The 70,858-nt window shown below is 40.7% G+C and overlaps 5 protein-coding genes across 8 annotated transcripts in view; 4 read left to right on the forward strand and 1 right to left on the reverse strand.

Annotated features, from left to right (window-relative positions):
• The first annotated feature begins 595 nt into the window (after window positions 1-595).
• fam189a1 (family with sequence similarity 189 member A1) lies at window positions 596-19,124 on the forward strand. Its single transcript, XM_054619594.1, has 10 exons — window positions 596-706; window positions 3,177-3,341; window positions 9,773-9,880; window positions 12,578-12,738; window positions 14,381-14,516; window positions 16,368-16,446; window positions 16,540-17,316; window positions 17,775-17,846; window positions 18,355-18,677; window positions 18,930-19,124. The coding sequence occupies exons 1-10, from the start codon at window positions 608-610 to the stop codon at window positions 19,122-19,124; spliced, it is 2,115 nt and encodes a 704-aa protein (XP_054475569.1). The 5' UTR covers window positions 596-607.
• A 1,632-nt stretch (window positions 19,125-20,756) lies between these two features.
• Window positions 20,757-31,281, forward strand: golm2 (golgi membrane protein 2). 3 transcript variants are annotated; one of them, XM_054613202.1, is made up of 10 exons: window positions 20,757-21,922; window positions 24,902-24,956; window positions 25,126-25,228; window positions 25,623-25,713; window positions 25,948-26,071; window positions 26,300-26,383; window positions 26,803-27,087; window positions 27,403-27,540; window positions 28,919-29,086; window positions 30,245-31,281. In XM_054613202.1, the coding sequence occupies exons 1-10, from the start codon at window positions 21,596-21,598 to the stop codon at window positions 30,319-30,321; spliced, it is 1,452 nt and encodes a 483-aa protein (XP_054469177.1). In that variant the 5' UTR covers window positions 20,757-21,595; the 3' UTR covers window positions 30,322-31,281. The 3 variants fall into 3 exon arrangements, with proteins under 3 accessions (XP_054469177.1, XP_054469176.1, XP_054469175.1); XM_054613201.1 differs by lacking the exon at window positions 28,919-29,086 and having other exon boundaries at window positions 20,781-21,922; window positions 26,303-26,383; window positions 30,245-31,280; XM_054613200.1 differs by lacking the exon at window positions 28,919-29,086 and having other exon boundaries at window positions 20,782-21,922; window positions 30,245-31,280.
• A 266-nt stretch (window positions 31,282-31,547) lies between these two features.
• Window positions 31,548-43,621, forward strand: ctdspl2b (CTD (carboxy-terminal domain, RNA polymerase II, polypeptide A) small phosphatase like 2b). 2 transcript variants are annotated; one of them, XM_054610978.1, is made up of 13 exons: window positions 31,548-31,713; window positions 34,958-35,148; window positions 36,054-36,192; window positions 36,288-36,437; window positions 36,922-37,176; window positions 37,317-37,413; window positions 37,788-37,899; window positions 38,026-38,112; window positions 38,375-38,437; window positions 38,530-38,609; window positions 38,845-38,971; window positions 39,799-39,894; window positions 40,518-43,621. In XM_054610978.1, exons 2-13 carry the CDS (start codon window positions 34,981-34,983, stop codon window positions 40,581-40,583), a joined length of 1,440 nt encoding a protein of 479 aa, XP_054466953.1. In that variant the 5' UTR covers window positions 31,548-31,713; window positions 34,958-34,980; the 3' UTR covers window positions 40,584-43,621. The 2 variants fall into 2 exon arrangements, with proteins under 2 accessions (XP_054466953.1, XP_054466943.1); XM_054610968.1 differs by having other exon boundaries at window positions 31,629-31,717.
• A 20,403-nt stretch (window positions 43,622-64,024) lies between these two features.
• On the forward strand, window positions 64,025-69,271 carry eif3jb (eukaryotic translation initiation factor 3, subunit Jb). Its single transcript, XM_054613895.1, has 8 exons — window positions 64,025-64,154; window positions 64,294-64,382; window positions 66,409-66,466; window positions 66,594-66,700; window positions 66,797-66,893; window positions 67,422-67,589; window positions 67,699-67,772; window positions 68,062-69,271. Exons 1-8 carry the CDS (start codon window positions 64,142-64,144, stop codon window positions 68,188-68,190), a joined length of 735 nt encoding a protein of 244 aa, XP_054469870.1. The 5' UTR covers window positions 64,025-64,141; the 3' UTR covers window positions 68,191-69,271.
• Window positions 69,272-69,582: 311 nt separating this feature from the next.
• The window catches only part of cilp (cartilage intermediate layer protein, nucleotide pyrophosphohydrolase), a 6,201-nt gene continuing 4,925 nt past the window's right edge, over window positions 69,583-70,858 (reverse strand). Inside the window, exon 8 of the mRNA XM_054620077.1 lies at window positions 69,583-70,858. This exon is cut by the window's right edge and continues 1,084 nt beyond it. Coding sequence (XP_054476052.1) covers window positions 69,583-70,858 — 1,276 coding nt within the window.

Here is a 70,858-nt window from a genome sequence, read left to right on the forward strand (position 1 = left end):
TGGTGCTTGACCTGAAATTTAAAGTATCAGAAAGGGTAGCTATATTTATTCTAACAGGATTGATATCCACAGGGCTGTTGGCCTGGAAATAAAAAGAAGGTTTTACCCTGAGGAAAGAGGGCAAAAACCTTTGGTGTGAAAGTACATTGGACCTAAACTGCCAGCTGTATCAGCGTGAAGCTTGGAGAAATATAAGCTCAGCTAGTGTGTGTGCATGTGTGTCTGTGTTTTATACCGACTGCAGACATTAGCTGCAGAACTGAGCTGTGGGTTGAGAATTTTCAACTGACAATACATTGTTTGTTATGTCATTTGCCGAAAAGCTTTTCTGTGATTGTTTTCTCTCAAAGTCAGACTCTCGAGGTCTTAGGACAAACAGGGTTATTGATTTCTCTTGACATCACTGCTAATTTCCACTTCGGTGATCTGATGAAATCACTGAGTGACGACTGAATGGCAAAATACAGTGTGCCTCTGGTATAACAGCTGCTTTCAAACAAAAGATTGGGAAGATATAAGTGTCGAATCAGTGTTAGTCAGCAGCAACATTTTTGACCTAATGTTGTCTTTTGTTCTCTATTTCTTTCTGTCACAGATCACATTCTTCATGCTGCTGTCAGCTGTGTGTGTGATGCTCAACCTGGCAGGCTCCATACTCTCCTGCCAGAACGCCCAGCTGGTCAACTCTCTGGAGGAGTGTCAGCTGGTGAGACCCACCGGACTTTAACCCGTGTACTGTCCAGCTTTATACAGAAACATGTCCATGTTAACAAGTCGTTCAATTTGGCTGTCAATATCTAAAGCTTCAAAACATTTCCTATTTCTCTATGACTTGGATATATGTACATTTTCTTTTAATCAAATGTCAGAACCCGATTGATGAAATCATAAAAAATCACAACCCTTCTTCTAAGTTAGATCGCACAAAGACATCACCCAATGATAGATTGAATCAGGTCAACATACTCTTTCACGTGTTACCAGTATCCTCAAGTATACTTTCCATAGCGCAGACCCTAACTCATGTAATGAAATAAAGAAAAGGGAATAGAAGATTTGTGGATCATTAAGGATCAGACTGCTCCTTCAACATGATTCTTATATTTCTGAAACACTGGCTTTCTCCTACAAATCTGTTCATATATGAATATTCGCTGTATGTTAAAAACCTGTGGACACACAGCCCAAAACATCTACAACAACAATCTAATTATGTTAAAATGTTCAGTAAAACCACAAACAATACCACTGCCATGCCAAATAATGACGTTTCTCAACAGCCCTAATGTATATCTTCATCACAAACACATGTAGTGAATATGCCAAAAGCCTGTAGATAAATGCAAAAGATTGGTGCAAGACTTGTATGTCGTTGTTGTTGAGTAATAGGCATGTGCTCGCTGTTGTCTGCATGTGAGTCCACATTTAAATTCATGAACATGGCAGGCTGACAAACGGCCCTTCTGTTCTGAGAAAACTGCAGATCTGAGTCAACACCGAAATTGAACTGAACTATATGTCTGTTAGTGACTAATGGCTGGTGATTATCACATCCATCTTTGCCAGAATCTAAATAGCTCAAATACAGATAAACAACTTTGAAGGAGTATTGCAGCGACTCAAAGAGTCTCAAGAGAGACGTGGTCAGAATCAAAGCAGTAAACATCGAGATGTCCTGACTTTAACTCGTACAGATACATTTAAGGGGCCAGAATACTCCAAAAGAAGAGTTTGTTTGATGGGCTAACAGCTTATCAGCCCACCCTTCAAGTGTGTCTGTTTGGAAACACTTATAACACTTTTTCTTTTTTTTTTCTAGCTTAACACAACCCCTAGGTTGAAGTACTTTTAAGTGGTTAAATGGATTAGAAAACAACTTTATGCTTCAGTTTCATGGGGTTATAAAAACAATAATAACGTGTCAGAGGCATTTACATAAGGTTGAACCCATTGCACCTTCAACACGTTGTACCAATGACCAACGCTACAATCTTTGAGTAATGGTGGGTGATGCCGGCATGTTTTTTGAGGTTCAATGGCATCCTGTCACATCTCCAGTGATTAAGTCCGTATTTGTTAGTTACTTTATTCTCCAAAAACGAATCCTTTATTTCCCAATAACCATCAGTAGCGTCTTTTTGTCTTCTGTTTCCTTGTAAATGCCCCTGCATTTCAAACTCCATAACCCCAATTTAAATACCAGGCTTTCTGTTACGCTTTTTTAATCTCCGGCTCAAAGTGTAGATAACCACTGATGACATCTGAGGGGTTGTTTTCTCAGATGTGCTTGAGCTCCTCCAGAACCACAAAAGACCTCATACAGCTGTTTTAAAAAGCTTAGCAGAACTCACCTGTGTATAATTGATGAAATTCCCCTTTAATACAAAAAAAGGTTTTCACAAGAGCTTATATACAGTACATGCTCTCTACACCCTGGCTTTACCAAAAGCTGTGTTAAAACACAAAAAACAGGAGAGCACACTTCAAAACAAGTGTATTGAGCTTTTCCTCCTTGCAGCTGGTGATCAGAAGTAGTTGGACACAGACCACTCAGTCTTCACATTTTCGTAATGAGATGCTAAGCTGATTATTGAAGCTGAATTTATAGCGCCAGTATCTCCTATGTTTTTTCATGACTGAAGAAGCCCCTTGTGATTCATCCGGCACCCAACCCACTAACCCCAACCACTTACACATTAGAAGCAGCTTTTCTGCTCGGGAAAGTGGGACCAGCCGAGAAGACCAACTTCACTGATTCATGTGACTCCCCAGAGACCCTCCCCTAGTCATGTCTGAAATGCTAACGTTCCTCATCTCCCCTCCCCAATGTAATTAACCCATACTTGTTGGGTTCATGTCCTGCTTTCTCTCAATCTGGGACACATAGCGGAGGTACGCTCTACCTCCGTCCCTCCCTGGGTAGCTCCACATATCTCACAGCCTCTCTTCTTTTGTTGTGCTCTTCTGATCAGCCTTGTTCAGCTGCCTTTCTCAATCACAATACAGCATCATATTCAGTATCTTGTGTGTGTTTAGTTTATCGTTTTGAACTACACCACCACGAAAAACACCAAGCTCAGGTCTGATCAGTGCATATGGTGTTGGTGTGCTTTTGTGTGTGTATGCGTGTGTGTTTCTCTGTGTGTGTTTTTGTGTATGTGGCGTGCATGCATGAGTGTGGATGTGTGTTCTCCCCTCCTCCCCCCCAGCTCAAGTTTGACAGCGATGGAGTGTGTGTGTGCTGCGAGCTGCAGCACCAGAGTACGAGCTGCAACAACCTGGGAGAGACTCTGAAACTGAATCCACTGAGGGACTGCAACACCATCCGCCTTCGTCTCAAGGTGAGCCAGCATGTGATGTCATTGTGCAAATAACGAGAGACAATGATGTTTTCACTAACTCATTCTATACTAGTTAGACTGTGTTCTGACTGCAGGTAACTGCAAGTATGTAACTGTTGCAACTGATGGTTGCTATGGTAACGACACATTGTACCATATGTACTGACTGCACTGACTGTTGGTGTGTTATTTACAATTCAAAGAAAACAGTGAAGATGTATTATCTTTTTTTCACATCTAAGCAATATTTCTTCGCTGTAAAATGTTCCGGTTGCACTCGTCAAGAACGGTAGATGTTGATTCATGCAGCCTTGTTTTCATGCTGCCACCATGGCTGGCTTTAACCACACTGAGTGACGGCGTGTTTAAAATCCATTTATGTGGCCAAACTGAGAGACAAGTCCATAACATCAGTTTTATTGCAAAAAATCTATTTCATCTATTTATTCATTTACTTATTTTGTATTTGCATTCCAGAGATGAAACTCTAGATGTGTGGACACAAATGGATTTGAGCCACTTCAAGCCACTTGATTTTTATCTGCAGACATTACCGTGACTCTTTTTTTTTTACCCTAAGCTCCAGGGATGGCAGTCTCAGTCACTCCGTCCACCACTTTGGTACAGACTGAAATATCTGAACTGGTTTTTTTGTACGGACATTCATGGTCCCTAGATGCTGAAGTCTGCTTTCTTTGGTGATCCTTGACTTTCCCTCTAGCACTACCATGAGGCTGACTGAATTGGGTGTTTTGCCATTCATTTTTGTTCAGAGATTTAGCATGAATTCCATGTAATCATAAGGCCATTTTCTTTGTTTATATACCTGCTAAACATGCCACTCCCTTTTGTTTCAGCTGTACTTTGTGTTAAGTTGCTGTTTAATTACTGACAATAATTATTTAATGTCGTATATCAAAAAAGAAAATCTTAGATCTCAGCCTCTGTCCAACAATGCTCAATAAATATGTTTTAAAAGAATCACGCAAGTAGAGAATTGGGTTAAAATATAGAGATACAAGTAAAGTAAATGTAAACTAGAACAATATATTTTTGTGGTAGACAGGTGTACAGTAATATATATGATCATCAGCATGTTAGAATAGTTGTTGTGAGCATGTTAGCATGCTGACGTTAGCATTTAGCTCAAAGCAAAGATATGCCTAAATCCAGTCTCACAGAGCAGCTAGCATGGCTACAGACTCTACCACTCTGGTTACTTCTCTAATCAGAACGATACCATTCAATTGAGTAACAGTCTGTAGTCGTTTGAAAATAATTGTCTTTAAATTGCTAGAATCGTCAAGTCTGAATTGATGTCTCCAAGTTTCCTCTATCGCTTTGTAACATGTCCCATGTGAGAACGGCCGAGTGACGTAAAATACTAAACACTGCAAGCGTTCAGTCTCAGATTAATTGGGCAGGAAGTGAAGAATGGCAACAGCATTTGTCTTTCCCCTGGATGCAGACGCTTAGTATGCAGTGTGTATCCAGCCTGGTCTGGCTGTAGTTTGCAAGTGCATGATCTCTGTAGATTTATCTTGACTCAGTGTCGTCAGGAATGATATACAGTATGTGCTACTGTGCCTTTATTGGATAACGACAATCATATCCATTCATTTTATGACCCTGATTGATTATAAAACATTGATAACCAAATAAAAGACTTCATAGGATGAAGCATGCTTCTGAAAAGAGGAAAGATCAAGCACATTTGTCATTCTGATCATTGCTCATTAAAAGAGATATGGGAATTGGTGCCATTATTAAGTGCCGAAGTAGTCAGATGAGTTGAATTATGTCTAAGAGGAAGCTGTCATGCCCGAGTCTCCCGAGTCCTCGGCCATTTCGGATTGCTCGCTGATCCTAATGAACTCATGGTGCAGTTGCCACGTAGTTTCTCTGTCACTAAATTACATTACGGGAGTACTGAATTATCACAGCAGGTAGACTGAGGAGCCTATTAAACCTCCTTAAGTTTATTAGTCAGTCATTTCTCAGTAGCATCTCTCTTTCTGTTTTAAAGTTTTGTTTTAGCGCTCAGCAGCTCTGTTCATTTTGCTGCTAAAATGTGTCATTCATTCTTTGCAGACACATTTAATTTCCACTCGTTTCTTTTCTTTTCATTACACTGCCTGGGGCTGTAAGTCCTCAGTGGGAGGGGGTATTGAAATAATTTGTGATTTCCTGTAAGGGGGCCGATATAACGGATGTAACCTTGCCGCGTAACTCACTAACCTGTTTGGCTTGAGGCAAGGTACCTTCTAGAGGTTAAATATCTGTTGAGCAGGCATGTTGAACACTTTCTTAGGAGGTGTTCCTACTTTTATTTCCCTGGCAGGATTTATTATGTCATTATTTACATTGCAGTCACAAGGGAAATCACAGAAATGCACCGGCTCACATCTACACAGCAGATATATTACCATAACAAAAATAGCTCAAATTAAGCTGTCATAGCTTTTTGTTGTCTTAGCAAATGCTTGCAGTTTGACATGGGAAAACTACATTTACTGTAATAAACCAACACCCCTCCCTGCAGGGATATACACTACACAAAAAGCTTACATGGAGCCTTGCTATTAGTCGACTGTTGCCTGTAGTGTGTGTGGTGTGTTTGCTCTATTGGACCCAAATCAGCAATAGATTTTGTTGAATTTGTGAGAGAAAAATATCTCATTGGTTATTCAGCCTCAAGAATCTATGATTTTCCCCATTGATTGCATTTTCTTCACATTATTTCTCCTCTTCCACATTGTCTTCCACATATCATACCCCAGGCTCACAGTATCTGTCCGCAGAAAAGCAAGGCCATGTTCTCAGGCATATTCTTACTTTGTATTCTGAGCAAATGATGAGACAGCAGTTGTCTTTGCTGCGTATTCAAAGCTTTTAACATAAGACACAATCAATCTTTATTTGTTGGTCCTAGTTCTGTCATGGCCCTTTAAGACTGATAGAGCTTTGTACCTGAACAAAAAGGATGGGTCTCAATTGTTGATGGAGAATTAGCCTTCAATAATGTCTTTCAGGAAGAAATCCAGGAAACATGAGATTTCTATTGATTAGGACGCCACCGGATGAGTTTACCAGGGAGGACAGACAGGGTACGATGTGTCGTGCTGGACAGCAGAGCAGAATCTCTCCAGGCTGCGACAAAAGAAGAAAAATCATAATTTTTGCATCTTCTATGATTGGACCATTTAAGCTCTGTAGGTCTGAGACGGACTTGTTTTCAAGACCCTAGGTATGAGAAAAGCTTTTCCTTTACTACGGAGTCAGTGCATTTAGTAGTTTATGACAAGTGGCATCCCGGAGCTACAACATATGCTGCTTCCTGTCTTTGGAGGTTAGAAAATATCTGAAGGGTTATTGCCAACAGTCTGGACCGACCTCTCTGAAGCTGCTGCATGGCATCCTGAGGGGTAGTGCTTGGTTTTCTGCCATATCCTGTAAAGAGCTGCTTGGGAATGCCAACGACAGCGGAGGTATCTCCATGTTGGGTGGAGAAAAGCAGGGTGCTGCTGCACTATACTCCTCCAAGCCTGTCCTACTTTACAGGGAGCAGCTAGTGGAGGCATGTGTGTAGTTTGTGTCTGGTCAAGACGTTCATGGTTGGTGAGACAACAGTTGAGAATCAGTGATGTGAAATCCCAATTAAGTCCCCTGTTAGGCTCAGACTGCTATACAATCTGTCACTATAAGGTTTTGGTCAGACTAGGCAGCAGGTGTCAATTCCCGGGTGTCACTCATGCGTGGAGGTAATAATAGTTGTCTAGAATACAGTTCTTGTGGGATCAAATGACCATACCAGCATATTTTATCCTTTCAGGAAAATCATGCGTATGACAAACCTGGCCATGATCTGCTCTCTACTAAGTACGTTTCTAGTTCATGTTTCAGGTCCTACAACCAGATGGGTTTTTTGCTTCGTAAATGTTGACCATTTTCAAAGCACGACATGCACATTCACAGTGGAATGAACAACAACTTGCAGAGGCCTTGCAAAGACTTGTTTGGGTAGTTAATTATGGTGAACTGCTTTTATGGAAATAGGCATGAGAACCTCCCCTCACACAACCTCCTTTTGTTTACTTTTCTATTTCATGTTCCCACAAGTTATTTTCCATATGCAATGAAATTAAATCAAACAGCTGCCTGGTCACCAAAATAAAGGAAGTGGCATAATTTTTGCTCCAAGATGTTTTCTGATATTTGTGTTGAGGGAATTACAAAAGAAAACAATAGAATACAAAATTCAATATTTGATGTGTAAAAAAAAACTCATGTCATGTCAGTTTTCACACCTTGTGTCAATCTAATACATATATTCAAAAATATCAAAGACCATGACATACTAAGGTTAGCAGTAATGTAAAGTAATAGTTTGGAGTAATTGAGGTTTGTTCTACGTAGAAACATAAAAACGAATTAATTATGTAAACTATTGTAATTCTAAAATCAGTTACAATCTCTAATGACCGGTTGTGATTTGGGTTTGAGTTTTAAATGTGAAACAGACTTGTGCTCAGTTCTCCAGACTTTCCTCCAACGCAAAACATGCTCCAAAACCGTAAGCTTCCAAGGCAAACATGTATTAGTTGTATTTTATAGTTGGCACTGCAAAACTTAAACCTCGTCGGTTCCAACTGGCATCATTTCCGCTTTAACTTCACTCAGACTTGATCTTTGGCAACTAGTTACCGGATATCAAAACATGTTCGAAAAACAGTTGCAGGGCTGGCAGATGATCCATTTAATTTCACAAAACTTCAAAAGGGAGTGGAAGTCAAGAGCTCTGGTTGGCAAAATGACACCTAGCCTGAACCTCCTTTAAAAAGTCGGGGTACCTGCATCAAGACAACAAACCAGGTAGATCTAGAGTGGGGGGAGTCGGTTGCCTCGGTCCAGACCTTTGAATCCGCCGACTCTATCGAGTTTGAGTGGACTGGAAACGGAGTCTAACGAGTTGACAATTCTGTCTGATATCAGGCGAGCGAGACGGGTGTCCTCTCTGCAGACTATCAGAAGCCTAATACAAGTCAGGGTTTTGTAACGTCACTGTTAATTATGTGCCTCCTGAATCTGGTGAATAATCTGTGCGACAGGCCTGAAAACACTTTGTGTGGTAACAGGGGAGCTTCATGGGCCACAAAGAACAAGAGGTGGAGTGAGGTTTTCGTTCCAGTGCTGAAAGTCCCTCCCGTCCTCGTCTAAGGAATCATGTTATTATATTCATATATATTTTGGGACAGCTGTGTTAAATATTGACAGTTTTTATTTGAATATATATATCTTGGTGTTTTTGTGTGGTTGAACAGTAAGTTTGTGGTTGAAGATGTATGAGCCGGGGAATTTGATTCACTTCCTCTTGTTTTGAGACATTTGAATTAAAGCCAAAGTCAAAATCTCTGCCACACATTCACCCCTTTTTCTGCCGTCTCTCCTCGTCCTCCCTCTCATATTTTGACAGTCTTAAACATTTAAATAATAACAGAAATCCTGATAATACCGTTATAGCGATTGTGTATATGAGTGTTATTTAAATAAGCATGGAGTTACATGTGAGTGGAGGGCAGATCAAGTACAAGCTGCTCTCGTCCTCTACACTCTCAACATGCTCTCTGTGCTAGGCAGTTGCTATTCCCATAGCCAATTATCATGCAGGTGGTTTTACTGTTCCTGTGCTCTTCTTCAGGAAATTAATTCATATGGTAGTTATTATAGGTTAAATTGTTAGGATGTACAAAACACAATATGGTTTTAAAATTGAGCCGCTTAAAGGTGATAATTTTCCACATTGGAAAAAATGGCACAAACGGCAGCACGATGGGTCTGCAGTCATAAGTCTTTTCTCTGATTCAGTGTGCCGGGCTAGTATTTCACTGGCATGCACATTTATTTTTGCTGACAGATTCAATACTGGTTTGTCCCCTTGTTGTTCACCGCATTGCCAGAATGTGAATGTGTCTATGCTGGTGCTTAACCTTGGATGTTTATGAGGTCGTATTCCCTGTTGTTGAATTTTTATGCTAGGCCTCCATGTAGGTAGACATCATAATGCTTTTTATCAGTCTTTAACCTTTTTATATTATATCATAGCTCTATTAACATTATAGATGAGACTCTTCTTGGTTCTGTGTGGTTGTATTATTAAAGCAGTTGTTATTAGAAGTGCTGTGCTTCTTTAAAGTTGGTTATCTTACTGGTGACGTCAACTCTGTTATTGTCGCCTTTTGTCCTATCTGTGTCTTCTCCTTTTGTTTTACATTCACCATATCACACATCTTTAATATTCATAACTTTAACTGTCTTCTCTTCCTCTCCTCACCTTCTCTCTTGCACCCTTGTCACTTATCTTATTATTCACACTCTTCCTCCTCTCCTTTTGTCCCTCTAACAGTGTCCTCCTCTCCCCTTCTCTCCTGTAGGAGCTGCTGTTCAGCGTATGTGCCCTTAACGTCATCTCCACCATTGTGTGTGCCCTAGCCACTGCCATGTGCTGTATGCAGATGGTTTCCACTGATGTGCTGCAGATGGTGAGTGTGATGGAAGACAGCATCAATAGCTGACCTTATTTTCTTTTCTGTGACCACCCTGCTGTTAAAAAGAAAAAAAAGTTTTAGTCTGGAGATCGCTATCATCAGGTCAGATAAACACATGCAGCTCAGGAACGATGTGCCAACCTTCATCCGCTTTAAGATAGTGGAGAGGAATGTTTGAGTTTTTGGTGGAATCATCCTGCTTGGTAAATACAAGTGAATGAAAACACACACTGTGAAGGTCAATGGCCACAGGACCTCTCTCAGCATCTAAAATCTGTTGTATTGGAAGAAAACAGCTTAACATCTCACTGTTTTTCCCCCCCAGAGGTACACTGTCCTCAGTGTGATTCTCTTTTGTCATTTTATGTGGAACAACTAACTATTACCAACAGTTAAATGCTTTCTGTCATTAAGGAAATTAGCATGGCCAAGCTCCCTTTGTATTACACACCTACAATAGTTATTTCATGCCTCTAAACACATCAGCCGACTGCCAACTCAATACCACATATGAAATAGCTTTGCAGTGATATTTGATGCAAGAGCCGTTTACACATTTTATGAACTATGCTGTAAATTTTGTGATTGCTGAAATGAGTCTGGATATTAAAACTGGTACTTCGGGCTGGAAGTGCAGCTTGGTTTGATAACAGGGAGATGTGGCAGGAAATAAGCAGTACTCTCAGCTATATAGTAGATAGTGAAATAAATTAAGTTTAACGCAGAGTACAAAGTACAGACATTATATTAGTTTCATCGCTATGCAGGTCACAAGTCAACAAAGATCGTTGTATATAAATCAGACCTGGCGAAAGGACTGCTGAAGATTTGTACATTTTGGTTATTTTAATTTTAGGAATGTTGTGTTATTCTTTGAAGCTGCTTTAACATAAAAAATGGCTCGGATATGACTTCATGTATGTGAAAGGGATATTTGTTTGCATCTTTCAACTCATTGTTTTAGTTTTCAGGTCCATATTTTTGCTGTTTTGGTTCACTCTCACTGCTTTCACAGACTCCCCATATAGCTGCTGTCATTTAAAATATCCGATACAACCTTTTGTACGTGTACCTGCCCGTCCCCAAACTGCAAAGGTTGATAGAGACCAAAACAGAGCCAGAAGGAGAGTTAGTATCAGACTTACATTCAGCAGGTGGCCAGAAACACAACTCCAAATGAATTACATTGTCTGCAGGACCTGTAAATAAACAACTGTTTGCTAGTGTATCAGCTTTACATAGTGATTACATGTCAGTTTTGTGTTTGCAAAAGAAATCTTGTTTCTACTGACCCTAGTTGGTAAAAAAAATCCCTTAATGCAGGTTTAAACAGTGATGGCTACATAAATAAATACCTTTTTAGATCCCTGGGACAGGACCGTAGGGATAAGGCTTTTTCTCTTTTATGTCTCTAGCTATTTAGGAGGAGACAGACAGTTGATAAAAATAAATTCATCCAAAGCTGTTTGTATTATACAGCAGTTAAAAATGGGGATGAAACGTCATTCTCGTGTTGACATAAGTACTTAATTCCCAGTGGTCCCTGCTTCAGTGGCCCAGTTTAAGCTAATCAAAGCTGTGGACAAATAGTTCACAGAGCTTCTTTCTGTCAGTAAGAAGACCTGTGGAGACCTGTAGCTATACATGCATTTAGTGTGATTTAATAGATGGTAATTCATTTTTATTTTTATAGTTATAATAAACTTTAAGGACATTTTTTTTATTTATATAATACCTTTTATGCAGTGGGTGTAGTAGTTCAAAGTTGTTAACAACAAAGTGAAGAAACAAGGAAATAAAAAGACTACACGATTGAACCGAGCAATCAAATGAAAAACAAAAAGAGGCAGCATGCTTTCATGCTTATCTGTAACCACATATGTCTTCCAGACATTACATTCAAATATGAAAGTAGAAAATTACAGTACACCAAAGCAGACATGCAAGCAAGCAGGAAAGCTGTAAATTGAAGTGACCATGGTGGAATGTAACTATTGATTTACAGACAGAATAGGAAAGGCAAGTTTGTTTGTAAAGGACCTTTCAACATCAAGGCAATTCAGAAGGAGTTACATAAGTCAGAGAGACACGAGGCGTATAAAAAGACATTGAAAAAAGAAACATAAATAGGATTTTAAAAAGAGTAAAACAAGATAGAATAGTAGATGAAAATAAGCTAAAACTAGACAAATCAAACTGTAGAACAAGATAAAGATACAGGGTTGTGTCTTATCTCTAACAGTCTCGTAGAGTTTCAAAGAGTGGCCTCGCTTTCCAATTTAACACAAGAGCTGGTAACCTTTTATTCAGCTCAGTAAATTTATCCAAGTCAATAGCAGCAGTGGCAGATTGGAGATTAGAAAAGCCGAATGACTCTGACTGGAAAGTTGTCCCACTTAGAAACGTCTGAGTGAGGAAAGTAAATGAGCAGCGCTTTAAAAGCTGCTGTTGAGGTGTCCCCGAGCAAGGCACTTGACTCGCATTTGTTGCAGTGAAGCTTGTTCAGTGACCAACAAGAGTAGATGTGAATAACTGCTTGAATTAAGAGATAAGAGATGAGACGGAAGACACGTTAGCACAGTCATCTCTCCCTGGATGAATTATGGTCTAAAATAATGAATGAACAGAGAGAGTACTTAGTACCTTGTGTGATAAAAGCCTGATAATGTTTTCTTTAATGCTGTGTTTCAGTTTATGCCGCACAGAGCGCGAGCTCTAAATGCTGACTGTATGACCCCCCATGGAACAATCCTCCACCAGACACTGGACTTTGATGAGTTTATTCCTCCCATTCCCCCACCACCATACTACCCCCCGGAGTACACCTGCACCCCCTCAATGGATGGACAGAGGTGAGAGGCAAAATACTACTCATCAGCATCACGTCTTCTCTCAGTGCTAACACAAAGTGCTCAGTGCTCCCCAAACTCATGGTGCCAATGTATCTTCTGGGTTATGTGGGTTTCTTTCAGGGAATACACAATACAAATTGAAATTTGCTAACAATTATAGTCCAAAGTTCAAAAGACACGAATAATACACAAAAGTCTAATTGGAAACCAGAACCCTCTTTTGAAAATGTCTGAATGCATTGTTGCCCAAAATACGTTTGCCAATCATGTAACTCTTTGTTTGTTACATTCAGTGACACTGTATCGTTCCCCTACTTAGTGGAAAACAATACAATTCTGCTGTATTGTCCACTGTGTTGAAAATGAATACATTAATTACATTCAATTAAACATTCCTAGTCTGTGTGCACAGCCAAACTACTATCAATGATCAAGTTTATGCAAAGTGCAACGCAATCCAGAAAATCATAGTATTTGTTATATTAATTAAATGAAACCAAAACGACAGTTTTCAGTAGCTTAGGATACTGTACATCCTTGAGCTGCATTCATATCTGCAATAGGAATGAGTGGGAAGTTATAGTCAGACTTTAGAACTGGCATTTCTTAAAATTTCCAGTTTTACACAATAGCACACATACATTTAAGATTCTTCAGGAGCCTATTAATTTAACTTTGAACCTGCTCCTGAAAACAACCAGATACTGGTGGTGTATATGTGATGCAAACACGGTCATTACTTGAAGAATGAACAGAAATTATTGCAAAGTTACTAGCGAAGAAAGGATGACGTATATTACATCTTCTTGCTGCTTTGGTTGGCAGCATCTGTCAGTTAAGCAATTTTGTCAGGCTAAACAATGCTTTTATTAATGTAGACCACCCTAAAATCTCCCATGAGATTGTGAATATACAACATTTGCATTCAAATCCAGATCCATCACATTAAGCAGCAGTGGCATGTGTCTGTTGGCTATCAGGCTGTGACCATCACATGTGGTGTATTATCATCCATGGTCAGCTCAGAGCATTTCCCTCCGCTAAGCAGCTGCGACATCCGTGATTCTCAGCTGTTGTGAAAGATCAGTCCAGCCCTCCGTCATCACCACCCTCATTTTCTCAGTCTTGCCAGATAGAGAATGCTGCTGCTGAAGCCATTTGGCAGGAAGCCCCATCTGTTTGTCAATTATGCCATAAATATAAACAAGGCAGAGGAAGCATTTATGGTGTCCCTGCCCATGGCCAGGCCTGTGTCATGACATCATCATACCTCAGATGATTGGTGGGAACTCTCAGGTTGTATTTCATGCTCCACCACTTTAGAGGAGAGCAAGGTTGTAATTAAAAGATATGACTGCATGCATGGCTGCTTATTCTTAATTGGCACCACATGAAACAGTGGTGGTGCACATAAAAAAATGCTATACCCATATATATCTTCTGTATTAGAGTGTTGAGGACAAGAGGATATTTTGGTTTTTATTAGGCAATATTCTGTAATATTTACTCAGATAGGATGGATTCAGTTCAGTTTCTTAAACATTCTGGACTGTGTGACTGGCTCTGTGTACTTGCCACTTTTTGTATTTCAGTTATGATTTTTTATTTATTTTTTTAAACCCTGCTGTTATGTCCCTGACAGAGGCCTGCACCTGGACTTCCCCCATTCTCCCTTCAGTGCCATCTACGGGGTTCCCATCAACAGTCCAGGGACTCTGTACCCCACTGACCTGCCTCCTCCATATGAGTCTGTGGTGGGACAGACCCCGGCCAGTCAGGTGAGAACAATCAGCAGGCATTGACCTTAAAACAACACTGTCTCCAGAGGCCCTCTGTGTGGACAACCTGGCCGAGGACGTCGCATTATTCCTTAAGTCCGTCATCTTCTTTCATGTTGAAGATACATTTTACGGATGTGCAGTAGCAGTGACAATGCTAAGAGTCTGCTGCCATGCTCTATGATACTGTACCGTGGCACATCAATGCTAAGAGCTAAATGCTAACATAAGCATGCTAAGCATTCATGTTAGTTTACAGCGTTTGCATGCTAACATTTGCTAATTAGCAGTTACCAGTACAGCTGTTTTGATAATGTTTGGCTATAAACAAAAGTATTGGAGAAATTTCAATTTGACCTGATGATGGATCTTGCAATTCATCCCCTGGGGTAATATACGTGTCTGCACCAAATTTCATGAAAATAGTTGTTAAGGCATTTTACTCCAAACCCCAAATGTCAACTTTATGGTGGTGCTAGAAGAAAAGTCAGGAGATCAAAGCCATTAGGATTCAGCGTAATCATTTATGCGAATCAATCTACTAGATGTCCACATATTGAGAACTTCGTCCGGCTGGTGGTGGAACACGAAATGTCAGGGGATCATCAAAGTCATTAGGATTCATCCTCTGGGAACCATGCATGTCAGTAGAAAATTTAATTGCAATCTATCTTGTATAGGTAGAGATATTTCCGTCCGGACCAAAGTTATGGACCATCAGAGAGGCCAACATTGCCATCTAGAGCCAGCAGTAAGCCTCCTTGAAACCAGGGAATTATACTATAGTTTGAAATTAAAGAGGGTGACAGAGAGAGAGAGAGAGAGAGACAGAGAGACAGAGAGGTACAACATGCGCCAATGATCCTTACTTGGAAAAAAACAATCTCTACAGTTTTTATTTGTGTAGTTTTATAAAAAGATAGTCATAAGTTAATTGCATAAATATTAAGTAGTTTGGTTAAAGATTAACATCTTTCAAATTTTAATGAGATTCAAAGCAAGGGGATTTCAAGGTTAGGCCCAAATTAGTTTAAATTAGGAAATGTGAATAATCTGATATTATAGACCAGAGGCCTTAGTAAATACATTTATTGACCAATCCAAGACACTCATCTGTACTTCTCTAAATTGTTGCCATTTACTCTGGTGTCTGCATTTTGAGATGATGCCTTTCAACTTCATCTGAGTATTTATCTGCTGTTTCAGATTTACTGAGGCGGTCTCCCTTGACAGTCATGTTGAATTGCAGGCTGAGGCTTCGCTGTGTCTTATTGTTCACAGCTAAAAATAACCATCTATTGTGCAAGCAAATCCTTTTATCTTCTATTATATTCTCAGCACCACTTAACACTTAAGGCTTTCAATCCCTTTTTTCCATTATACACATTAAATCCATGTTCTCTTCACAGTGTCCTTCAAATAGGAATCAGCAGAAGGTTTTCTCACCTGCGATAGATTAGCAGCAGATGCTGTAAATAACTAATTGAAGCGGGCAGTGATCCATTGATTGTGTGCAAGAATAGTCTGCAGGCAGAAGAAACTCAGCTGGTTATTTCAGGCTAAAGATCCTGCATGATGTGAAGTTATATGCACGTATATATATAACATATATATATACGTATATACTTATTATTCCACTCTACAATATACAGTAGTTTCTTTTAAAGAGAGATTTTTTTGTTAGTGTGTTGTGGTCTTATAGAGCCCTCTACAGACCAAAAGTATGTGTTGATGGTTAGGTGCCACGCAGCTGCTTTTGTGCACTACAGAACTGACTTTATCCGCTTCATACATTTTATGCAAAGAGTGCTGTAATGTTGTTCGTCTCCACTAATAATGTCCTCTTCACAGGTCACCACCAGCATGGAGCAGCAGGCCACTGAATCCAGTCAGGGTGAGAGAAACACAACTGAAGGATTCAGCACTCAGGGTAAAGACAGTTAAGACTGCAGTGAACATTGCAGAGGATTGTCAAATGTCTACTAGAAGTCATGCTGATGATGCTTTTCCCTTCTATTCTCAGCCTCGGTGGACAGTGCTTCACTGATGGTGTCAGAGGTGGCAGATCAGGACCAGACTTGCTCCTCAGAGGACTTGTGCTCCCTGGAGGTCCAGGGCTCTGACTCCTCTCCTTATGGCATGCTCAACACTGCTCCCGTCGATGGAAGCTGCACCAGCCTTGAACTTTGCACACGTGACCATCGTCGCCTGCCTAACACTGACGCTCGCCCAAGTGATACAGGTTACAGTGAGTCCTCACACACACAGGATTCTCTGGAGCGCTCTCCGGACTGGTCCTCAGAAAACTTCAGCAATCTGGAGCAGGAGGATTCCACGGACAACACACATCCATGTGGGGAGCTCAGGCCTGCAATGCACATATGTGACGAGCTTGCGTCAGCTAAACATTTACCAGAGGAGCCACCTAAAGCGTCAACACACTCCCTCATTAAGGCACGAATGATGAGCCGGAAGCTCACGCTCCCTGTTGCTATCCCCCCGCCGCCTCAGCCGTGCTCCCCCACCTCCGTGGCCTCGTCTGGTGGAACTTCCGGCATCAGTCCTATGGCTCATTCTCATTCTCCTTCCCCTTCCCCTCCCAGCAGGCCACGCGGCCCCAGGCTGTGTTTCAGTGTTTGGTCACCTTCCTCCGCATCGCAACCCCCCTCTACCTCAGCCCAAAGTGGCCACTCGCCGTCAGAGAAGCCTCGGGGGCTCCGAGCAGCCAGGAGATACCGCAAACTGGCACGCATAGTCCGTTCTACCAGTGACCCCATCTCATGCTCCTCTACGTCAGGAAGTGAGTGCGGCAACATTGTTACACAAGTATTATACTACAGCTCAAATAATCCAACTATATATTACAAGAGCGATCAGCCATTTAGAGCTTAATGATTAGTAAACTAAGCAATCATTTCTGAATAATTTTATCAGGTTTCAAAGTCCAAACAGTCTTTAGTTATAGATTCTCCAATGTGAGAATTTTCTACTTTTTCTTTTTAATGTCCTTGTAAACTGACTATCACTGGGTTTTTGGCTGTTGAGCGGACAAAAGAAAACATTTAAAAACACCACCTTGTAACTAAACAACTAATTGATTAAACAAAAAAAATCAGCAGATTCATTGATATTCAATCTAATCATTAGAGGCAGCCCTGCAGCCTTTCATTGTGAATAAACAATGGTGGATTGATATCCATCAACAACTCATGCCTGCTTTGTTACGTCTAAACTAGGGTGTCTTGTCTCCCTCTACAGGAGAGAATTGTGGCTGCAGCTCTGCAAATAACCCTGCTGCTGAAGATTCAACTCATACATCACCAGAGCAAGGTACCATCATAGAAACAATCTTTTTAATACTTTATTTTCTAAAGAAGCACTGAAACATATAGTAGGAAACAGTTGGTCATCTATGCCCTCAGACAAGCATTATTCTGATGGAAACAAGTGCCAGTTCCTACAGTAATGGATAAGTCATCATTTCATGAGGTCACAAACACGATCCATTTTTCCCAACATTGCAGGAATTTATCATCCCTTAGATTTAGTGCATTCACATCCATCCCTACGATTAGCCCTCAAGGACAATTGGCAGCGTGGGGTGCTAATTTAACAAACTTTATTGAAACAAATCTCAAATTTCGTCTCTGTCTAGTGAAAACCATGTAATATAATTGGTTATGTTACATTTTTAGATAAACTGAACGATTAAATGTTTGTTGAATGAACAACTTTAAACCCCATTGGTCACATTGGTTTATCTAAAGAAATGCATTACCACAACTAAGTTGGAAAAATTGATTCCATATGATTTAACCTGTCTTTCTTCTCTGTTCAGAAACAACAGAGGTTACATCAGGAGTAATTGGAGCTAAACCAAGTCACATAAGTGTCAGGAAGCAGCAAAAGGAGGGCAGGAAAGTTGACCTGCACCTTAAATCCCGCACCCTGCACACACACTCCTCCCACGAACGCCCACACTCCCTGGCTGACTTTAAGATGTACAAAGACACCAAAGTACTGGTGGCCAAGTTCCTGGAGCATTCCAGCTGCAGTCTACCTCCTGAAGTCCAGCAGGTTGTCAACAACATCAAGTGTGTCATCAAGTCGGATGAGAAACACATGGAGGAGGCCATTTTTAGTGCCAATGTCATAGATCAGGTAACTGAATTCATCTGAATGTATAATGTCCAATGAAAACCAGCTGTGTGTAGGCCTGTTTCTGAAGAATATAAGTAGATATCAGGCTAGCAGCCCTGTGAAGCAGTAACGCAAACTACAAACCAGAAAACAGAGAAAACGTGATATGGATGAGAATGGATGGTTCAACCATACCGTTGTTATGTAAAATCAAACAAAACAACAAGATAACAATTGGCAACGTGTGTCTCTCTTTTATGTTTTGCTGCACAGGTGATGACTCAGCGCGTCACTGGCAGTCCCAGGAAGCGTGGCCATGAGGACCTCCACCTTCAGAGCTGCGGTGCTTTGAGTTCCCCTTCCATGCGCCGTCCAAAACACCTCCAACAAACAACCAGCACCTCCACCAACCCACTGGACTCCCCCTCCTCTGAACAAAGCCTTGAGTGCAAAGAAACTATTCTCTGACCACTCTTCCCAACAAGGACTTGAGTCAAAACTCTGAGGGCATTTCAGGATGCTGGTGCTGCAGCCCCGTGTTGTGCAGCAGATCTCTGTAGAGTAAAGAATAACTCATCCAGCATTGAAGGATCATTTATTCTCAAAGTGTGACTGCAGCACAGGCAAACTGAAATGGCCTCATACTGTATCTCCTAGTGCCCTGTGAGACCGTGCCAAGTCATCAGCAGAAATGGTAGCAAACTCAGACTGAGCCTGCCAGTGTCTGTGTGGCTTGTTTCTCATCAGAAAAACAAAAGAATGTTTCTCCCTCAGGGGATATTTTCTACTGAGTATCATCTCTTTAAAAAGAAACAAACAGCTGATAAGTTTGGATCTGTGACTCAAAGACAAAGGAGATTGTGTTCTCAGTATTCCTAAAAAAATATGTTTGTATTAAACTGTGAACTGAACAGACTGGGCGTCACTTGCCATTGTTTGCAGACTTTGTGGAATTGTTACGGATAGGGTGGTGAATATTTTGTGGTGTCGCTGGTTCAAAAAACATCACAGATGTGGATTATTTAACTTACCTCATTGTGTTACAATTCTTTTCAGTGTTAAAATAAAATATGAGTTTGTATCTTGTGGTTTGTGTCTTTACTTCGGTGAATATTTCTGGACCATGTATGTCAGCTGTATGTGTTAGCTTTTTTAACATCTAGTTACATCGAACAGAATACTGGCCAAAATAATAGAAACACAGGAAAATACAATAGCTTTTCCATAAATATAAATTTGGTGAAGCTGTAATGTGTTTTTTATTTAAGAGACAGAGGTGTTAATACTAAAAAGAGGCTGTGACAGCATTTGGCTGATATTATTTTCGCCCACTGAGTCTGTGTGTGTGTGTGAGTGAGTGAGTGAGTGAGTGAGTGTGTGTGTGTGTGTGTGTGTGTGTGTGTGTATAAACATATTTTGGTCATTGCAATAGCAAGATGCACTCATTAAACTTTACAGGTACATATGTGAATAAAATGAAGGCTGAGTTTAAAGATGGGTGTTGTCCGAGCAAGGGTGCCAAAAGTAGGGAGGTTGGAAGTAAGGAAGGGTTCATTGGCCCATGATGTGATCCATCACAAGATCGTCTCCAGTTCCTTATTATCAAAAGAAATCTGAGGAAATTTTAAGCAAATTAAATAAGATTGAATGAATACGGTTAGGTTTAGATTTAGATAACAGGCCCCAAAAATGGCCTTTCCACTAAAATGCCACTTTTATTTTTGCCCCTCACAAAAAGAAAACAAACTTTATCTTGATTTGATTGTGTTTGAGTTAACATACTTGTTTTTTTTCATAACCTGATAATGGGAAGTAAGGCACAAGCTTTGAATGGGCTAAATATATTTGTTTGAAATGCATTTGTATTCCTTTGTTTTCAAGACTGACACAACACACTTGCTTAAATTAAAAATCGTGTCCCTTATGTCATAATTGTAAAGTGTTCAAATCAGCCACGGGCTTCCGGTCTCTGGGCACTACTCGCCATGTCCCGGTCCTCACGGTGTCTCCTTACAGGACTATCACTTTCACAATGTGGCCGATGATATTCGTTCACCTTGTAAAACACAAGCGTAGACGTTAAACCGACGACGTACAAACAAGTTTATACAAAAGCCAACCACACATAAAGACACTGCCGTCAAGACATTAAAAGCCACGTTTTCTTTGTGCCGTCTCGACCTTTATTCTGAAGTGTGGCTGTGCAGAGCGCGGAAGCTGCGCCGCCGCATTACACGCAGCTTCACAACGCGCACAAATCACGTTTGATCGGCAGAGAAAGCGAGACAGTGTGACACAAAGCCTGTGCTAGCATCTGACGCCACCGATAATACAACGACTGAACGAGGAGACGCTACTCTTCTGTCTGACGGTCGTTACCGGTGTCTCCTCACCCCCCGTGTGGAGCGGAGAGCCGGGCGACGTCAGCGGAGCTAACGACGTCAGCGGAGCAGCGTCAGCGGGTCAGAGAGACGGAGGCTCTGCGGCTACGACGAGCTCCGGCCGCCGGTGTGTGCGGTCCACCCGGGCTCCCTAGAGGGTCACGGGCAGCACCGTAGCTGTGTGGTTTGGTGTGCACCCCCCTCCTCCTCCGCCTCCTCCTCCTCCTCCGCCTCCTCCTCTCACTGCCACGGTGTCGCGTAGCTGTCCACGTCTCGTCTCGTCTCTCCGCTGAGCTAGGCCACGTCCCCGCGGGCGTGCTCCCTCCGACCCGCGACCCGCTGACATTGGACGGATTTGCAGAGAGGATGCCCGGTGTGCGGAAGGAGGAAGGAGATTAAGGAGCAGTGGCGATGTGAGAAAGTCATGCCCGGTCCTGACAGTCCTGTAGTGCTTCGCTCCCCCGTGCCGCATCCACGCGGCATGTCACGTAGACGGATGCGTCTCGCGGCTCTGTAGGTTGCGGTAACGATACGCTTTGTTTGTTTGTTTTTTTTGAAATGGTGGGCTTTGGTGCGAACCGACGCGGAGGCCGCCTCCCGTCCTTCATCCTCATCTTCTTGATGCTGATCATCGCCATCCTGTCGTTCAACTACTGGACGGCGACCAACAAGCACGGCCGCGCGCTGGACGAGCTGGCGGAGGTGCAGACGCAGGTGAAGCGCACGGACGCGGCGCGCAGCCGGCTGGAGAAGCGCAACTCGGAGCTGATGGTGCAGGTGGACACGCACAGGAAGCAGATGGACCAGAAGGATGGGGACTACAATGTCCTGGAGGGCAAGCTGCAGGCCCGGGAGGCTATTATCAAAAAGTGCACTGATGAAAAGGTACAGTAGCCATGTCTGATCCCCTAACCCCGGTTTGGTTACACTGGCACTGGTTTTTACCGGGAGATAGCAGGAGGAGGGATGATCAGAGGGTGCACATGTTATGCAGAAACAGATGACCAAAGTTTCCACAGACTGGGAAAAGCCCTCTGACTAAACCCTCCTCAGGTAAAGCTGGGTGTCCATAACAAAGTGTACTAAAGTGGGGTTTTGTTTCTCTAGATCAGTGGTTCTCAAATGGGGGTATGTGAGATTTTTAAAAAATACATTTAAAATTAGCATCCATTCAAAAATCCTTTAAAAATTGTTATTTAATAAATATTCAATAAAATATAAGTGTAAGTTCATAAACTGAATTTAATGCAACAATGCAATCGTCAGTGTAATAAATCAGACACTGATGGCAGAGCGCTTAGTATTACATCTTTTTTTCAACCAAAAATGCTTTGCGCTGGTTAGGGGGTACTTTGCTAAAAAAGTATTTCACAGGGGGTACATCACTGAAAAAAGGTTGAGAACCACTGCTCTAGATCATCAACATTTCTGTTAAAGCCATCTTACAATATTTATTCTAGGGGTGGGTGGTATGTTCTCTGAGAGAGCAAATAGTGATGGGGATGTGAAAACAAAGCAGGCGCATTGTTAATTTCACTAAGCTAGACAGGTAAGTTTAGATAAACTTAACTGTAATGCAACTAGGAAAGGTAATATTTCCATCACATACGTCATATTGCTATGATCTCCCCACTCAGATGTCTTTAAATGTACTTTTAAAGAGGCAAGGTGAAGGAGTCCTTATGGAGATGTCAATGGAGTGGTCGTTTGGTACCAAGTGGCAGATGATGTATCAACTTGAATTCTCCTTTGCTGGGAAACTCATTAATCCACCTCAGAACTTAAGTAATGCTTAACCAACATTGTATTTTTATTATTATAAGTGTGTTGATAACTTCTCCTTTTGAGGGTATATTTAAGAAAAAAAGTGTCCTGTTGTTTCACTGCGCCCACGCCTCTAAGCCACTTATAATGTATTTAAGTGTGGCACGTCTGTATGCTCCACAAGGCATTTCCCCCCTCTTGTACTGGGTATTGGTCCAGCCAGCAATTCACTGTGTTTTGTGTCCCAGCACCCTCTGAACATCAATGTGTCCAGCTGCCCCGGGAGACAATTAGACAACAGATGGAGAGGGAGGTTTTCCTGTAATTTGCATTCAATCTGATGCTTATTTCTCATGGACAGGCATACATTTGTTTAACTTATCCAATGTGTGTTGCAGAGTCATAGTCTTATTTTGGGACCAGAGAAATAATGCTGCTTATAATGGGCCACACATTCATACATATGGTGATCTACTATACAGGCTCAGCAAACAAGGTCTGAAAGTTAAACCAGCCGGTGCTCTTCATAAATGAAGACCCGGTAGGGAAAAAATGATCTTGGGGGGGGAAAGAGTCACCAGTCAGCCTAATGATTAAATATTTTATTCTGAATCGACTCTTCTGCTTACTATCACATGCTGTGTTTGTGAGCCAAATCCCATATTCTGTTGCCAAATCAAATCATAGCAAAACAATGGCCCTCTCTAGCAGTTAGCCCTCTGTCTAGTTGCCCGTTGTGCTGGCAATGTCTAATCTTCTAACTCTTATGTTTTAATGACAAATTTATGTTTTATTCACCAGTTTCACTGTTTGTGTAAGAGATTTAAAAAAAATTAAAAAAAGTAGCGCAGATGTTCATTTTTCCCCCTCATTGTTGAAGAGAGTATAGGTAGTGACACGTGGAATAAAGAGAAGTCCATGCTCCCTTGTATCTTGATATTAACTTCGGTATCCTGTTCCCTGTTTACACAATCAAGATAAGGGACATTTTTTTTAAAGAGCTGCTGCTCCACTCCTTTCTTTACTCAACAGCCTAACCCTGTTCCAACAGATGCATGCTACGTACACTGAGAAGCCTGCAATGCAATGCTTCATGGGGAAGCCGTTAACCACATGTGAAGGGGTGACAGGATGAGGTTTCAGGCTTTACAACACATTGATGCTGTATTTCCTGTCCACTCTTTCCTCACTGTCTTCTGTCAGTTAAAACTCATTCAAGAACTCAGACAATCACAAAGGACTCCAAAGGTGACAAGCTGTATGGAATTAGGGGCCAAAAGCTAGTCTCTCAAACCCCTCCAGCGTCACAATTGACTTCACCACTGTTTGTTAATATACACATTAATTAATTTGCATTGCAATCATTGTTTTGCCAAAATATGGTTAGATGCCCTTTTTTTCTATTTTCTGTTTTCAACCTCGGTCTGCCAGAAATTGGGCCTGTCTTCATCTGGAGGACAAAACCAAAAAGATAGATTTCGGGTCTCACTTTGAACTTCAAGGTTCAAGTTTGCCTCCCTCTTTAGCTTGCTTACTCCCTCCCTCCCTTTATTTTAACACCAGTACTGTTTATTGCAGAGCTATTCTATTGGATTGCATTACAGTATGCTGAGGTTTCTATTTTCCTGGTGTCTCAGTGTAAGTTAAGTGCCTAAGGAAAAGATCATAAAGATGCTTAAGAAAGATTTAAAGAAACAGTTATGTTTGAGCTACCAACTTCTGTGCTGGTATTTACAAAGGCAGTTATTGTGAGATACTACAATACCCGTATAAATCCAAAAACATTGCTTACTCAGCATGCGATCAGCCACCATGCATTTAGATAACAGACTGATGCCACATACTGATTTGGATAGTCAGGAATGTATTGCCATGTTGAAGTAACTGCTTAAAGTGTCACAGTGGGTGCCATCTGTTTGTTCTGTGATGCCTTGTTAAACAGAAAAACAAGACAAACCTGTTCCCCCTTGTTGGCATTGTCATCTAATTGGAGAACCTGTTGCACAGCTAAGTCCTCTATGGCTTACCAGGGAAGCTGTTAGTAGGGGTGTAAACAAGATAATGAGCTTCTTAAACTGGTATTCTCTCTCATTTGTACAGATGAAGGTGCAAGGTGATGTCACTGCCCAAATGACAGAAATCCAGAGGCTGAAAGGTAGGATTTTAGCCCTGTTTGCCAGGTAGAGGGCACTCTCCAACACAAAACCCCTCAATATATTTGATTTGTAATGATAGAAAGTCTCTTTAGGAAAATATATTTCACTAGCAGACCAGGATTAAACCTCTCAAACATTTTGTATGTGTGTTTGTGTTGCTGTTAACAGAGCAGCTAAAGGAGCTGAAGCAGGAGTTCATGAAACAGGAAGAGCAGCTAAGAGAAGTGAAGAAAAACAGCACTACCTTGGAAAGAAAACTGGAGTATGAGAGGTGGGTTAAATCTTTACAACTTCTTGTCGGCCTAACTGAATCCTTTTGGGTTCTACCCACTTAGATGATATGTGACATGATGTCTATAACATTTCTCAAAATACGAATTTATGCTTCACAAATAATCCGTTCTCATCGAAATTAATTATTTTGATGGCATACTCACAATAATTCTATGATTTTCAGTAATTTGTTATATTAATATCCTATTCACTTGTCTCTTGATGTGGCTGATCTGATCTCAGTGATGTTTCACTTATATTGTGTGACATAAAGGTTTTAGTTCAGTTTTGCAGTTTAATTTTATTCTATTTTGCACAAATAACCTTTGTAGTATGGTGGAAACAATCCCAGAGACTGTGGATGAAACTTATTGGGTATGTGTGTTCATTAGTTTACAGTGTGGACGACAGATTGCACAACTGAAAGAAGAGTATGAAGAAACAAAAAAGACCCTGGAGGAAGAAGCATCAAAGCTAAGACAGGTCAGTATTGATAAATCTCAACAAATGAGATGTTGATCGTTGTCGCGCCTCTTTGTTAAATAGTGAAGGGTTGTGCCCCGACAACACAGATGTACTGACGTTAACAGCCAAACTTAAGTCATTCCCCTGTGTCTCTATTTCTGTTGAAACACCCCCTATTCATTAAACAGAGTTTCTTCTTCTTTCCATTGCCCATATGCTCCTTCTTTCTGATTGATCTTTTTAATTCTTCAGAGTGTGATGGACAGCCAAAAGGGTGCAGTGGCAGGTAGACTTGCTGAGGGAGCACCCAGGGTGGAGATGGTTGGAGAGCACCATACAGTGGCCACTCGCCGGCATGACAGTCCAGATTTAAAAGGTACAGTGGATGTGAACGCATCGACCAAATCCTTTGTATGGCAATGCACTTAAACACTAAATGTAATATGTGTTTGATAGAAGAAATTCATTTATAACATAATTGCACACTGTTAGTTCCCTTTGTTTGTTATTCCTGTTTATGTTACTGTGAAACAAGGAACACATCGATCTATTTTAAAGTCAACCAGTCCACTATCAACTTGACATTCCTTCTGCTCTGTTACAGAAGAGATGGGTAAGCCTGGCAGTGATGCTGGCATGCCTGGTATCGAAGACAGTGAGGTGGGAAAAATTGACGACCTTCAATTTGGTGAGCAGTGTTCCAAACTTCCAACAGTAATTGTTAGGCTGGCAAACCCAGAGAAATGATGAGTGGTGAAAACTATGTTGAGGGTATATTGTTTACCATGACATTTTCAAAGCAGTGTGGGTAGAAGAAGGTCAAGTAAAACAATATTGAAGATGATCCCAATGCCAATGGAGAGATGATCAGGTTTCAAATTTGAACTCATTTGAATCTGCGACTTGTTGAGGGGACTACAAACAACCAAGAGTGAGAGAACTGGACAAACACACAAGCAAATGAATCCTTGAAGTAAAACGGTTATAACCGTAAAATTTAAACCAAAACTGGGTCTATTGTATTTCTCTCCTTCTGGCGAGTAAAACACAAAAATTCAAGTTGTCTCTCCTTCTCCTTTCTCACTTTGGCACTTAATGTATCCACAGCCTTGAAGAAACCAGCCATAACTCAGAAGCACGATGAAGCCCCTGATGTGGTTGTCGGAGCTGGTGCTGGCCCTGGCCCTGGAGTCGGGGCAGCGGACGGCCCTGCGGGCCAAGGCCTGTCCCTGGATCAGCCCGGGCTCCAGCAGGACAGAGTGGAGGTCCGAGAAGTAGTGGTCGCCCCTCCAGGCATCATCAAACAGGCAGACAAACCCATAGTGTTTGAAGAAGACAACAAGGCAGGTATCAAGGCAGACGAACTGGGAGAACAGCAAAGACAACTTCAAGGTACAGAATGCTCCACATTCTTGTAATTGGTTTTAATTATAACAGCCTGTCCTTTGAGTACTTTAAGTCTTTAGATATGTGTTTTTATTTCACTGAATGTTTAGTCAAGTGAAGCTAGGATCAGAGAACTGTTATCTCAGTAGAGTAGGTTTAGCACACTGTGCTTTATGAATAAGAGGTTCTATTAAAAAAAGCATTAATTGGCCCTTGATTGCAAAGTGTTCATGATTGAGCTAAGGAGATTTAGTCGAGGTGAGAAGGTGGTTTGCAAGAGATCATCTACACAACAGAACCTAACCTCTTTCTTATTGTCAGCTCCTGATAATGTCAAGGGTGACCGTGAACACTTGAAGGTGATTCCTCTGCCCCCCAACCCTGCCCAGGTGCCCAACCCCATCCAGCCTCGCCACGCCGGAGATCAAGTTCCAGCCGAGCCAGTTCACCACCGCCAAAGTGAGTTCTTCCTCAACACTTTGAAAAGAGTGAATACTGAAATATGCGGGGGGGGCGGGGTGTTGAGGTTGGAGGTTTCATTATTTTTTAGTATTTTTTTTATTGCTTTTGAAGGGGTGGGAAAAAATATCATTGCACATGAAAAAGTACAATGACAGCAAATTCTTGTTAGCTCTGCCTTTGTGCTTAGCTCCTGCCTCCCAGCTCTCTGTGATGTGTGTCAACGCAGAGACTGAAATACAATTTCCGGTCATGCCATCTGTGTGAATATTGCCCATTACTAACTGGTTACACCCCCCACTCCTACATCACACATTTTCATGAAAGTTGGTGAATGTAAGTCATGTCTGAACATGGCTAGGAGCGCTGTCAGGGAGGAGAGAGAGGGCTCAGTTGCAGAGGAGAGGAGACCAATGACACACACCTGGTTCCCAGATGATCCTTTCCTGCTGCCTGGCTTCTGCTCTGCTGCCTTTTCTCCCTCCTTCCTCTCTGTTTTCATATGATCTATTTTATCATCTCCCTCACACAATCACCTCACACCCTGCAGCTCTGCTGCTTAAAACACTGGCTGCATTCAGTGCACGTCTTCAATTTGTTTTTCTTCTAATCTTCCGCCTCTGATTTCATTATACTTGCATCCTATTCTGGCAAATTAACACCCGACACCCACCAGATGCCTCGTTTTTGGCAGCGTCGGGTGCTCACTAGACCCTACAGCTCAAAGACACTGCCTGGCTCAGAGAATCTCGAGTCGTTTGTATTTATTTTTTTTAATCAGAAACCTCTGATCAAGTCATTTAAAATTTTAAGTTATAAGACTGAAAAATGCCATTGTTCCACAATGACTTGTTCATATTCACAACATCCAGTAGAATACATCAACTTGCTTTTTTTATTATAACACTTATCAACTATTGGTTTATTACTGTATCTTTGGCTTTACAAAAGACCCTTGAGTTGAATCAACACTTCTCACAGACACAGTACCAACAAAAACAAAACATAAGATGGGATTTACAGCAGGGCTATTGTATTTCATTGATTGGATTGTATCGATGATTAAACCGGTAACTCAATTAGCCCTCTGTGCCCTCCAAACTTTAAACAATCCCTCATTACAGAAGGAACCCCTTTTGTTCCCACTTGGCTCCGCTTTCAAGTCCATGATTGACTCTCCTTTACTCTTCAGAAACACTTGTCTTCTAATTACAGTCTTACGCTCTGTATTCATTCACCTCATCATCCTTTGTCATCCTCTTCATACGATCACTCTTCATGCATTCATTATGCAATATTTCCCCCATTCCTCCCCGTCTTCCTACAACTGCCTCCGCTTCCCTCCCTTCCTGATGAGGCCCTTCTCTGCCTCCTGCAGGCCGGTTCTTTGATGAGAACGAGTCCCCAGTAGATCCGCAACACGGCTCTAAGCTAGCGGACTACAATGGGGATGATGGGAACGTGGGTGAGTATGAGGCCGACAAGCAGGCTGAGCTGGCCTACAATGAGGAAGAGGATGGTGATGGTGGGGAGGAAGACGTTCAAGGTGAGCCAGGCCGGGGGACTGGACTGCCTGTCCAGATGTGTATCCACCATTCCTCCCTTGCTCCCTCCCTCCTTCCACCCCTGTCCTGCTGCCGCGCCCCTGCATTTGTCTCGACAGTTAGAGTAGCTCACAGCACCCTGAGTTTGGTCCTCGAGCCTGATTGAGAGCTACGACCGAGAGCACCTTCAGTTCAGGATGAGTGACTGAATTTTGTCAGGCATTGTTTACTGTGTAGCAACAGTAACAATATTGGCACCCTATTTTCCCATGTATGGGGAAAACTTACGGTTCTGTGAGAGCAAGTGTCCATTTTTGTCTCCTGCCTGTGCTTCCTTTTAGCTATACCACCTGTCTGTGCCCACCAAACATCTGACCCACATCTAGAGCAGTAGATAAATATAGCTCACTGTGTTTGTGAATGTGTCTGTGTTCTCCTTGAAATATTGAAATGCATGTCCATGTTTTTTATTTTTTCCTATTGTTTCCTTCCATATGTTTTTCTGTTTGCCTATTAGATTAGAATTTTAATATTTGATAAGCGTGTAACAATACTACATTACCATTTTGTTTCTGTTACATGGCTGTGATTTGTCATGTGTATCGGTTATATCTGTGTTAAACTGTTCCGTGACAGTCTGATTTCAATAAAAATCTAGGATGTTCTTGTTATTTTAATGACCGACGAGGAAGCTAATAAAATGCTAGATAGATGTAGGAAGCATTCCTCCCAAAATTGGATGTATCCTCAATATATTTCTTCTAGATTAATACTTTGTTGTAAAATCAGGGGGACTATGTTCAAAAGGGCTGTGAGTCCAGCATTGTTCACTCAAGATGGACCTGACCATCCTCAAACACCGTTCAGCACTTAAACCTGAAGTCAATGTTTCATTTCAAATCCAGTGTGCTGAAGTATGTCCAAAAAAACCCAACCAAAAACATACATCCTGATATTTACTCACTGCCCTGTAGGTTTCTTTATGGATGCACTGTAACAGTTTGGAATAAAGCTTAAGATGTGATTGGACTTATAGGGAGGACATGCAACTTTATATAAATATACAAGTGTTTTTTTTATTTTACAATGGAGCATGGTTACAGCACTTCATTAAGTATATTATTACATGTCTAATGGTTGTGTTGCTTTCTTTTTTCCAGATGATGATGATCGTGACATGCAGGGAGACCGAGCTGTGGATTATGGGAAAAGACATCAAGCCATTGACATTCTTTGAATGGGAACTTGTACAGCCGTAAATAATTACAAATATTGAGACCTTCCTCTACAACCACGGTCTTTTCTTGAGAAAATAGTTTCAAATCAACATGTTTAAGAATTTATAGGGTTCATCCTCAATGTCACGGACAATTTTGAAAAACAGACATTGCAACTAATAGATTAATTCTGAATAACGTACCATAATACAAAGGAAAACAATCATGGCATTGTCCTGAGTTGCTGTTGATTTGCTAATGGGTTCTAAGCTATGGCAGTAGATGTGACATAATGTACACTGACTGTTGAGTTTTGTTATTTGATAACTGCCTCAGTCTATAACGGAGTGATCTGAAGAGCCATGTTGACTCGCAGCTGAACCTCAAGGTCGAACTGTGTTGTTTTTTTTGCTACTTTTCTTCACAGGTTGCTGTTGCTTGATATAAACAAACTCTTCACCGGAGATGTTTATCAAAGAGACTAATCCAGCATTCTGCCTTTCTAACATAATTTTTGGGACTTGTACGTGGAAGACCATTTTTTTTTTCGTTTACAGGAGTGGGAATGCATTGCAAATGCCAAGGACTTTGCTTCTGGCCTATTAAATCATTTTGTTTTATTGTGACAGACACTGAAAGGTGCTCCTCGTTCTGTTTTTTCTATGATGCCATTGCATGTATTTCAAACCTTTTGGTAATAATCAACTGAGCAAAATACTGATGCTTAAGCAATACTTGGAGCGATGTTGGTATCTTCCAGTGTGCAAAGATTAACCAAGCACACATAGAGCTGACATACTGTACACATGCTTCCATTAATGAGGTCTCTCCTTACGTAATGTAGATAAACTGTTACCATTTGTACCGAGGAAACACAGTTCCTCACCTTTTAGGGAAATCTGTGAACATGGGATCAGTTCTGTTTGTGCGGCTGGGAAAATTGGTTTCTCATGGAAAGGCACATTGAATGTAATTTAACTTTATTAAAGGTGATGCTTCATGTCATTTGTCAGGTGTGCCAGTGCTTTAGAGTGTAGTTGTGTAATCTAATGGTGCAGCAGCTGAAAGTCTTTAGATCATAAGTACAATGACGTGTGCTTCTATTTACAGTGACTATAAAACATGTTGACTATCCAGTAAGAAATGCAAAACAATGTATGGTGCATTGTTTTGGGGCATTCAGTCCTCAGCGTGGCGGTAGGTGGTGTTGGCTGCAGACTGACGGTGTCTTCAGAGGTAAGGGGGTGTGTCTGTGTCCATACGGGTCTCTGCTAGAAGAGACCGAGCAGAGGCGGGAAATGGCGCCTGGCAACACAGCGGTGAGTGGATCCAGAGACGGACCCTGAGCAGCGACAGACCGCAGACAACAGACACAGACAGACCGTCAGTCCGTCGGGAAGGATCAGCGGGACGTAAGTAAGTCAACGTGTCTGCTGGACAACGAAAGGACGCAGACGTCCTCTCTGTTTACCGAAGCAGCGTTTACAGGCGGCGGTGTGCGGCTAAGCTAGGCTAAGCTAAGCTAGCCGTAGGGGCTGCCCGCGGCCTACCACGGACCCGGCTCACCCCGACACGTTATCTCACCCTGACTCTCTGACTGGTCACCCCGCTGACCAGGCTTCACCCACAGCAGCGTCGCGTTACGGGCTCACGTGTAGCAGTGAGCTGAGGTTCGTGAGGGTGAAGGACGGCTAGCTTCCTCTTGTGCTAACGTTAGCATGTCACCCGGGCTGAGCTAACAACGCTACTTCAGCTAACGAGGTGTTCTCCGCTGTTTAAATGTCGAGGCAGACACGTCGGTGTGTCGTTTACACTGGTCGAGACTACAGGCTCAACCACTGACGTGTTGCTACAGACAGCGTGGACCTGCTCAGCGGGTAACCGAGCTAACGCCGCCGAGCTAACGCTAGCTAGCTAATGCTAATGCTAGCGTTAGCTGTTGTGATTAACGATGTCTGGCTCGAGCTTAGCTCCTGTGCTCGTGCTGTGCGTCTCTAACACGTTTATTTGGGGCTTTACTGAGGCACGTGACATATATATGTGTGTTTCTATACACACATATATATGTATAATATATTATATATATTATATATAATATGTGTGTGTTTGTGTTTGAATCATTTCTTAAGCCGACGTCGTTCGCAGAGAGGACGACGTTGTCCGGACGACGAGGCCCTGTGCATGCATGTTCTTATTTCCCGCTCACTCGTTCGTGCCTGGCTGTGCGGGTCCTTCGGTTAGAGGTGCTGTGTGGCGGCCCCGGCGCTGTTGCCATGCAAACTGAGGCGAGATGTAATGACACAGTGAACAGGCCTTTCATCTGTGTCGTGTGGACGAGACACCAAGAGCGACTTTAAGTACAGTTCACATACATGGTGTTTAAGTGTTTTAAGAAACACACTATAAAATGGTGTTTGTACAGCACCAGTCAAGTTTGGACACACCTTCTCATTCAACTACTCTGAAGAATGTAAAATATAAAACATATTCTGGTTTGTTGAGCATTTGTTTGTTTACCACATAATTCCATATGTGTTCCTTCATAGTTTGGATGTCTTCAATGTTAATCTACAATGTAGAAAAAAATTAAAATAAAGAAAAACCATTGAATGAAAAGGTGTGTCCAAACTTTTGACTGGTACTGTATTTTAAGAAACAGATGATAAAATGGTGTATATATATGATCACATTACAGGGGCGACACCTATTTGCATACATTACATTACAGTCATTTAGCAGACGCTTTTATCCAAAGCGACTTACAATAAGTGTATTCAACATAGGTATTCAAGAGAACTACTAGTCACCAGAAGTCATAAGTGCATCTCCTTTCTTAAACAAGCATCTAAGAGCAGAAACTGGAGCAAAAAATAAATAAAAATCTGTCAGTTTTTGCTCCTGAGGTTTCAGAGAAATATATTAGAGATTTGTATTGCTAATGCGTACGAACATTGCATCATCAAAGAAAAGTTGTGGTCATGAAGCCTCCGCTTTACTGATTTAATGCAACCTGTGGGATATTTCTGCTCGACAACAACAATAATGCTGCTTGAAATATCTGTTTGGTTGAATTAGCAGCTCTGACCCATTCACCAGGAGAAACAAACACATGAGGCTCATCAACACACCACTTAAAGGCTTTTGTTCCTGCTATTGAGGATCATTGTGATACGTTTTTTCTTTTTCTCTCTGTATGACACAATATAAGGGGAGCAAGTAAAGATTCATCAGGGCTGTACATAAAGTGGTTTATCAAGCTGCTTTTGAATAAATTAAGGATTGGACAAAGAAGTTGAACCTAACGGTCTAGTCCGAAAAATAGTAATGCGAGTAGCACAACCGCAGTGATAGGATCTTGCCGGAGATACTGTTTACAGACACAATTAATTTATGAAAGACAGTGTCATTGCTGCAATTTCTAAATCCAAGTTGTACATTGTTTTGGTCGTTTACGGGTTACGTTATTTTAAAAATCCCAAATGCATTAGGGCGAGATCCTTCGCATGTAACTCTCAAAAGTACACGTGTATTGTTTTGTATTTTCTAAAACTATTTCAGAGGATCATGAATATTAATTGGATTATAATTTTCAAATTCTTGAGTTGTGTTATAAAACCTCTCTTAGAAGGATGTTCTAATGAAGCCCAGGTTTTTTTTAATCGCACACCCTAATCAGAAAAATGTTGAATCTGAGGGCTATGTTGGACGCGATAGTAACAGGGAGTGTATTATTTTTCAAACTAGTACATTGACCTTAATGTAAATTAAATATCTGGCTTTTTCTCGATTTTCTTGCCGGCCTGCTTCTTTAATGTTACCATGTACTCTGAAGCTGTTAAAGCGCCTGTTGGTGTTTTTGCACGCACATGATTAAGCAACAGCACCTACACCTCTGGTGTGTTCATGGATACAGTACACCCCTGTGTAAATGTAAAACAGATGTAGTGGGGGACATTTACAGTATGTGAGATTTACAGTATGCCGAGATGGCGCTATTGTGTGTTTAGGGTTCCTGACAGGTTGTGGATATGTCCAGACACATTTTCAGCCAGCTGCTGTTACGTAAGCGCAAAGGGCTGGCGTGCTTGACTAACAGACAATTCATCCTCACTGCGAATAGCAACATCCCTCAGCTTTAGAGAATAAGGAAGGAATTTCCTTCAGATATGTTTTTAAATGTACCCAATCTGAGCTACAACCAGATCAGTTTGGGTACATTTAAAAATCTTTGTCCATGTTTGCAGTTTTTCAATCCCTGTATTTTGTTGTCGTCTTTGATCTTGTATGTACGTAGCTGCATAATACATGCGTCTATAGTAAGATCCTAGACAACTTTTTTTTTTTTTTTTTTTTTTTTTTTTTTTTACTGTACAATGGAAGTAAAGCCAGCTGTGGCTGCTGTGATCCTCTGTGATGCAAGTGAAATGGGATCTTGAATGAATCCAGATGTTAGCAGAAAATGCACTAGTATTAACCCACTGCAGATAGATACACCCTACGGACTCATTGTTAACAGTTGAGACTGTTAAAACAACTTTGTCCACCTTAATACTTGAGTATTTGCTTACTTTTTTTTTTTGACTGTACAGTCATATTGATGTCTGGATCTACCATCTTTCCCTGTGTCTGAAGTTTTTCTTTTTCTTTTAACAACAGCCTTACATGTGACTGCTAAAACAATGAGGCTGAGAATGCGTAAGGCGTCTCAGCAGCCGATCCCCAGTCTGGCAAGCCGCCCATCCCGAACCAAGCGGCGGCATTCAGAAGTAGAAGAGGACACGCCTACTAGTGGAGGGAGGGGCTTGTTCTCCACCATCAAGAAGTTCATCAGAGGAAATGCTGTTAAGGTAACTACCTCATTGATCACACCAAATGATCCTGCGTTTTGAATGACTTCAATGTTTATGAATGCGGTGCTCCTTGGACCATTGTTATGTTGTCTTCTCTCTTCTGTGTGTGATTTATCAGTGCTAGTTTTTTAAACTGTATTTAGCACTGTGCTCTCCAGGTAGCTGAGTTAAATAATGTGTTTCTTGGTGTAAGTCTCATGTTTCCTAAGAAATGTCTGGAGGAATGCAGCAGCTTGTCTGAGAACTTGGACTCTGTTCTAATTTTAGCTTCTGGCTCACAGAGTTGGTGCAGGAACAGGAGGCAGTAACAAGTGGAAAAGTGAACTCTGCTTAAAGAGTCTTTTCCTTTTTAGAAAGAGAAGGGGGAAGGGTGGGGGTTTATATTGTTTTAAAATGATATTGTCATTTCATGGTCCCCTGTGGACCATATTATTCAAGTCCTAATTGAAGCATATTGCCTCAGTTTGTAAATTCCTTTAACAAGCAGAGTAAAACATTTTTTTACTTTTTGATTATTTATAGCTCATGGCCTCTACACAGTATGAGACAACTGGGATCTGCCACGTTCATATTGCATCCCACGATGCAAGATGGGTATAATAATAGATGTAAACAAGAAAAAGGACCACTCCTATAACCATCATTTCATTCTACAGATTTAGTAGGCATAGGTCATAGCAGCAGTTACTCTGAGAGAATTTAGTCAGAAACAAACTTTCTTTGGTTACTAGATTTTCCAATCGACCGTTGGTTGATATGTCTCGCAGTGTGATCTAGGACCACCATTATTTTGGATTCACGAACAAAGTTATCACCAGGCCTCACTACTTTTAATTGGAGACAGTCCGGAATGTTTTTATATCATTACAACTATTCACTGCATGATTTCTTGTCTCCTTAAGGTGCAGCAGGAGAGCCCAGCCAAGAAGACACGCCTCCACTGTGATGTCGACAATAACCTGATCACCTCTACAACCCCAAACACCAACACCCCCCGCAGGACTATCAGCAGGGTTGGCCGGAGAGGCTCCCTCAATGGACGTGAGTGGCACTCAAACAAAAACACTAACTACAGTCTTTATTTTCCACTTGTTTCTGTCAACTCTCTTTAACCTCACGTCACTTCTCCCCTGCAGAGGCAACCAATCATGACAGAAGTAAGGAGAAGCCTAATGGCAGTGTGGAGGAGACAACAGCCGTTGAGTTGCCCACAACCCCTGCCAGAACCACCCTTCTTGGGACCATCTTTTCCCCGGTTTTCAACTTCTTCTCACCATCTAAAAATGGTATGCAGACCTGATGTAGCCTGCTTGATTCATTGCAAGCATAATGCTCAAAGCTATAGTATGTATGTACTGAAAAAAGTTTTTATCATAGTGTTGATGCTTGTCTTTTGGAGGGCTGTGTATCGTTTAAGAAATTACAAAGCCAGGAACAATACCAGCATCCTGGTACTGGTATCCCTTGTGATCAAGTGATACCGATACCAACAGAGTACTTAACTCAATACCCATCATTTGAATGGAAGCTGTGTGTGTGTGCCTCACTGGCTAGCTAATCGCTGCTGCACTGCAAAGCGCTCATGCAGCAGTCACTGCTATCGCCACCACCGGTATCACTTGACTAAAGAATTGTCAATACTACTTGGTACTGGCTTATTTCAAAAGATACTTTAAAGGTATTGAGTACCAATACCCAGCCCTAGTCTTTTGTGTCAGTTATGTCAGGATAGTAGACAGCTTAAACACCTCTTTTGTATTTGTCATTCAGCCTCTTCTGGCTCAGACTCTCCAGACCAGGCCTTGGAGGCTGAGGAGATAGTCAAGCAGCTGGACATAGAGCAAACCGTAGAGACGCCCACCAGCACAGCCACAGCAACATCCACACAGGAACTGTGTGCCACCACTAACTTCTACTCTAGTGTAGCACAGCTGCCACCTATGCGACCTCCACACATCCCCGAGGTTTGTCCCACAGCGAGGGAGGGAGAGATCTGTGCTGATGCTGACCTTCCACCCCTCACAGGTAGATATGATGGCTAAGAACATGTGTTTCTGAAACAGTTTTAATTCACGTTATGGTATTAATATTTTGTGTTCCTGTTTCTAATCTTGTTCTTTTTTTTTTTTTTTTTTTTTTTTTTTTAATCCCTTTTGTTGTCCAAGCTCCAGGCTCCAGTCCAGATATGGCATATGTGGACTCTATGCCTGCTACAGTACCAACAGAGGCAACCTATGAGGAAGACTGGGAAGTCTTTGACCCGTGAGTAAAGACTGCAGTCATTAAATGCGTACTCCTATAGCCAGACTAAATGAACAGAACGCTGATATTTGGAAAGCAATGACTATTGGGATAATTTAACCAAGCTTTCGGGATAAGCAAGGGGGTGTGACAAAAGTTACACTCTGCAAATGGGAGCATTGTTTGTAGAATGGTGAGACATTTGATTCGACCAGGTCAAAACTGAAGTTAAGACAATTGATATCCAGACCACCTACCTGACCTACATCAATGCAATAAAGCCAACAGCAGAACTGACAAAGTTTGACCAGACAAAGTATTCCACATTGGTTAGAATATTGTGGTTTAAGTTGATGCTTTACTTGACTTAAAGTATTTGATGTTTTGATTTGTAGATATTTCTTCATCAAGCACGTCCCTCCACTGACAGAAGAGCAGCTCACTCGTAAGCCAGCTTTGCCACTGAAGACACGCAGCACGCCTGAATTCTCTCTGGTCCTTGACCTGGTCAGTAATAGCATACAACAGCAAATTGTTTATTCGTTCACATGAAATAATACTGAAGCTCTGTTAAAATGTAAAGATGTCATTAGATATAGAAGAGTGTCTTAGTATTTTATCTGTTGTGTTCAGGATGAAACATTGGTCCACTGCAGTTTAAATGAGCTTGAGGATGCAGCACTTACATTTCCTGTCCTCTTTCAAGATGTCATTTACCAGGTAAGAACTGTCTTACAGGAATGTTTCCCTCTGCTTTATTTCCTGATGCCACTAGAGGGGGATAAAATATCATTTGTAAAAAGCCTTACTTTAAGGAAGGTGTACTTGAAAAAAATGGACAGGTTTGTCAAAGAGTTTGAGAACTGTCCAATTCAATAGACAAACTGAAATGAACACTATTTTGATCAAATTAATGTTGACCTGCATTAAACTGTTGCTGTGTTGATCATGAAGGTTCGCTTCCCTGTTTGTTGTTGTGCAGGTGTATGTGCGCTTGAGGCCGTTCTTTAGAGAGTTTTTGGAACGCATGTCCCAAATCTATGAGGTAAATATAACCTGACTGCTCCTGTTAATAAATCTAATCGGTGAATTAACTTTGAAAAACAAAAATTACAGATGATTTTCTCCCTTTCCTAGATCATCCTTTTTACAGCCTCTAAAAAGGTGTATGCAGACAAATTGCTCAACATCTTGGATCCTAAAAAGCAGCTCGTGAGGTACGATGTGTTTTCTATTAGTTTGTTTATAATTGCAAGACAAACTCAAGCTGATGGGAGCCTGAATGAAAAGAGGACGAGCTCAAAAAGCTTTATGCAGCACCGTTGGCATGAGCTGCTGTTGAGGTGTCGGTGTTGTGGTTTTTCTGAATTATTGATGCTCTGACCTTGTCACTGATTTTTATTTTTATTTTCTCTCCTCCCTCTTTCCTTTCATTCCCCACTGTAACTGTAGACACAGGTTGTTTCGTGAGCATTGTGTCTGTGTCCAGGGAAACTACATCAAGGACCTCAACATCTTGGGCAGAGACCTGTCAAAGACGATCATCATTGACAATTCACCGCAAGCCTTTGCATATCAGGTGAACACCTAAACAAAATATGACACTGGCAGACTCTTTGCGAGATTATCAAACTAGCTTCAGCCTGACGTCTGAGGCCATGTCCACACTACTACGTTTTCATTTTAAAACGCTGTTTCACAACAAAAAATATTTTCGTGTTTTAGTACCGTTTTTCAAAATGATGTCCACAACAGAGTATGATAATATTCCCCTTAATAATAAAAGGTAGCGCTTGATACTTAAGATCTTCCTTTATAAACTAAAGCAGACAAAGTTCTGTGAAGTTTTAGAAGTTCTTTGGTTTTTTTTCTTCAGGCTTAGTTGCAACGCAGCAGGTCTTTCTCTATCTCTCTCACACACATCAAATTTACTTTGAAATGAACACGTCGTATGTTTTTTCACTCGAAGCTCTACCGGTGGCTGAAGTCCCTGTCGCACTGGAGAGCATTAATACTTTTGTTCCTTTTGGACTTCACAATAGTTATGCAGAGCAAAATAAGCATTACTTAGAAAAGGTTTCCGCCTGTCCATACTAGGAGGTAACCCCGACGTTTTCAAACTCATCTGTTTTCGGTGCCCTAAAACTCTGGCCTAGTGTGGACACTCAGTGTATACGTAGCAAAAGATATGCGTTTTTAAAATGAAGTGTGGACTGGGTCTGACTGGGAAAACTGTCTATTCTCATACATCCCAAGCTGAGTGTGTTTTACTTAGCCCGTCAGCTCCACTTTTCCCTCATTGCAAAATAAATTAGAAAAACACTGAAGACATTGATTTTTTTTATTTATTTTTTTACAAATTACATTACTCATTAATCAATCGTGGCATGTTTTTGTTCCCGACAGTTGTCCAATGGGATTCCCATAGAGAGCTGGTTCATGGACAAGAATGACAATGAGCTGCTGAAGCTGGTGCCCTTCCTGGAGAAGTTGGTTGAGATGGTAAGATGTCCTAATGTTCAATAACGACTGTCAGACATATTATAACGGCTACATCAGAGTAGAGATTGGTACCAAAACCCCCGGGTGGATACAGCGCTAAATTATAAAAGACCGGAGCATTGATAAGCTATATCATATTTAATTGAATTTACATTTTAAATCACTTTTCAGTAAGATATTATTATAATAATTAATTAAGCCTTTATTAGTCCCACAATGGGGAAATTATTTCTCTGCATTTAACCCATCCCGGAGGAGCAGTGGGCTGCAATGAAGCGCCCGGGGAGCAACTTGGGGTTAGGTGTCTTGCTCAAGGACACCTCGGCAAGGACTGTTGAGTTTGATACTGAATTTGTTACTGTAAATGTTACTGTTTCTGCTCTAGAAACATTTAGTTATATTTAGAATATAAATTGATTCTAATCCTGTTCTAGCAATGAAAAATAACTGCTAAGAGTATCGTTAAAGAACCGAACCAGTCAGGAGTATTGATAAGAGTTGTAGTATTGATAAAATTCTAACGTTACCCTTCCCTATATCAGTTATATTTTACAAATTCAGTGAATCTAACTTGTTCTTTATCTCCCCCTTTCATGCCCTCCCCCTGATGCTGATCTTGTCAGAATGAGGATGTGCGGCCACATGTTCGGGAGAGGTTCAGGCTTCACGACTTGTTGCCCCCTGATTGAACTTGACCTCAGTCTTTCTGAACGGGACAACATGAAAAAACTGAGAACAACTCGCGTGTAAAAAGCCCCTCTTTGGATTACGAACTACAACATTGCCATTACGGTTAAAATTTAAGCCTTTTTTTGTTTGTGTTTTTTAAACCCACTGTTGCTTTTTAAAAAGACTTGAAAAGAAAAACATTTTTAAAAATCTGGGTGAAATTTTTTTAATGTTAAAATGAAATTACAGATGCTATGAACAAGCCCAGGTAAACTCCTTTTTTTTCCACTGACTCTCCAGCTGTGGAGCCGGATATCTCCTCCACACTAAATTAGGAAGTCTTGGTGCTGGTTTAGAGGATATGAAAATGCAACCTGGTAAAGAGGAACTCCACCCCGACCGAGTCCCTGAACCCAAAACGACCGCTGGTGCTCACGCCGTTGACGCTGACGAATAACCGCACTCTGTGGCTACAGACTATTTTCAGCAGGAATGACTGGCCTGTAAATCAATCTGTGCATGTGTGTATGTTGACTCCTATCCACACGCACACACATACACTTATTTGGTGTTTGACGAACCTACAATCTGTAGCCTTTAAAGCATATGCATTCCTCCGTAGCTGAGTCAAGTTTCTATTGTTGGTTGCAGTTTATTTTCTGGTAAAACTGGTGTTTCATTGTTTAAAAAAAAAGATGGCTTTTCAAAATGTTTTACTTCTGTTTGTAAGATATGATGTTTTAAAAGGGTCTTGTAAGTTTTTATTGTAAGCCTTTTTCCTATTAGGAGAACATGGGTGCATAATAATGTCAGTCCACTGCATAGTCAAACTAAATTTAATTGTACCAGGACTTAAAGTATAGTTTGTTCTCATTCTAACAAATAGAGGTTTAATTGGACGTGTTGGCATCACTGTGGACACAAAATGGCTCCTTATTTAAATGTTAGGATTAAGACTGTCCTTACCTGTAAATCTGACATATTGTAAAGGTTTGAGGGCATTCATTTTCAAAGTGATGTGTCAACATTGACCTTCTTTAATAATAGTATTTGATTTGTCATATGTCTATAATCAGTATTGTCTTTAACTCCTAATCAAGTATTCGGGCTAAGATCAGAGCTCAGTTTCTTTCAGTTGTAATTTGATGGCTATATCAGTAGCATTATGACTAATGTAGCACATCTCTGCCAGTGTGTCATAGAGTCTACCCATGGTAGACCTCTATGGCCAGACCCTGTACCAGCCATATCTGGCACCAGCAACATACTGTTTTAATGGTCAGCTTCACTGACGGCTCCTCTACCTGTTTCATATTACTTTACTTTGTACTTTTAAGCTTTTTTTTTTTTTTTTATGTTTAGTGCAGTTTACAGCAATGTGTTTAAGAATGGTAACTATATGAATGTGTTTCTGCCCGACATCAGCCTGGACACTCGACATAGGACAAACTGACATTTTACTCTGTTGTTTCAACTTAATTTATTTAATCGTGAGACAAACAGTAGGCAGACATGTAGATGTTTTCTTGGCGTCCTGACAGGCCTAAACCTGGGACGGAGCGCTCAAATAGCCCAAACCCTCAACAGTTGACTTGAATCTCTGTGACAATTTGGCATGCGTTGTTGAACCTTTTTCAGTTCTTCTTCAGTTTGAAGAAAAGTGCTTCTTTTTTTTTTTTTTTTTTTTTGTTGAAGCAAATGTGAGTGTTTTGGATTTGTCTCGGTTGCCTGTACAGTGCCATACACTTTCCCCACCTTATAACCCCCTCCCACCCACATTTCATTTCCTGCGCTCTCACCCCCCAAAATGCTTCGATGGAAAGAGGCAATCAGACCTCAAAGCTCTGCTGGTGGTGAACCCTAGACACACAAAGCCTTCCCCTATTATTTCCCCGTCTGCTGTAAGTGTTGTGTTCTGTGATTCGATTGAGTCCCCGTCCCCCCCCCATTAGTAAATTTGCAGGTGAACCCTGCTGTACCCTGTTCAAACAATCCCTGCTGCTCACTTAACACAGGTTCAGCTCAGAGATGGTTTTCCATCTGTTCAGCGTCCCGCTGCCTTTGCCTTTCTTTACCACCAGGAGTTAGTAGCTCTCCAGAAATTAGAATTTGTTTGTATTACAGTAAAAATTGTTACAGGGCACAATGGTGATTTATCAGACATACTGTTATGGGTAAACATGTCCAGACTATGAATGTAAATTGCACATGGGGTGAAGTCTTAAGTGTCTTTCCAAATCCCTTGTTTTGTTCTCTCCGCATCAACGAACAAAAAGATGAGAAGTGGCAGCTCGTATCTGCATTTTAGTGCTTGTTGAGGAGGCAAGAACAAGGTGCATGGAAGAGGAAACATGTCTTGAGGTCCAACCATGGTAAACCCCTCCACCCGCCCGCCCCACCCCCATGACCTCTTACTATCCTGACTGCCATCTTTCAGTAGGCAAGCCTCACTTTGGGTGTGCGATGTAGCCCAGGTGTGCTCGTCCCCTCAGTGTGATAATGTATAATTATAATTCAAGGCTTGTTTCTGAAGAATTGGTGGGAGGCGTTTGATACTTTTAATCCAGCTCATTTTTACGTGCATTACCAGTTTTATTGTACACTGAGTGTTGTACAATACATGCAGCTTCATGTTTGAAAAAATCCTTAAAGTAAGGAAAAACTTTTTGTATTTTTGATTTTAAAAGGCATGTCATATCTACTTTTTAAATGTATTAATGAAGATTTAACTTTACATCAGATGGAGTGTTTTTTTTCTTTTCTTACAAATATCTGTATGTTTAGTTTAGCGCAATGTCACTGAACTGTTAAACTTAGCATGTAGAGAATACCGCTTGCTTTGTGGGAAAGTCCTGAATTAAATTTTAATCATGGCACTTTTTCTGCAGAAAAGCGATCGTGTTAATGATTTTTATTTTATTTTTTTCAATATTCGTTAAGCCATTTTACTTGCAAGAATTGCTATTTGTGCTTAAGATGTATTTAAAATGTTTTAAGACATCTTTGTTAGCCCCCCGGGCTATGCTATTGTAAAGTGTATATACAGTTACATTGAATTTCTGAAACAAAGTTTTAAACTTAAAACCTCTTGCATGCCCTTTGTTTTTATTTCTCATGACTTGTGGGACACTTCATGGTAGGAAAAGAGGAATGTTTGACTGTAATGTTAAAGTTACTCACATTTATGCTGAAGAGACGGTTGTAGCACTCACCCTACTCCCTAATGTTTACCTAAAATAATACGGAAGTTCTCGCTCTCGGATTGTGTAGCATAAACGAAAATTACTCTTTATTGTAGAGGCCTAATGTTAAGTATTATTTTAACCACGGTTTATATTGTGTAATCTTAACTAATAGTATTTTATATTTGCCAAATAACTATTTTGGCTATTGGAACCACTTAATTTAAATTCCTTCTCCTTTTAGATGCTTGTGAAACAGTATAATGTTATGTTGGATGCAGACATCAACTTTTTCCTTCAATCATGATTGAGTTAACTTTTTTGGATGACAATTTAATTTGCACAATTAATGGATGTCGTAGAAAAACATCACAGTTGATTCATTTATTAGTTGATTTGTAACGAAAAGGTGATTAGAAAATTTAGTTGAATTTCTTTTTGGGGGGGGTCAAAACTTGAGATGGGTTTCCAATAAAACTACTTAAACAATGTTGGAACCATTGAAAATTAATTACTATGACATAATCATAAAATGTACACTTATTGGTGAACGCCATTTAAAGGGGTTATTGTTGGGGAATTTTCAACATGTTTTGTTTGAGTTGTAAAAAGTCTATCCGAGTGTTTGCAGCAGATGTCTTGTAAATCCGCCAGCAGTCAGTCTGGTGTCTTCTGGCTCCTCCGACAGGACTCCGGTTTCAGATGCAGGAGTTAATCAACACACTCCATTAATAATTCAGCACCGATGGCCAGGCCTGTTGCAGAAATCCCTTCTGTGTTTCACAGCCCTCGTTTCGCACCTACTTTTTCCCCCTTTACCGGTGTCCCTAATTACGCTGCTTTCAGAGCAGGTGTAGAGTTGCAGAGAGAGACGGAGGTGAGGAGCCTGCAGCCTCTCAGAGCAGAGTGTCACATTAGAGGGATCATCTCCTCGGGCCTGCTGGGAAGAGAAGAGGTTTGAAGGATGAGTGACGACAGCTTGTTGAATGCTGACTTGTTCGCTAATATGAACGCTGTTGTTCTGCCTCTGCTGAACATCTCTACCAGATAAAACAAAGTGGATTTATTATTATTATTATTATTAATATCTGCAGAGGTTGCCTGCTTGTATTTGATTGAAGACACTTACAATGTGGTCGACACCAGCTGCATGCGTGGTGTGCATCATGTTTGGTAAGTACAAAATATGATTTCAGAAAGCTTTCAGGCGGCACTGTCTGAAAAACTGTAGTGAAGATTTTTCACACTGAGATGGCTATAATAAGGGATTAGTATTTGATAAGAAAAGCTAAATTATCAAGATTTCTTTTTTAATAAAGTTATATTATTAATTATGAGAAAGAAGAGCTTGTTGTAGGACTTAAAAGTGCTAATAACTAGATCTGTATAAAAATATATTGTATACATAATATCTTGTCATATCTGCAAAAGACGTTTCAAACTGCAATGGGAAATACCTGTTTAAATAAAACTTAAAGATAAGTTAACTTTATAGTAAATGTCACTGTAGACAGCAAAACTAAACATTTCATTTATTTTTGTTTTCTGAATATCTACAGGAATCATATGTGATGTCAAGCAGGTGTATTCACAACCCAATTTAATACAAAGAAAGTCCGACCAGACTACTGACGATTCCATCAAATTAGAGGAAGACATCCAGAAAGTTATTAATCAAATCCACTCGTTGTCAGGTGAAAATGGAAACAAGCGCAGCTTCAGCACCTCCTCCCCAGGAGACGGTTTTGATCTAAATGCATATTATGGTGTTTTGAGTAGCGTGTACGCCGTCTTTCAACCCCTGATGAGAGAAGGATTCATAGATGACCTTCCCAAAACATTAGTTTGTATTCTGTCTGGGAGACAGGACTGTGGACTGGAGGCAGAACTAACGAAGGCCATGTCTCTGGAGGTAGCGAAGCCGCTGCTGATGTTTGTGTCGTCTCTGAGATCCCAGACCTGCACTCCGCTGAGCCCCGATGGAGAGTCCGACAGCATCCTGAGGGCCTACCTCAGGATGGGGGATTCAACGTCGGCAGCATTTAACGGTTTTCAGCAAACATTTATAAATATTCTCTCAAGTCTCCCTCTCTCTGGTGGTTTGGTGAGTGCTGTGAGTGGCGTTGTGGATGCAGCTGTGACGTATGTCTCAAATTTCATGGCAACGGTGCTGCAAATACCAATGGATTATATTAAAATAGCTTTGCAGTTTGGAATTAGAATCCCATCTTTAGATGGACTAGATACCTGTGAGCAAGGTAAAGCATTATTTTTCATCAGTATAAACATTTGAATACTGCACTGTATAATATACATTCTTTACAACTTATTTATGCTCATTACATTGTTTTCTCACTTGTTCTTCAGGAGATCTCAAGCAGCTCATTATGTGGTAAGTCATTCGTGAAATTCACATTAACCATTTTCCATATTAAAGCTACCCTGTAGAGCTTTTGATCACCAGTAGCGATTTAAAAACAAACACTGGTGTTAACGATATGATTTAGAATAAAAAAAATTCAGCTTAATCACGATGGAAGGTAGTAAGTAAGTAAAGAATACCCTTAAGCATAAAACAATGCAAAATCTTAATCCGTTGTAGTAAATAATATAATGATTGAAAGAATCTGTAACAATTATTAAATTCCTGTTTTGTTTAGGGGAATAACTCACAATGTGAGCTGGTCCTTCTCTAACGCCATCACTGACATCCTCCTGGATATCTTCCTGGCTCCAACACAGACCATGTGTACATATCCAGGGACAGACTGCCTGAATCCTCCCATTTTCCCCTTCCAACGCAGCGGCTCAGAGGCTAAAGATGACGCTGAAAACGCCCACGACATCCTGCTTAAATGTGATCGTCAAAACCTGTCCAGGCTCAACGACACGCTGTGCGCTGACGTCCTCACGGGGTCAAGAGTGGGCTCATCTACATCTGTGCGCACCTTTTGCCAGGCGTTAAGCTCCCTCAGCCCTGACCAGATAGAGCAGGTGTGGAGCAACATGTGTAACGTTATTCAAACACTGGCGTCTCCGCTCCTCAGCCGTTCATCTGACTGCAGCCTTGGGGACGCACAGCCCTCCACCCCTGTCCCCTCTCCCTCTGAGACTCTTCCCCTCCCTGGTTCTGCACCTTATCGAGGAGTCAGAGAAGCCTCCAACCTCAAACTGCTCGCCTGTAACTACAACAGCTGGGCGGAGGACAAGGTGGTGGACGCTGTCCTCGTGTCACTGTGCAGCGATAACCAACGTGAGGAGTTTGTGAAGCAGGTGTGTAACAATGCTTCGTTGATGAGAAAGCTGCTCTCGGATCAGATGACCAGCTGGCTGTACGGATACTGTGCCAACTCCTCCGCAGACCCGGGCTACATGGTGAGTCAGTTCTGCGCCTATGAGCAGTGGATCAGCCAGCCCTCCGTCCTGGTGGACCCCTCCTTACTGGAGTTCTGCATGAGCCTGGACAGACCCAGATTGACCAACCTCATGTGTGGGCACACCCTATTCTTCATGCTTTTATTCTCCAACCCTGCAAACGGGCAGTTCATGCCTAACTGCACAAACATGCCCACTCCACCACCGTTCCCCAACGTGGATTTATTAGTGTTAGATTCTTGTCGTTACTCAGAGTGGCATGACGTGATGCAAATCACCACTGACATTCTGTCACATTGCATCCGCCTCGATCAGAATGGTTTTACTAAAGAGGTTTGCTCAAACAAAACTTTTCTAAACAGTCTGCTGCGTAATAAAGCAAATGCCTGGCTTGAGGGTCACTGCAACTCCTCTCTCGCCTTTCAACTCACTGAGCCGACGCAGTCCTTCAACATCGCAGGCTGGTGCGACTACAACACCTGGGGAGAGCGGCAGGTGGACGATTCGGTGGTCGGCCTCTGTTGGCAGCTTGATCAGCTCACTTTTCAGAAGAATGTCTGCTGCGAGGCGTCCGTGTTTGAAAAGCTGTCAGAAAACCCTCAGAACAAATGGCTGGAATCAGTCTGCTCAGACAGAAAGAAAATAGAAGAAATAATGGTGATACCGCAGGTGGGTGTTTTACCTGGATGACATGGGTCTTCTGTATCCAAAGCCTTTATTAACTTGAATGCACAAAAAATGATGATAAATGCTATTTAAAGTCCTGTTTCATAGAAAAATGGCTTGCACGCTTTTTTCAAAAGTGGGAGAAGCTCTTAATATGCACAAAAAATTATTCAAACACAAACAAAAACTCAAAAGTAGCTGTATTTATCGCAAGATGGACAGTCAATTGTCACAGAAAACAAGTAAAAAATTTCCCTTTTACATTTGTGATTTTGGGCTATATAAATAACATTGAATTGACTTGACTTATTTTAAATCAGCTCAGTAGTACAGAATTTGTATCCTGATGTTGTATTCACAACCATCTGTACTTTAGGTGTGCAAGTACTCTGAGTGGACCCGTCCCATCATCGTGGACATGACTGAGCTAGCCCTCTGCGCTGAGATCGACCCGCATAACTTCACCTCCAAAGTCTGCGCCAATGACACAGTCCTCCAGAACCTGTTGGCCAATAAGGACAACACCTGGATAATAAAGTACTGTGCCAACTATTCAACCCCAGGGGTATTTCCAGGTGGCACTGAGGGACCCGGAACAGGCCTGACTGGATTCATCCCAGCAGAGCAGTGCCAGTACTCCAGCTGGATCATATCCCTTCCAGATGCAGCACTCCTGACTCTCTGCTGGGAGCATGACCAGACCAGTTTTGTCTCCACCATCTGCCCTAACGCTGGTCTTCTCTTCCTGCTGACCCGGGAGCCCTCTAGCATGTGGGTGGGCAGCATGTGTACCACCTACACCAACTACACCCCTACTCCCACCAACAACAGCACCAGCACCACTGCCAAGCCCGATTTTTGCCTGGCCAGGAGCCTGGTGAGGCAGTTCAACTGGACCTGCTCAGCTGACTTCACCTCAGCCTGCCAACCCGGGGCCAGTGAGAATATGGCCCTGCAGATGATGGTGCGCTGCTGGGTGGAGAGTCTGAAGTCCAGGGTGAAGGGTCTGCTGACTCCACCTGTGGCCTCAGTGTTGGAGCAGGCCGTCAGCACTACTGTGGTGATCCTGTTGGCCCTGGAGGAGGTCCAGAACACCTCCCTGCATGTCACCGAGAACATAAGACTGAATGTGTTAACATCTGTAGGTCGCTATCTCGAGACGGAAAAAAACTTTGACAACAGGAGGGTGTTGCTGCAGTGCTTTGGGGTAGGTAGTTATATTGTGCTGTAGATCTTTGAAAGGAAAAGTATCTTGCTATCAGTGGTTGTGGAAGTATTCAGATGATTTTATCTAACAATTATCAATCCTGCATCAGAAATGTACTATTAGCTAAATGTTCTTTAACTATCAAAAGTAGAAGTGTTTATGATTAAGAAAAAGTACAAGTACCTCAAAATTCTACTTGAGTACAGCAGTTGTTGTACTTTGTTACATTCCACAAATTTTTGCTTTGTTATTTGTTACTACTTATACTGTATGAGTGACTAATGATGCATATATCTAGAACAATGTGAATAGAGATTATCCCTCATCATTTATTCATATTGGCTCAATCAGTTTCTGTGTAAAACAAATCATTGACTTTATAGTTTATCTAATCATTCATCCATATCAGTGACCATTAGTGTAGTTGTATAGCAGCTGACCTCCAGTGTACTGACAGCCTCCAGCTGGTATACAGTTACACTCCTGTCAATGATATCTCTGCCTCTGGCTGTAATCTCTACTGGCTCACACTTGATTTGACAATTACAATAATGTGTTAAAACAGACTTCCACATTATTTTGTGACATTGATCCCCCTGTTATTAGTATCCCAACACTGTGTGTGTGTGTGTGTGTGTGTGTGTGTGTGTGTGTGTGTGTGTGTGTGTGTGTGTGTGTGTGTGTGTGTGTGTGTGTGTGTGTGTGTGTGTGTGTGTGTGTGTGTGTGTGTGTGTGTCTTTCCCTTCTGCAGAGAGTCTTAACCAGCCTGATGCAGACGACAAGAGACGTGTCCGGTGATGATATGTTCATCATTAAGGTGATTTACACCACACAACCTTAAATGTTATTATGGGTTTTAAGCCATGCTAGCTGCACGGATCTTGGGATGCAAAGTCAGTCTTTGGTCCAGACTTAAATATCTTAACAATTACTGGATGGATTTCCATGAAATTCATTAGGATCAATCCTAATGAATTTGGCAATTCGATGACTTTTTCTCCAACGCTATCATGAATTTACAGGTTAAGTTTTCACTTAACCTGTAAATTATCCTTAGTTTTATTCATTTATTTTACCTATATTTATCAAGCTTAATCCCATTGAGATTTTTAAATCTCTTTTACAAGAGGGTCCTGGTCAACGGACAGCAAATTGCAACAATCAACTGCCACAGCTGCAGCTGCTTGCATGGCTGTAGATTCTTGGACTTTTTTTAATGTCTTTATTACACATGTTTTTTTCATGTATGTGTTTATGTGTCCAGGAGTACTTCAGCATACCGCTGACTAGCCTGAACTCAGTGCTCAGTGCAGCTCACATCACCACCGTCAGAATGATCCTTCAGTACTATAGCGGGAACAAGGATACGCTGAAGGTGAATAATCACACCGTTACACCACCATGTGAAACCTACACTAACCACATTTAGCTGTCTTTTCCTGTTTCGTCCTGGAATTCCTAGTTTGCTGTAACATCTGTTTAGTCTTAGTTGATTACACAGTACACAGTTTCGTATTTTCTTCTTTTTGCCAGTTGCCGGATAAGTACCTGTCCACCATGGTGTCAGTGCTGTTCCAGACCCACCTGGTAAAAGTCGGTAGTCTCTTCCCTGAGCTGGCTCCACTGCTGGCTGCAGCCAGCCCGGCTGACATCCAGGCTTTGCCCTCACTGCAGAACAACATCAATGTGTAAGTGGTGGTGTCACCTAATCATTTCTAATGACGTGATACTCATCAGTAATGAGCCCGATACCTAACATCGTAAGGCACATTTATTAATGATTATTGTGTCACTTATTCTAACTAGTATTGCTTCTCTGTTGTATGTGTGTTGTTTTTCTAGAACAATTTGAATTAGTTTAAGTTAGTTGTTTTTCTGCTGCCAAAGTTTTCATCTCTAAGACTGCCTCTGTTCTCCATTTACCTTGTCAGTAGGTTTTTGACTTTCTTAGCAGCAAAATAGATCTTACTTACTATTATTTATGTGTGTCAAACAAATTAGTTTCTGAGTTTGTCTCTGTGTAACATCTGCAAAGAGTATTTAGTGAACACCATGATTTATTTCCATGGTGCATGATCATGCCATCTTACTCTCCTACATACATTATGGTTCCATCTGAACACAGCACTGGTGTCCTCTGCAAGAAGTGATGTGTCATTGCACCCCGAGGTGCCAGGAACATGCATTGTTATGGACACTAGTTCACTGACTAGATTTCAATCTAGAAAGAGGTTATAATGTGTGTGGAGGTATTTGCTGTTGATTCAACTAGAATGACACCTTAATGTAGAACAGCAATAAAGTCCCTGTTCTTCTTTGGTCTTTAATATCTGTACCTAGAGTTACAATAAATTCAAGTCAAGTCAAGTCAAGTTTTGTTAGGGTAGAAATGAATGAGTCTACTGTTAGATGATACCAATATGACATCTGTACGGTAAATAAGTAGCTGGTGCCAGAAGGCAATTAGCTTAGCTTAGCATTAAGCCTGGAAACATTGGAAAACAGTTAGCCTTGCACTGTAACGGTAACTTTAGTTATGAAACTAAATATGTAAAAAAAACATACAACCACAAATTGTCATCCTTACACTTTGTATATTCGTTTGTACATATTAAACAATAGAGATGTAATGTGTTAGTCAGTAAACTAAAGAGAGGCCGATTCTTTTTACCTTTAGATCCTCCCTGTCGCCAGTCTTTATGCAAAGCTAAGTTTATTGATTCCTGGTTCGAGCTTTATACTTACAGAGAGTGGCATCAGTCTTCTGATCTAACTCTCACAGGAATGAATGTTTAGATTGCTTAAATGCTAATGTTCAAGCCACATGTAAATACTGTTACATAGCCACAAAACTTTAAACAACACCTATAATTGTTATTTTTTTATTATTTATTTTTTCTAGGAGGGAGACCATTAACAGGAACTTGGAGCACATGACTTTGGACCAGCGGCGGGCATTTGCCATGTGGTACAGCAAAGTTATGCCCCCCTCCCTCATCATCAGAGGTAACCGGTCACTCATCAGGGACACTGGAAACCTGATCGCCTACCTGCCCTTCAACAACTTCCAACACCTCTCATCTGCTCAGGTAACAGCCCTCTGAGCTCTGACACCTGGCTGGGAAACCCAAGAAGTCAGGACTCAGTCAGTTCGATTAGCCTCAGGGCACAGCAGAGCTACTTGTCACGAATGGTCAACACAGACAGACTATTCTTTCTGTCACCACCAATGTTTTAAGATAGGAACACATTTATTAAGAAAGACATGAAGGTAAAGGGGTGACTGACCCCTCCCTCAGTGCTCAACCTAAAGAGAATAGTTTGACACTTTGGGAAATACATTTACTCGCTGTCTCAAATAATAAACTACAGTCAGCAGTCATTTAGCTTAGTTTAGTGCAAACTGACACAACCACAAATATGCTTTTGTAAGGACTTGATAAACAAGATGTAACTCTTTAATTTGTCAGCTTCAGAGGTTATACTGATTTTATTAACCTTTGGACAGAGCCAGGCTAGCTGTGTCTTTACACTAAACTAAGCTAAGCTAATTTCACATATTCAGAGATTCTATTACTGCATATCATTTATCATGCATCTCCACAGCTGTTGGACGGGCTGGATGTGTTGCAGAGAAACACCCTCACTTCTCTAAAGCAGGAGTTCGTAGCTCAAAGCCTGATTGGCACCTACAGGAACTTGACAGCTCAGGATTTCACCAGGTTGGCAATGACTCTATCTGTGCATGTACACTGTTTTTTAGACATGAGGTCAGCAGGTGTAACCTCGGATAAAACCTGATTAAACACTTTGATTTGAATATTGTTTTAAAGGGTAAATGACCTCAAGGACATGGTTATGATTCACTGACCAAATGAAAATAAATAACTGCAAAGAAAGGTTTAAAAGAAACAAGGACAACTATTTTGCACATCTTACAAATAACAGCAGAAAATAAATGTAATTTAAAACCCAGCATAAACATCTACAGAAAGGGTAACATATTACTATATAAACTAAAGTACAAAAAAAAATGTAATCTTAACAACGAAATATCTTATTCACACTTTTGGTTATATATTATTGGTCAACTGCCCCGAGATGTGTGTTGTTAAAACAGTGTCTTTAAATTTAGGCTGGGAAATCTCTCATGCCTGGCAGACCCAGAGGACCTCCTCATGTACAAAAGCACTAAGGTCTTCAGTGTCATCCGGGACATCGTTATGAACTGCACTCGAGAGGGACTCCGTCTGCCCAGCCATCTGGTAGGAACAAACAAGTTACTATGTGATTTTTCTATTGTTCTCTTAATATGCATGCTTTCATTTAACAATTGCATTTTTAGCAGTATGTATAATATCTATGCTGTCTTTGTGCTTCTTCTAAACCCCATGTCCAGATTTCCAGTGTGTTACTGGACAGCACAGAATTAAAGATCCCGTCCTTGCTCAGTACTGATCGCCTGGCAGAGCTCTATCACCTCCTGCCCTCGCTGGGTGTGACTTTCCTGCAGGGTGTCACACCGTCTCAGCTGCTCGCTGCCCTCCCTGCCCTCGTCTCTGTTTCATTCAGCCCTGTACAGGTAGAGGAGCGTACTCAACCTGTAATGCACAGTGGAAGATGTAGCAGTCATCATCTATAGCTTGATTTCTGTTGCCTTCTGACAGTCCCAGTTTATTCCTGTGTAGAATAAATGTCAGGGGTTTGGTCAGTCCCTTTCACCGCAAAAGCCCCTTTTTATTGTACATGGTTGGGTTTCCTGGCAGCTGGTGGGGCTTGTATGCTTGACGAACAGCTGACAGGCAGGAGGTCTTCAGCACACTGACCCCTGAAGTGAGACGGCTAATGAGGCAAAGACCTGAGCTTTACTTCTCCCTCAGCTATCATATGAACTGGAGCTTTTTACTCTTACCTCAGCACCACAGCTGTCGTCTTACTCGTATATATGGCATAAGGAGCCTTGAGAAGATGAACCTCTTAAAACCTACAGATAGTTTGGCAGGTCCATCAAAACAACAATGTTGTGTGGGCAAGTTTTGTTCAAGCCCCACAGAACTTCAGTAGAAATCAATTATATATAGAGCTGAAGGAAATATTTATTTATTACAGGTTATTCCTTTTTTATTAATCATCTGTCATTCTGTTTGTTTTGCAGGCTTCCATAATAGTAGACAAGTTGTCTTCAATTACCACTGTGAGTTATTTTGTAATCACATCCCAATCTGAATTTAGTGCATTTTTGCACCCCAAGCCTCACACCTTCCTCCCCTCTGCCCAGCTGACTGCTCCAGGCCAGCTGCAGGAGCTTGGCTCTCTCATTGTGGGAATGAAAACAGAGACCTTGTTGACACTCACCTCAGATAGGTTGCTGTCATCCCTGCCCGCCATGGCCCAACGCAAACCAGGCCTCAGCCCGCCACAAGTCAATGCTCTAGCCACCAAACTATGGGTACAACACATTCACACGAAGAGCGGGGAGACACATTCAACATTTAAGTTTTATCAATTTAAGGTGTCAGTTTGGCTTTGTTAAAGTCAAAGAAAAAAAATATTATATTGTAATAATGAATAAACGTCCAATCAAATGCAGAATTGATATGTGTCATTATAGTATAATTAAGAACACAATGTCTTGTCAGTTACTTCAAACACTATGTACTGTATATAACGCAGTTGAAAGAATAAAGCTTTTCACTTTATCTTATTAGATTTCATATGTGATCATCAGCATTCGGTCAAAGACTTTTTGAGTTGTGTGGTTTTTTTAATAAGAAGAAGACGACTGCAACATGTTTCTTGTGTTTCTTTTCTGACCAGGGCTTTCCAGAAGTTGTCGGTTGGCAAGATGATGTGGAGCCTCTGCTCTATTGGACGCCCCTACTCAGTGTCCTGTCCCGGACTCGTCTGCTTGTGAACAACATAACCACTGCATCCACAAAACCCTGGAACACACAGCAGGTATTATACAGCCCACCTTGCAAGAACACACAGCTTATGTTATTCAAACTTTTATACTCATTACCTCTTAATGTATGTGTTGCCAGCGCATGAGAATTCATCACAGGGTGTAAAATACAGAGTGGTAAACAGTTCAGCGAGAGATTCATTATCATTTTTCAAGTTGTTTTAGTCAAATATCAGAGAAGCTACACAAGCTAGAAAGTATCAATATATTTCACAATATTCTGTTAAAATACCTGTGTATCAAATGTATTATTTTGCTTGCTCACATGGGGGCATCTATTGCAGTGTTCGACAAACAATTTATGTAACATAAATGGTCAAAATTTGCCAAAAATCATCAACCAAATCATAGAAAAGAAAAGTGTAGATTAATAGAGACACAAATATAATGTCTTGCCCAATGGTGGAACAGGCCATCGAGTCATTAATCAGTTCACTCTCCGTTGCTTGAAAGTATCTTACCCTGAGACTGTGACTTTTCCTTTGTGTTATGATCTCTTCCTGTTCCTCTGATTAAATATGCTTCGTGTGTCTGTCATGAGAAGGTTTGTATGACAGTACCTTGATTAACTGCTTAATTATTAAATAGAGAGGCAAAAGCAAGGATGTCATCATCCCTGACACTGTGAATGGACTTTCCTGTGAAGACAAACGACACAGAAAAAAACTATCAATCACTATTCATATCAGATTACACGTGTCTCTGATCATGAAAACTAGGCAAGGAAGCAGCTGACAATGAATGAATGAACCAGCATGTTTCATTTTTTCTTCTCCAGGCTAAAGCAATTTTCAAAGAGGTTCTTCAAACTAAACCAAACCTAATTGAAGAGAATTTTCTGTAAGTACAATTCATTTCTGTGATAAATATATATACACTATTTTCTTTATGCTCCCTTCTTGTGTGTATCTAAAATGTATTCAATAGTATTGGCAGCAGGTTGACACTCACTTCTTTCTGTGCTCAGGAGTCTGGGAACACTGGGTCAGGGTGTGAGCTGCAAGGTCTTACAGGAACGTTTTCGTGCTGATTCTTCACCTTCTTCAGTGAGAAGAATCCTGGCCTTCCTCAAACAGCAGCCTGGTCCTCTTCACACCTCACTGGTACACATGCCTTATTGACTGATGCCATACAACTGTCTATTAGTTAACAGTTTTTTTGTCTATAATACATGTAATATATTTCCTTTGTCATGCTTCTTTGTTTTGCTGGGCAGAAAAATTGCGTGATCGAGGAGCTGTATCAGTTTGAGTTCTTCTTTGAGCTGCTCAAAGATCTTGGAGCTGAGATTGCTCTGGCCATGCCGTAAGTCAGAAGATGACATTAATAACTCCACTATTTATGTGTTATGGTGTTTTTCAGATATTACAAAAAATATTGCAGGAAAATAGCCATCTCATTATGAGTAGATAAGAATTATATCTTAAACACTTTCACATAAAAATCACCACATGTTGGCAGGAAACATATTGGAAACCCTTGTGTACTTAATACGTTTGAACAAAAGCAAAGTATAGCATATAAAGTATGGTATACTGTAGTAATATTGTATGTAAAAGGGCCACTCCCTCCTTTACGCAATACAATATGTATATGATGTATTTCTTTACTTTATAATGAAAATATCCTTTATCATAATTTTTTGGTGTGTTTGTTTGCAGGGTGAGCACCATTAAGAAGTTTCCCTCAGATATGATGGACACTCTGAGGAAGATTATTGTTCAGGACCCTCATCACTTTATCTTGCTGTCTAGAACAAAACAGGAGCTGCTGGTTGACAAAATTGTGCAGAGGATGGTCAGTATATCCACACTGTGTTGTAAGAAAAAACCCTTTCCTATTTAAAAGAATTAAAGGAAACGGAAACAAGGAGAAAATAGAAACAGATTCTGAGTTTGAAAACAAGAAGATTTCCAGGAGTTCAGTAGTGGAGAGTTTGTTGTTTTTGCTGTGTGATCAGTGTTTTGTTGACTCTTTCTCTGCAGGGCATGTACACGGGGGTGTTTACTGAGAAGGAGTTTCGTTCACTGGGCATTATGGCACCGTTTGTGGTGGATGAAGTTTTCATTCAGCTTGACCGCGGCTTCTTCATCGAAAATCTGGATTTCCTCCATGGGCTCTGCTACAGCAGCAGCAAGATGGACCTTTTGGCTCGTATCCTGCTGGAACCTGCAGCTTTTGGGTAATGACATCACCTCAAACTGAATGTTTAAACTGTTTGGGGCAAGAAAAACTATTTTTGGCTTTCTAAACAATGAATTAACAAATAACAAGGCAGTATAACCACCACATAGCATATTCTTGGCACATGTTTGATTAGTAGAAAGCCATAAACATTCAATTCTAAAAATAAAATATCAAAGAAGATTTTTTTTTACTTATATACATAAATTAAGAAAAATAATAAACAGACGTAATAAAAATAATCAAATAATATAAAATATCACAACTGTCTCACACATCTCAACAAAAACGCATTACAAATGGCAGTTTTCTTTCTGTGAATTTGACTTGTTATATTTTGCCATTATGAGAGAGTTTGAGTTTCTCAAACGAAGCAGACTTACAAAATTAGCCTCTTAGTAATGTTTTAAAAGTATGTTTGTGGGATTCCTCAACCTCTACAGTAAGTTAGTAAGTTTACAGTTAAGGGGGAAACATGGGGGTTTCATATATCACAAGCTTTCTGTTAAGGTGACAAAGTGTTCTTCTGTTTCCTCACAGCCCAGTCCACAACTGGAACCAGACAACACTCAGTCAGGTGGACCGGTTTCTCTTCTTCCTGCCTGACAACAAGCTGCAGGAGATATCCCTGGTGAGTGTGCTGCTGTACTTTTGGTCATTTGGTATTACATCTTAATTGTTCCTGAGATTGACTGACAGTTTGCGCCTTCGATTGAAGAACTTTTAAAACTTGTTCCTGTACCGGATTCATTCAACGTACTGAAATCCATAGTGAGGTGTCGGGATTGTTACTTGATCCCCTGGCAGGTTAGCAAACAAAGGTTGTAAATAAATCCCTCAGGTGTCACATCTCCAGGAGGTGTCAGGATCAGGTGGTGAAGTTCCTGTTTTCCCGTAAACCATCTGTGTGTGTATCTACGTGTCCATATGTGTTGCTGTTTGTGTCCCCACAGGCGTTGATGACTGTGGGGCGAATCGAGAAGCTGTTCATGAGCCAGAATCGCTGGGAACGTGGGGATGTGGCGATCCACTGTTTATACGAGAGCGAGCGTCAGAAACTTTTTGAAAAGAAGCAGTTTGTTCTACAGTTTTTCCTGGGCTTCCTGAAAATAAATCCTTTGTCACGTGAGCATCACTATGGTTCCTAAAATCTCAGACATATGGTGCTCTCTAAAGGAATAGTTCAACATTTGGGGACTTATGCCCTTTCTGCTTCTCCAACCAAGGCAGTTATAGGAGAGCTATTAACCAAATAGACTGGTACTAAAGTAACAGTTTGACAGTTAGAGGGGAAGATTGATATCATTCTCTTATTTGTCTGTTCAATATAAGTGTACAGCCAGCAGCTGGTTAGCTTAGCTAAGCACAAAGACTGGAAACAGGGAATCTGTCGTTATAACTTGTTTGTTTAGTCCGTACAAAAATGGAAAGTAAAAACAACACAATGTGGTTTTATGGGAGATATATGAAGAACTATTTCTTGGTCGCACAAAGTTACTTCCTGGAGTTTTGTCATACAATGATGCTCCATGTCAAATGTCAAACTATTCCTTTAATGTATGGCAATCATGTCAGAATGATTGTTTCAGATTTGACTGTATTCCAATAAAGTTTTAATGAAATTAGTCACATGTTGTATGTCAACAGCATCTCCTTCTAAGATAGTTGTGTTTGTGTCCTTCACCAGCGACTCCTATGGTTCCTACTTGTGAGATTCTGCACACAACAGCTCCCTCTGCCTGGACCTCCAACAGTCTGCTCAGCATGTCTTCATTGGCCTTCTCCAACTGTCTGGAGCTGATGGGTCATGACCCGTTCCTTGCATCCTACCAACGCATCCAGGTGCTCAAGAGAGTCAAACAGGTGAGATCCTTCTGCAGTCCTCCTCAGTCCATTAACAACCTGTCAGGTGTGTTTGATCCAAGGCTGTGCAGCATAATTCCCCCTCCTCAGTCTAGGTCTTAATACTGTGTGTCTGCTCTGTCTTTACTGGATGTGAGAAGATATACGGCCCCGTCTCGTCCTTCTCCCAGTCTGTGATCTCTCAGCTGGGTGGAATAGCAAAAGAGCTTTCACCAGAGGAGCTGAGCAGCCTTCGACTGACTGAGCGAAGCAGCATCGCTGCTCTTGGTGCTGTCGGAACCTGGAGCAACCGACAGGTAGCTGCTTTGGCCCCAAAATATATCACATAGATTTACTAAACTGTCTGCATTAACTCAATTTGACCAAACAGCAGAGTAGTTAAGACCAGAATCTGACTTTTGACTTTTTTTTTGCCATATAAAACATATTTTGCTTTAAAAATGTGTGATTTCTAAAAATGCAGAGGGTAAAATTTGCATTTTCCTGAGAATTCTTGATTCTGGTTAATATGCAGATGTTGATTGATTTGTCTTAGCTGGACACCTTTGATGCAGGTGTTTGTTGCTAAACAAATGCACCAATACGAAATTCTAGGTGTATAGGTGCTCAGTGAGATCCACTTAAACTTTAAATTCAAACCTGTTTGAATTTCTGTCAAAAAGTTAATGAATGATTGATACTTTAAATTTGATTAAATCTGGCAGTTTCTTTGGCAGTAGACCATTATATATGTAGAATATTAACAACCTAACAACTGATATACTACAATTGTCAAACTTGATACAAGTCTTCTCTAAGAAGTTTCAAAAACACTAAACAATGTCCTCATGAAAATAGAACGTGCTGTTGTTTTAATGCTGTTGTAGTAGACTGCATTCGTTTTAGCTACCTAATAATCTGAGTGTATGTACAAAGAGCATATCTGGATCATAACTCTTGCTTTTATTTCAGCTTTCTGCACTGTTTACCACCGTGTTAAACTCCACTAAGCAGAGTCCGATCCAGCTCGATTCCAGCACACTGGTGGCGATGGGATACATTGTGTGTGGAGCTAAAATCTCAGAGATTAATTCTTTCAATGCCATAGAGTTCAGGTGAGCAGATAAAAACAGGCTCTTTTAAAGGCACATTTTTAATGGTTGAGTTTCTGAGAACTTCTCTTCTGCTTATAATATTCAGTCAAAGTAATTTCCCCTCCCTCCTCCACTTCCTCTGCTGTGTCTCTCCCTGGTGGCTGCAGTAAGGCGGTGCTCTGGCTGGGTCAGCTGAGGCTGTCCTGCTCTGAGGAACAGCTGCTGGCTCTTGTTGGGCTTCTGACCCACCAACTTGCTTTTGGACCCATAAGTTCATGGGGAACTGCTGTCTTCATTGAGATAGGAGTTCTGGCAGGTATTACACATTCACCGTATCCCCCGTATGGCTTTTACTGATTTGGAATATTTTGACTTCTACATTTAATAAAACTATGAATTTGTTATGTTCATTCTGTAGCAATGGAGACAGGTGTATTAAATCACACTGTGTTAGATACAAATGTAAATTATCAATAGTGTTAATTAGACATTTGCTTTAATATCTGTCTGACACAAATATCTTATATGTGTTGCTCGGTCAAATGTAATTTGTCACTCTCTTATGGCTAGATCACAGTGTTTTGGATAAAGGTGACCTCTGTGCTTCTTCACACTCTTTGAAACATATTTCACTTTTTACAGCTGGTCTCCCAGACATGGCTATGTCAGCTTTGGTGAATGAGCAAATAGAAGGAATCACACCTGCGGCTGTCTCACTGATACCACCTGATAAGTTTGCTGTAAGTCAACATCTGATAAAACAACAAAACAATATCCTCAGCATTATCTCTTGTGATTTAAGAAGATTTAATAGCTATTTATTAAGTTTTTCTTCTGGAGTCCAAAGTGTGTTTATGTTGGTGCATTTATTAAAACAGCTCCTTATGTTTTATCATCTTTTCTCTGCCAATTGGCCCCTCTGTTTCTTTGTGTCTGTCTGTCTTTTTTGTCATTTCCTCAAAGGTGGTGTTTCACCAGAGACAGATCAGCATGTTCTCCTATGAGCAGGCTGCTGCAGTAACTGATGAGCAGCTCTCTGCTCTGTCAGACGTTCAGAGGACAGCTCTGGCTATGGTGCTGACACCGTGGGAGGACAGGCCTGTTGACTTTAGAGGTAAACCACTTAAACCTTTGATGCTCCTATTGTCCACTGACTACTGTAAAGAAGGGTCATTTTTGGAAGCTTGCTTATTTTTTTTGTTTATCTGGTGACATTAGTATACAAGAAGTAGAGCACTTAAAGTTTGCGCTAAATGGAAATCAGACAAGATGTGCACTGACAGACATCACTCCAACTAATATGTAAGAAAACTATTGCCAAAATAAACTCTACAAAGAAAAAAACTAAATGTTTCTCCAAAGATGTAATATTTTATTTTGTTTTGTTGAGATAATCTTGAAGCTGATCATCCATCATCTGCAATTTCTTAAAAAAATCCAGCTGTCAGTAGCTCCTCTATGTCATTTGTGCTCACAGGCATTAAAGCTAAATATGATCAGATCGTACACAAAAGGGCTATCAATTTTATATTTTAAGTGTGAATGCATTTTATACACAAAACCCTGGTTAGACTTGTATGTGTGGATACAGTGTGGAATTGGGACCCATTATGAGACACAATTAGGCTGTTTATGTGTGCTTTAATTATTTAATAGTTACATTATCCATTTTATAGACTCAATTATATAATAGAAAAAACAATAACATATGATTACCTTGCGATTGATTGTGAACCTCTTATATGATGATGTGAAACAGATTCAATTGGGATGAGCATTCTTCCACTTATTGTGTTATGTCATTGCCATAACAGAAATGTACCTCTAATACTGGAATATCACAACTGACCAACTCAACAAGATGTAATGAAATACTCTGAAATTTGTTTAACAGTGTTTTTTCTTATGACAAACAAATATAGATAACTCACATTGCATTGCAATAAATTTGTATTGGTTTCACTGTAATCCTGTAGGGAAGTCACTGGGGCTGGCACCGAGCCACAGTCCTCTGTGTCTCATACTGGGACTGCTGATGCTGCTGCTCCTGCTCTGCCCCGACCTGATCTGCCCCGGCACATGACCCCACTCACCCCTGCTGGATCGGGAAACACCTCTGCACCCACATAACCAAGATGATCTCATCTATATGTGCAATACAATACCTCTTAGAAATGACCAGCACTTCAGGATTTCTATAAAGTGTATTTAATGAGATTTTAATTTATTTTGTGCAACTGACACTTATATATACACATATCAACATTTAGCACTGGAGCAACCAAATGTCTAGTTTCATTCAAAATATTGAAAAAATAACATTGTTACAGTATACAATATAAACATTAAATACATTAAGTCAACCCAACACTCACATAATTATGTTCATACACTAATATATATTTTGCTTATTTATTTATTTATTTATAATTTTTTTAATAAACCTGTATGAATCCCTACCGCCCCTTCTTTAGGATATGACGCCATACCCAGAAAAGCAACCCTAACACTTAAAAGATTTAACAATAGTCATGAGACAGTTATAATGAGCAAATCAAAGTTCTGATGCAAATATACAAAGTAATATATTTTTGTGAAATTATATAAAATGATATAATATTTTTTCAGAGTAAGAGTTGTAATGTTTGCTACATTTATATATCTATTGTGAGTTACCTTGATAACAGGTACATAATGCTCAATGAGACCTGATTGTTATAGTGTTGGTCAACTTCAGTCTATTTTTGCTGTGAGTTGTGCACACTTTCTGGTGTGATGATCTAAATGATTAAACTGAACCAATCTGCCTCCGATTGACTCTGTTTATTTATGATAAAAATGGTATATAATATACTATGTGGACGCAGAAAATATATATACTTATTTCTTATGATTTATTTTTGACTTTTTAATTCAACATCATGTAGATAGTAAGTTCAATATGATAATTATGGACATTGTATAAAAAAACCTCAATAATATAAAGTAAGTCAAGGTCATGATTTTAAAATAAAAATGATGTTTGTTATTTTTACTATTTTACTCAGAATTTTGATAAACTATCTAACAATATGACTTAGATCTTAAAATATTTAGATCTGAGTCAATAATATAAAGTAAGTCAAGGTCATGATTTTAAAATAAAAATGATGTTTGTTTGACTATTTTACTCAGCATTTTGATAAACTACCTAACAATATTGACTAGTACTTTTTACTTAAAAAAAAAAGTACTCAAAGTTATGAGTCAATAATATAAAGTAAGTCAAGGTCATGATTTTAAAATAAAAATTATGTTCGTTATTTTGACTATTTTAAACTACCTAACAATATTGACTAGTACTTTTTACTTAAAAAATAACCAATGAGGGCGATATGTTGAAATAATGTATATAATATATAATGAATTCCACCACTTCATCCATTTTCATATATTTATATATACTTATTTCTTATGATTTATTTTCGACTTTTTAATTCAACATCATGTAGATAGTAAGTTCAATATGATAATTATGGACATTGTATCAAAGTTATGAGTCAATAATATAAAGTAAGTCAAGGTCTGTTTGTTTGTTATTTTGACTATTTTACTCAGAATTTTGATAAACTATCTAACAATATGACTTAGATCTTAAAATATTGACTAGTACTTTTTACTTAAAAAAAAAAAGTACTCAAAGTTATGAGTCAATAATATAAAGTAAGTCAAGGTCATGATTTTAAAATAAAAATGATGTTTGTTTGACTATTTTACTCAGAATCTTGATAAACTACCTAACAATATTGACTTTTTACTTAAAAAATAACCAATGAGGGCGATATGTTGAAATAATGTATATAATAAATAATGAATTCCACCTCTGCTTGTCACATCATCCACCCCACACAACCCTCTTATGTTTGGCACTATTTAATGCAGTAGAGGAGCCCGGTGTGGCGCTGGGTGACGGAGGCCGTGTCATAAGATAAGCACAGTGACGTCCAGAAGGTGGGAGCCGTTACTGAACGTGGCCAACGGGCTGCAGCACTGAGAGCCTGTCAGACAAACCAACACAGCCAACATGGCGGACTGGGGTGAGAAACTAAGTTCGGAGGGATAGCTATCTGTACATCAGCCCGCTTGACACAGCCTTACACTTGTTGTTGTTTTTTTGTCAAACCCATTCGTTAGATGTGGATCGGCCTAACGAATTTCATGTTGTCGTTTTTACAGACGCTGAAAGCTTCGAGGTGGAGGAGCCGATTAAAAAGGCGGCAGCGATGGACAAATGGGAAGGAGAAGACGACGAGGACGACGTGAAGGTAAACGGAACGCTCGTTCTGCGGGCGAACGTTCGACGAGGTGTTCGCGTTCGGACCGTTAGTAGCAGGGTGGGTCAGTTAACGGTCACGCTAACGGGCCGTTGAGGCGTCGTCGCCCCGCCGCGGTGCCTCGCTTCGGCTCCGGGTTCAGGCTGCCTGTCACTCCTAACACCCCCCGTGTGTTAGCCGTCAGCTAGCACCGAGCTAACATGTGGCTGTAGCTGGCAGCTTGTAGTTACACAGTGAATGCTGGCCTGCTCCTCAGCAGTTGTGGGTTAAACTGAATCATGTTTTTTAAGAGATGTTGTGTAAACTGTCCTGGGTCTCGTCCAACATGAGGCGGCCTTGGGTTGCTAACCAACTTTAGCCCCCATCCGTTGAAGTCCTCACCACGGGCTGATGACTCAACTCCAGGATGAGGCCTAGCGCGTCACAGCGTTCCATCAGGCGCGTCACAGCGTTCCATCAGGAGCCTCAGGCCAAGTGTTATCAGCTACATGTTGACAAGGCTGCCCCTCCAGAAGCCTCTCATGTTGACCCAGGGAAGCTGCTGGTAGAGGCCTCCTCAATTGTTCAGTTTTCTGTCCCATATGGTGCCCAAAACTAAAGACACTGATGGTTTCATGTCCTTTGTAGTACAATCTGGGGTCTTCTTCAGCAGGAATGGGGAAATGTTTGTGCACAAAGCAGGGACCAACAATGAATTACTGCTCAAAATACATTCATTTGTAATTTGTGGATTGTTTTTGAGGTATTGTTGTATTTACAATATGCTCAAATACAACAGTTTGCTCCTCAAAGCTCATTGAGTAATGTGTGTTAAGAATTGTTAGTTATTTCCCAGTTTGGTATGTGGTACTTTTATTAAACTTTATTGTTCATTTTTATTTTGAAAATGATTAACATTTGCTCATTGGCCATAATTCTTACTTTAATAGTTAAGGCACTCTAATACTGGCATATTGTAAATGATGTATAGATAAATAAATGACACGTAACAGAAATATCTGTAGTATAAATGTAAAGTGATTCTGCTATGCTCCCATCAGCAGAATCAGAAATGCATAGGAGTTCACATGTCGATCAAATTCACATGTGAACTCGTATTGCTGCGGTGCTCAAGCACTTAAACCTTAATGCTGCTTTGACACAGTCTAAATCTGCACACTTACCCTTCTAATTGGGCTTTACCAACTAATATTGTACAGCAGACAGCAACGGGTGTGTTGTTAAAAATGTCTGTGTAAAACTCGTGTGTGTGTGTGTGTGTGTGTGTGTGTCTGTGTGTGTGTGAGAGAGAGATATAAACAGCTGTTTGGGTCACAGCATGTGCGCACCAAAAGGATGGCACATACCAAATTGAACGTCCTGTACCGAATGCTTCAAAACCAATACACATATTGTCATTACCCTACTATCACTATATGGAAGATATACGCAAAGTCCCACAAAAAAGTATGAGCATTGTTAATCATTTACATTTTTTTTCTTAATGTCTATGCTATGTCTGATATAACATGAATTAGTGACCAAATGCAGTCAGATTCAGACTCGGTTGTTAATTAAAGCAGAAAGGATCGAATTTGAAATGGCTACAATCTCCACAAGACACTGGAAAGGCAATTGAAAATATTGTCTTTTTTTGGTTTGGATGGACCTGGACTCTCAGCTTTTTACGTTTCTTGCTTATATCCCTGTGGACCCTACGTGTAGTGTAGTTGCATTGATCTTTCTGAACACCTCATCATTCGGTGCTGGACTTATAAGGATACTGTATTTTTGTATGCAGATATGTCGGTTTTTAAAATGAAGGATTTTTATTGTGTTTTTTGCCATTAGGCAGATTTTGTTAAAGTTTGTGTAAATCCTGTTCGGTTTGTCTGTTAGGTTTGAAAAGTTTACTTCCTCATCATTCAAATGCAAAATATAAACTTTCCAATAGAATTTAGAATGTCTCAATACATTTTTCACACAGTTTGCCTGTTTAACCTGAACAATAAAAACTATCCCACCCTTTTATTCACAGGACAACTGGGATGATGAGGATGAAGATGGCGAGAAAAAGGCAGAGATGAAGAAAAAGGGTACAGTTATGTTTTTTTTCTGCCTGTTTCCCAAGAACATAATACATTGTATTGTATGTTTAAAAATTATCAGAGTTGTCTGCCTTTACTGAAAATTCACATCTGTTATTATTTCCATTATTTAAAGCGTTAGAAACAAAGGTTTCTGAAAAGAAAAAGCTGAGTGAAAAGATCAAAGAGAAAGAAAACCGGTTAAAGAAACAACAACAGGAGAAGAAAGAGTTGGAAGAAGATGTAAGTTAGGTCTTTTTACCTTTTATGGCTGTAATACTTCTATATAATTCACAAACTGTTGTCATCTGTCTGACTTTGTGACATCTTTTATTATAGGAAGAAGAGCTGACACCTGAAGAACAACTTGCAGAGAAGATAAGAGTGAAGAAATTACAGGAAGAAGCTGACTTGGAGCTAGCAAAAGATGCTTTTGGTAAGACATGATCACACTTAAGGTAAATAAAATAAAAAAATCACATGTGGATAAACTCATTTTACCCTTAACACAACTACTTTAGGCCTGGGCAATATGCCAAGATTATTTTTATAAAACAAACGCATAACATAAACGAGGAAATGTATATGGATCCCTAAGATATATATTTTTTTAAAACAGTGGTGACCAAGATGCATACTTCAGTATACATACCGTCAGTCTACAATTGAAAAATCAACTTGCCAGTGCTCTCTAGTGGACAAACTATAGAGTAGGCCCTTTAAACAGAAGACATTTTGACTTGTCAAATAAGGAAAAGCATTGTAAATAATAATATTAATTATGGTTGAATTCTATTTGGCTGCTTTGACTTAAGGTTCCTGGTATTGTGCATGTGCGCTCATCCAAGTCCATTTGGTGATTGCCCGTATATACACTAGTAACAAACTGAAGGTTCAATATAAATGTATGTATGTGACTGTGAATGCCCTTTTTCAAGTGACCTCAAACTGTATTTTCTTTCAGGTGTTGGCAGCACTTCAAATGTCACTGGGATTGATGCCATGTGTCCATCTTCCAAAGAAGACTTCACAGAGTTTGAAAAATTGCTGAAAGAAAAGATATCCCAGTTTGAAAAATCTGTGCATTATTCAAATTTCTTGGATTCATTGTTTCGGGAACTCTGTATTTCATGTAAGCAGCATCTTTTACAGTTATTGTTACTGCATGATATAGATAATTACGTTATTCACAATATCAGTCGGCTTAACCAATAACAATTCTTTTTTTCTCCCTCTTACAGTGGAAGTAGATGACTTGAAGAAAGTCAGTAATTCCCTGACAGCCCTACTTAGTGAAAAACAGAAACAAGAAAAAGTGAGTGGCTGCATCTTTTTATTTTCTCATATTAATTCTGATCTGCAAAAGGGGGTGCTGTTCACCTAGCAGAGCAGAACTAAACTGGGCTATGCAGCCTGGTAGTATTTTCTTTAACATTCATGTGGTTTCTTTACTGAATCTAAAAAGTCACCCTTTTGTTAATTCAATTAAAATATGGATCATTGTAATTTACCAACAGAATTAATAATGTAGTTTGTTGTGTAGTTATAGTTGTAGTTGTATATTAAGCAATTTCTTTAAAAGGGAATTTTATTTGTTTTTACAGCAAAACAAAGGCAAGAAGAAGAAGAAAGGGGTCACACCTGGAGGCGGATTGAAAGCACAGATGAGAGACGAACTTGACTATGCAGAGTTCGATGGTGGCTACGCCCAAGACTATGAGGACTTCATGTGACACTGGCTCCATCACTTCTGCCCTTTACCCCTCCCTACCCTCAGAAATGCAGCTTTACCTTCTCATGCTGTCCAGTGCCATCCTGGAAAATCTGAACTATGTGTTGCCCCCTACATTTTGCTTCAATGACCAGAGGGATACCAGGGAGCATCCAGTCTCACCAACTCTTTATGTTCATACATATGGAATTGCCTTTTCTCTGTCTCATTCAGCCTCGACTCACACACACACATCATACATTATCTGTTGGGTGTCCCAGCTTCAATGGAGAATACATTGTAACTGCTGTTGGCTGAGTATTTCAGGGCTAATTTTTTATTAAATGTTGCTTCTGTTGAAACGGCAGATACAGTATTGCAGTTATAAGTAAAGTGACATAGAAACACAAGGTTCTATGCAAATTCTTTAACCAGAATGTCATGGATATATTATTGGTCTTGCTTACCTGTGGATGGTTCCCTTACAGGAAAGTATATAGTATCTATAACTTTGGTTGCCAAATTAAGAACAATTATTAATTTCATTATTCATCTTTATCTCTGGAAAGGTTGCATTGACAGTGATTTTGAGACGCAACATGTAAGTAGAAGCTGTAATTTTACAGAGCACATGACATTCACTGTAAGGTTAAAGGGATAGACAAGCAGGCTATAATAAACGTGACTTTAAAACATCATAGCCATTCCCTTGATACATCTCTGGAATATCCTTGAAAAATATAGAGCAAAGAGTACCTAAAGGTATTTTTTGTGCATGACAAAAAAGTAATTTACTAATTTGATTTCTACTAATGCAGAAAAGGTATCGATCAGGCAAGTGGATTAACTTGCTTTGACTGGTCTCCTAATCATTGCTTCTGCAGGCTTGTATCAAGTGTGATGAGGAGCGGGGGCTTATGGGCTTCACCCACCATGTCTTCATATGGGCTACAGTCAGTTGAAAGGGGTTTATTTCTCCTTTTTTCCGAGCAATTGACCAGTTTCAATGTTACATGGACAATTGGATACACACAATGGGGAAGATACAGCATCTGCAGTGTTTTATAAGCATCCAATTTAATAAATCACTGGTCAAAAATAAATTGTTTCTGTTCTTGTTTACAACATCAATGAAGGAAACTTAAATGCAGTACCACAGCACCCTGATTATTCATTTTTAAAGCATGTGTAATAAATACTGTATTTACAGTTTCAAGTAAATATTAACCACAGTACAGTTTTTAAGGTAAAAATGCAAGAAATAGGTCTAGCTTTGTTAAGTTAAATATTCCCTTAATTTGAAAGAAAAGCAAATATGAAATGTTTGTATCAAAACAAGGTGAATCCTGTCCACTCATCTCCATTGCAGGTCTTGACTTTGTCTCCAAACAGCCTTCACCTTCAGTGTTGTCATTTAGCTTCTGGCCTTTGTGCGCTTTCCTGCAGGATTTCTTGTGCTTCGTCTACTGTTGCTGCGGGGTGCGTTGGCCCTCTGTCTGCGCCGGTTCTGCCTACCTTCTCCTCTCACCACGCTTGTTACTGTTTGACCTTGAGAACTCTGCAGGGACTGGAAGACACTCTGGCTCGCCACCTCACGATCTCCACAGGTGAACGTCAGCGCTACGCCGTCATTGCTCTTCATCACACGAGATGTACCATCAGAAGTGCCATCAAAGCAGCGTCCGAGTGCAATCTCTTTGGCTGTGCGTGGATCCTGGTCTGTCACCGTATAAATTCCGTAGTTGTGGCCCAGGGGGTCAAGAGGTGCTAGCATAGTGAACTCATTGGTGTCATTGTTGACGGCGAGGGGCAGATGGTTGACCAGATACTCCTGAAGGATTGAGTTGACCTGATCTCTTTTACAGCTGCCTTGTGGAATCACCTTCACCAGGGTACGATCCACACGTTCCTGGTCGTACAGCATCCCACTGCACTTGAACTCCAGGCACACAGCTGAAATAGTTGCCTGGTCCATGTCACGGATGCTGCGACTATCTCGGAGGCCATACAGCTGGCCTACCGTCTTCGGATGGGTGCCGCCCATGTTACGGGACCGCACATTGATCTCATGTGGGCTGTTAATTTTGACTTTGACGTAACAGGCCCTGTATTCCATGGGCTTAGGCCACCAGCTCAAGTAGTCCTCTGTCCAGCTCATTGGGTCATCTTCATTGAACGGCACTGTGTTGTAATCGTAGCGGTCTCCTTCTACTCTTGAGAAGCGGAAGTGTGCCGCACTGAACGAGGCCTCCTCACATTCTTTCAAGTTCTCAAATGTGTACACCGGTCCATTGCTTTCCTCCGCTGTGTTGGGACTTGGTTTTGCCACATTGATGCTGAATGCAGTCGTCTTCAGTCTTGGGTCTTCATGGTCAGTCCGCCTGTAGTTCAGCTTACCCAGGTAAGGCTGGGGCACTCCAATTAAGTTGGGATTGAGTTTGGGAGCAGAAGAGACGGCCTCCAGCTCCTCTCCTCCAAGGTTGGCCATGACATACGCAGAGTAGGCATCAGCTTTTTGTTCATCGCAGAAAGCAGGAAGACAGGCGCCATTGGAGCCAGTTATGACACTATCAAAACGTCCCCAGGCACGTGGGTTAGAGGAGTATCCAGCTGTGGGCTCCATGTTTATAAGACTCACCACAACTCCCTCCACCTGCTCACTGGGCATGAAGCGCTCACTACGGAAGGTC

This window comes from Anoplopoma fimbria, chromosome 2 (genome assembly GCF_027596085.1).
Source record: "Anoplopoma fimbria isolate UVic2021 breed Golden Eagle Sablefish chromosome 2, Afim_UVic_2022, whole genome shotgun sequence".
Taxonomy (NCBI): domain Eukaryota; kingdom Metazoa; phylum Chordata; class Actinopteri; order Perciformes; family Anoplopomatidae; genus Anoplopoma; species Anoplopoma fimbria.

What these genes read in the sequence shown, in the direction of transcription:
- ctdspl2b (XM_054610978.1), top strand. Translation starts at nt 34,981, where the DNA reads ATGAGGCTGAGAATGCGTAAGGCGTCTCAGCAGCCGATCCCCAGTCTG. An exon ending in GAGAGGCTCCCTCAATGGAC is followed by an intron (nt 36,193 to 36,287) that starts GTGAGTGGCACT and finishes TCTCCCCTGCAG; the next exon opens with AGGCAACCAATCATGACAGA. An exon ending in TGGAGAAGTTGGTTGAGATG is followed by an intron (nt 39,895 to 40,517) that starts GTAAGATGTCCT and finishes TGATCTTGTCAG; the next exon opens with AATGAGGATGTGCGGCCACA.
- eif3jb (XM_054613895.1), top strand. An exon ending in GCTAGCAAAAGATGCTTTTG is followed by an intron (nt 66,894 to 67,421) that starts GTAAGACATGAT and finishes ATTTTCTTTCAG; the next exon opens with GTGTTGGCAGCACTTCAAAT. An exon ending in AAAAACAGAAACAAGAAAAA is followed by an intron (nt 67,773 to 68,061) that starts GTGAGTGGCTGC and finishes TTGTTTTTACAG; the next exon opens with CAAAACAAAGGCAAGAAGAA.
- golm2 (XM_054613202.1), top strand. Translation starts at nt 21,596, where the DNA reads ATGGTGGGCTTTGGTGCGAACCGACGCGGAGGCCGCCTCCCGTCCTTC. An exon ending in AAGCATCAAAGCTAAGACAG is followed by an intron (nt 25,714 to 25,947) that starts GTCAGTATTGAT and finishes TTAATTCTTCAG; the next exon opens with AGTGTGATGGACAGCCAAAA. An exon ending in TGACAGTCCAGATTTAAAAG is followed by an intron (nt 26,072 to 26,299) that starts GTACAGTGGATG and finishes GCTCTGTTACAG; the next exon opens with AAGAGATGGGTAAGCCTGGC.
- fam189a1 (XM_054619594.1), top strand. Translation starts at nt 608, where the DNA reads ATGCTGCTGTCAGCTGTGTGTGTGATGCTCAACCTGGCAGGCTCCATA. An exon ending in CCACTGATGTGCTGCAGATG is followed by an intron (nt 9,881 to 12,577) that starts GTGAGTGTGATG and finishes GCTGTGTTTCAG; the next exon opens with TTTATGCCGCACAGAGCGCG. An exon ending in TGAAGGATTCAGCACTCAGG is followed by an intron (nt 16,447 to 16,539) that starts GTAAAGACAGTT and finishes TTCTATTCTCAG; the next exon opens with CCTCGGTGGACAGTGCTTCA.